This window comes from Drosophila ananassae (genome assembly GCF_017639315.1).
Source record: "Drosophila ananassae strain 14024-0371.13 chromosome 4 unlocalized genomic scaffold, ASM1763931v2 tig00000061, whole genome shotgun sequence".
Taxonomy (NCBI): Eukaryota; Metazoa; Arthropoda; class Insecta; order Diptera; family Drosophilidae; genus Drosophila; species Drosophila ananassae.
The window spans coordinates 2,485,504-2,557,592 of record NW_025319038.1 but is presented as its reverse complement, the minus strand read 5'-3'; the positions used below and the strand labels follow the sequence as shown (position 1 = coordinate 2,557,592).

The 72,089-nt window shown below is 37.6% G+C and overlaps 1 protein-coding gene and 1 long non-coding RNA gene across 11 annotated transcripts; both read right to left on the bottom strand.

Moving 5' to 3' along the window:
* Window positions 1–17,736: 17,736 nt before the first annotated feature.
* Window positions 17,737–20,862, bottom strand: LOC123257774. Its single transcript, XM_044717753.1, has 2 exons — window positions 20,785–20,862; window positions 17,737–18,462 (listed from the first exon to the last, which is right to left on the bottom strand). The coding sequence occupies exons 1-2, from the start codon at window positions 20,860–20,862 to the stop codon at window positions 17,737–17,739; spliced, it is 804 nt and encodes a 267-aa protein (XP_044573688.1).
* Window positions 20,863–42,232: 21,370 nt separating this feature from the next.
* Window positions 42,233–70,094, bottom strand: LOC26515536. Of its 10 annotated transcripts, XR_006507873.1 has the most exons (6): window positions 45,822–45,925; window positions 45,553–45,669; window positions 45,221–45,460; window positions 42,883–43,252; window positions 42,698–42,813; window positions 42,233–42,629 (listed from the first exon to the last, which is right to left on the bottom strand). It is a non-coding gene; the product is annotated as an uncharacterized LOC26515536 (long non-coding RNA). The 10 variants fall into 10 exon arrangements; XR_006507875.1 differs by lacking the exon at window positions 45,553–45,669 and having other exon boundaries at window positions 45,822–45,923; XR_006507874.1 differs by lacking the exon at window positions 45,221–45,460 and having other exon boundaries at window positions 45,822–45,921.
* Between the last annotated feature and the right edge of the window lie 1,995 nt (window positions 70,095–72,089).

Sequence of the window (72,089 nt, the reverse complement as noted above, 5' to 3'; positions counted from 1 at the left end):
GTTGACATCCTTTGTTTTAGATGGCTTCCAAAAGGGACTTCAAACTGATGTTATTTACACAGACTTTAGTAAAGCATTTGATTCAGTTAATCACTCACTCTTGTTGAGTAAACTAAATCTTTTGGGATTCTCAACCGACCTCATTACGTGGATCTCCAGCTATTTAAATGGAAGAACACAGAGAGTCTTATTTAAAAATCAATACTCCCGCTTAGTCCGTGCCACATCTGGTGTCCCTCAAGGAAGCCATCTTGGCCCATTACTATTCACTCTTTTTATAAATGACTTGCCCCCATCCATAACGAACGCGCTGGTACTAATGTACGCAGACGATGTTAAGCTTTGTCTGCAATATAAGTTCCCGTCTGCCCAAAACAGACTCCAGTCGGATCTTGACAATTTTCAAAAATGGTGTTTAGCTAATGACTTAGTACTTAACGGATCAAAATGCAAACTTATGTCTTTTTATCGTACTAGTCCTCACCAGGCTTCGTACAATCTCCCTGGGATTGCCTTAACTCAGAAAAATTAACTCAGGTTAATGATCTTGGTGTCCTCTTAGACATAAAACTTAAATTTTCCGACCATATTTCTTCAATGGTTAATAAGGCTAAAGGTGTTGTCGGTTTTATTAAAAGATGGGCAAAGGAATTTAACGACCCTTACATTACTAAAAGCTTATTTATATCCTTGGTCCGCCCGATACTGGAGTACGGTTCATGTGTCTGGTGTCCCCAATACGGTGTTCATCAAGACCGCATAGAATCCGTACAAAAAAACTTCTTATTATTTGCTCTTAGGGGACTTAACTGGGACGCAAATCTTCACCTACCTTCGTATAATAGTAGACTCCTACTAATAAACTTACCCTCCTTAAAAAACCGTAGAACAATGCTGGGTGTCGTTTTCCTACACAACCTTATTAATGGTGATGTAGATAGCCAGCACTTACTAACACGCTTACAGTTTAACGTTCCGAATAGAAGGACCAGAAACTTTAGTCCTTTATTCTTAAGCCATTGTAGATCGACATATGCACAGCATGATCCCATTAGGATTTTATGTTCGAACTACAATGGTCTGTATAATATTATTTCTCTTTCCTCCCAGTCAAATTAGAATACCTCCATTTTCAATTACCTACAAGAACATACTAATTCTTCCTCGTTTTCTTTATAATCCTTCTATTTAAACTTATATACTATACTCATTATACTAACTCGAATTTATTCCCGCGATTCGAGCCGTACGTTATGCGGCAGGCGCCCCTCGGTCGGTTGGGCGGGAGGTGGGCTGTACGTATGCAGTGGGAACCGCGCGAAAAAAATATATTCTTATTTTGCAAGGAAAACCATAAAAAACATAATATTTTTAATGAATAAATATTCTTATATTCTCATAATGAAGAAAATATGGAAATCGGTTTCCAATTCTTCTATCCAATCGAAATGAACATAAATGACGTACACAAAACCGCATCTTCAACCACTAGCGGTCAATATAAGTTCCTACGTATGCCAATGACTAATGAATAATATTCTAAATCCCTGTATAGAAAAGTTCTGCAATGTTTACTTGGATGACATCTTATTTTATATACACATGCAAATTGTGTATTTAAATGAGTTTGCTAAGGAGGAGATCGAATTTCTTCGTCACACTATCAAATAGTTGTCGTAATCCTTAACATATATCTACCAACAAACAGAATGAAATGATAGGTTTTTTAAATCAACATGAAAATTGGAAAAATAAGCACGCATTATCGCATTGGAAGAGCTTCTGCGCCAAAGCTGTTCTTCTTCTTGCATATTTTGGAGTTGTTATTGACGGGCCGTTATTTTGTTATAATGCGCGGAACTAGCTCTCAATAAATTAAAAACCTCAATTGCAATTGTTTTTATTCGGTCGATATCAAAAAGCTGGTAGCGCTACAAGCGTAACATTTTGGTGACCCCGACATGATCTCGCCCTTTATTATTTGGATCATTGAAGTGCCGTGTAATCTGGTAAATAAAACGACGCGTGGTGACTATTTGTTGTTGCTTTAACGTAGTCTAGCAACATTCCTAAATTAATAATAATGGAGCTTGGAGGCTAAGCTAGTGCATCTGTTGCCGCCAGAAGAGAGAGGATTCTGTGGAATAGAACAGTTAATTTCAGGGAGATGGAAGCCCTCCATAACAAGGTCAAAGGTGCAGTGCAAAGTGAAAATTCCAATATTATGACCCTGGAATCTATTGAAAGCGGCTGCATAATAAATTCAACACGCTCCGGGAGGAGTTAGAGGAGTTAAATTTTATTGAAATTGGGAGTGACTTGTACTGGAAGTTCTCCCAGCTGGCCACTGAGGTGCTTTTCGACAACCACGTGGATATGGCCAAACACTCCATAAGCATCTGTTTATTTGTTTAAAAAATTTGGTTTCCCACAACTACGAAACAATTTTGGATTTTTAATACAATTTTGGGCTAATTTTTAAATAAAATTGCAAAACCTTTGTAAATTAAAAATACGTATAACTTCAGAACCACTAAAGATATCGAAACATTGTTTACATCTTTGGAAAGGTTTTTAATTATTCCACTTTCTTTAATGTCAAAATCTATGAAGTAAATAAAAAGAGTTTTGGTTTTTATCCTTACATTTAAAGTAATGCTAACTGCTGAGGTTGCTTTAATATTCTATATATTATTTGTTCTATTTTAAATAATTGAAGATCTATATATACAAAAAAACTGATATCATATAAAAAAAACCTCTTGACGAGGTAAAATACATGTGACGAATCTGCATGCGAAACCCAAAATATCTGATATCAATTTTTGTGACGAAAATATGCTATATAGGTGTACAAAATTGCATATAAAAAATATTCTTATTCGGCACGTGCAATTTTCAAGATTATTGCACACATCCATGCTCAAGCTCAAAAAAAATTTCCCCCTCAAATATACATATCCACTTTAAATTTGAAAAAAATATTTCAAAAAAAAAAAAATTTTTTTTAGTATGTTTTTTTAGTCTACCAATAGAAGGTAGAAAGAAATAGAAAGAAAATAAAATAGATATTTAAAAATCATTCCAATAGTTTAAAGAATATTTTGATATCTTTCTAGATTATAAAGTTATGAATTTTTTAATTAACAGTTTTTTTTAATTTTTTACGTAACCTTAAGGTATTTCAAAAAGTTGTAGAACAAAAGTTGCTTATAGGATAGTAACAAACATCTACAATTTATTTTTAGAATGGCCAAGAAAAAAATAGTCCAAACAGACAACTAGACAAACTGCCTTCATTCAGAAAAAGCTGTGAAAATCGAATAACTTCTGAAAGAAATGTCGAATCGGATCAGATGACCAATCGCTTATTTAGGAATAGAATGCGAATATATAAAAAAATTCTATCTGGGGACTAAAATGTCTCCACCAGCCCCAATTTAGTGATTCACAATTTTTTTACTTTAACCCTAATTGCTCCCAAACGAAACGACTTTTAAAAAATGTTTGTACAAAAATTATCTAATTAAAGAAATACCTTTCGATTGGTATATAATTCAGATCGGATGGCTACAGAAAATTTTTAATTCTTCGGCTATATATTGAGTTTCCTCGCGCACGCCAAGGCATACAGGTCGTCACCTCGTGGACTGCCGCCCACAGTGATTGTTCATACTAAATTTGTGTTTATAACCGATAATTCCTATAGCAGCTATATCTTAAAGACGTACGATATGGCGCATTTTTTATAACATATTGTTGGGACTTGTGTCAGCATCAAATAACATAATTATTTCAATTTAATTCTCCCAGTGTAACTAGCCGCAGCGGTCCACTAATTGCCCGTTATCAGCTGTACCATATTCTTAGTTTCTCCCAGATTCGCATGCGCTTTGTTGTTCTTTTGTAGCGCATGCACTTTGGGAGCTTTGGTGGAGTTTCTGCGCAAGCTCTTAGGTTTATGGACTTGTATACTCGGTTTTGTTGGGATCGTCCGCTGCCGTTGTTTTGGGGTTAAATTGACCCAATAAAATTATTGAAATTGAATTGTGGAGTCTTTATTAATTCGGTCACTATCAAAACGCTGATAGCTCAACATTTGGTGACCCCGGGATCGCGCTCTAATTGATTTGTGATCATTGAAGTGCTTTAAGGAAACCTTGTAAAGGAAAACTTGTTGCTATTGTTTCCATTACATTGTACCTTGCACAAAAACAAATTGCATAATGGAGTCTGGAGACGTAGCTAGTGCCTTGGTTCCTGCAAGCAGGGAAAGGCTGTTGCGGCGAAGAGCAGAAGTGACCTACCAGGAGATGGAAGCCCTGCATAATAAGGTCAAGGCTGCAGTGCAGAAGGGAGATTTGACCATCATGGTACTGGAGCCGTTGGAAATTGCGTTGCGGAAGAAATTCACCACACTGCAGGATGAGTTAGAGCGAAATTGGGAGCGAATTATTCTGGAAGTTCTCCCAGCTTGCCGCTGATGTGCGCGTTGATATTCAGGTGGGAATGGCAAGGTACTCCATGAGGGTGCCTGAACACTCCACTCGTCTCGACGGCACCACTGGTCCCATTGCTCCGTCGTTGACAAAACCAACCATCGAGGCTACGAAAGTGCATGGTGGTCTCTTGGTAAATCGTCGCTCATGCAGTCAGGATTTTTCGCTGGACCGCGACATCCAATCGGGTTTTCAGGATTTGACCTTGGAGCGAAACCTGAGCAACGATCATGATAGCCAGGACGGGTCCAATTGCGTCTCATCAGTGCCCCTGCTATCCACCGCTTCCCCCGTGGTCGCTATTTCCACATCGCATCTGGCAGTTGTCTGCGATGGATTTTCTAAAGCTGATGTTCTTAATCCCGCATCTGGCCCGGGATTTGGTTTATTGCCACCGTTGCCGATTAAGTCAGCGCCCAGGTCGGACTCCATTCTGGACTCTAGCCTGCACCCTTCCAATGGGGGGAGGTCGTCCGCATCGTTGCTGCCGCCGTCTGCAGCTGCCAAGGTGGCTGCTGCTCCAGCCGTGAAGGCTCCCGATCCTGCAATCGAAAGGTGCGCCGACGCGCAATTTCGGAAAGAAGTTTCCTTCCACTCTTGCCACTCTATTGACACCTGGCTCGAGCGCTCTCTGGATCTGGATGGACACGGCAGCCTGCAACTGAGAATTTTGGACCTTGAAATCATCAGCAATATTATGTGATGAAGCTGTCCCATGCCCCTAAGGATTTTTTATTGAAAGATGGAATTCAACGGGGGGAGGATGTTGGGACTTGTGTCAGCATCAAATAACATAATTATTTCAATTTAATTCTCCCAGTGTAACTAGCCGCAGCGGTCCACGCTGCCCGTTATCGCCCGTTATCAGCTGTACCATATTCTTAGTTTCTCCCAGATTCGCATGCGCTTTGTTGTTCTATTGTAGCGCATGCACTTTGGGAGCTTTGGTGGAGCTTCTGCGCAAGCTCTTAGGTTTATGGACTTGTATACTCGGTTTTGTTGGGATCGGCCGCTGCCGATGTTTTGGGGTTAAATACCCCAATAAAATTATTGAAATTGAATTGTGGAGTCTTTATTAATTCGGTCGCTATCAAAACGCTGATAGCTCAACACATATATTTATAATATTTATTTTTAATTTAGGGGAAAATTTTGTACAACAACTAGAAGTATTTATTCCGCTGTTCCATGATGCCGAACCACTGTTCTATGCTCGGAGTGGTGCCAGTGATCCACCACTGCTATACAGGCTTGCTCCGTCTTTGCCTTCGTTGCCGATGCCAACTTTGAACGGTGCCTATGCTGACTAACACGAATTCTGCTTCCTGTTTCAAGCAACCATCTATCCTTAACTGATTAAAATGGAGAAGCTCAGGTGGCATGTTTCATTAGCGCTGAAAACCGTGCAAGCGCTGGAAATGAATGACGTTTACTACGATGAAGCCCTTGATCTCTTACGAAACCGGTTTAGTAATCTTATACGTCGTTTCAGGCTCATATCGTAAAGATCCTCCAACTACGAGTAATTGAACCATGTTTTGTGTCTACGCTTCGGGAATTATTTGACCGATTTAATGGTCATATGCGGGCTCTAATGAACTCCGTTTCATCTTCCGAAATTCAAGGGTGTCAATCATCCTTCAGAAACCGGATCCTGCTATAAGCTCAAAGTGGGAGGATTCTCTCGCAGAAGGCAAGGAGGACAGCCTTCTTGCTGTCGTTACTTTACTTTCAACAGCTACGCCCCCAACAGCTATACAATTGAGCCGAGGTAGATCGTGTGCCAATCAATCCTTGTACATGTTCCTTGTACTCTGGTTCAAGTCCACTGTATCTCAACGCGGCTGGCTAAACAACGGCAGCTTCCCCGCTCAAAGTTCTTTGTAGCGGTGAGGTCCCACTTATCCATGTATTCTGCGAACATAGAGGCGGTTATTGTTGCCAACATCACAGAAAATTAGCCCAACCTTAACATAGATGTTTCTAGGTGAAAGATTCCTGGCAAAATAAGTCTGGCCGACCCCGACTTCCACAGTCCATTTACTGTAGACTTACTGATTGGAGCCAGCTTATTCTTTGACCAGCTTGCAATTGGCCAAATTCCACTAGATACCTGCCTTCCCGTTCCCCAGAATACCCGATTTGGCGGGATGGTTTCTGGACGTGGTGGACTGGCACAAGCATCACCATCTTGCTTTGTTAGCGAGGCTGGATTGACCAATGCAGAGGGACAGAAAAATCAACGCTCGGACCCACAAGTAATAGCAGCAACATGTTGCTTGTCGTCGTACACGCTACAGTGGTCAAACCAACCATCCTATACCACACATATACCTTAGGCACATTTACTATTCTACGATACGGCCTTCCAGTTCTCCTCTTTTTTTGCCTATACCACATGACTTAATTCGCCATTAGTTACCCAATCTTCATTTTATTTATTGAACAAACGCTTACAAAGTATAAATTGCCTTAATAACTATCGACTTTGTCATCTTCATCAAGTTTCTTTTCTTTTAAAATCTCCATTACTCTCCAATTCCATTATTCAGCATTATTCTAACATCATAAGATTTAACATTAATATAGTTTCTCGTTTGCGTTTTCATTTAGTGTGATTCCTTAAACTCGTTTTTCATTTTTTCGATTTCTTAAATTTTCCTTATCTATTTTATGATCACCTTCTCCATCTATTGGTAATAGGTTGAAGGGTCTGGCCTCCTTACCAATGAACAATTCTAGCGGGCTGAATTTGGTTACTCTGTTTGCTGTACAAATCATTGTAAGTTGTACCTCGGTCAATGCATCCTGCCATGATCTCTGAATGGTTTCTACCGCAGTACAAATTCTCTTGAGTGTGCTCATTATCCTCTCGACCTGGACATTGGCCCTACTCGCGAATTTTGCAATCAAATGCAAATTGATCTTTTAAGAAGTACAGAACTTACGGACCCCCATACTGGTGAAGCATCGACCTTGAATTGATTTTACGGCTTTAATACAGCTTTCGGTATCTATATTTAAGGTATGATAAAAGAAAAAAAATGTTGCATCAATTATAACACTGACATATTCTTCATGTTAATTTTTTGTCACTCAACTTTCCTGTTTTATCGATATGGACTGTGTGCCTAAGCACGAGAAATACTTTGCGCCGCAAAGTCGGGCAATCTAATCTGCGATCAGAGGTAGTGAATACCTATCAACAACAGTATTATCATTCAACCTTCTATAGTACACACAATAGCGATCAGTTCCATTTTTCTTTAAACATCATAAGGCTGGCAAAGGGTGAACAACTTGTACGAATTATATTTGCTTTCAACAATTCATAAATTTTACAAACCACAAGTTTCTTTTCTTTCTCGCCAAGCCTATCGGGACGTCGTTACACCGTTGTAACGCTATCAGCTTTTTGATAGCGGCCGAATTAAAAAAATTCAAATTCGATTTAAATATTCATTATATGTCAATTTAACCCCAAAACAAACGCAGCCGCCGGTCCAATCAATGCCGAATATACAAGTGCATAACTAAGAGTGTCGGGTCAAGCAGCCGCCGGAAAGAAGTTTGGCCGGCAATAATTTATTGAACACGTGACGTCACTTTCTTTATATTTATGTTCTCGTCTCCCGCTCTAATCTCGTCGCCCGCTCTCGATCGGTCACCTGCATCTGCCGTCATGCGCTAGCGTTTCTCTCGCTCTCTCGCGGCATCTCTCGGTCGCTCCGCAGCATCAAGCGTTGAGCCGCGCTCCCCCGTCATCATTCTAATTCGGTCGTCAACCCTACTCAGTCACATATGTAAATATATCATTTGTAGACACGCCAAAACCATTAAATAAATTGTATCAACATCTTTAAATCGAACTGTGGTTTTTTTTATTAAAGGCAATATTTAGAACACAAAAATAAAGCTACCAAAAATAAATCTAAAAACGCTGAGTAACTAAACAGTTCGTGACTCCGACGTGCTTGTGATTAGGAAAATAATTTGTTAAATTAAATTGTTAAATTTGTTAAATTATTTTCCATTGAAAATTTGAGCTGCGAGGCTTAAAATATATAAACATAAACAAATAAACAAATTAAAAAACATAGTTCGGATTGTGATTTGTGCGCGAAATATTAGCATCTGTTGACATACATACATACGCTGGTTGCAGAGTGTTACAATCGCCCATACATATATTACCCCGTTATATAAAAGTTGCACAGTGGGTCGTGAGCTGACAATAAATAAACCAACTGAAATAATATTTTTGTTGCGAAAATGAATCCGTTTTTCGATTGTGCCTCCTGAAAGGAAAGTACTCCTGAGTTAAAGTGCAGTCCTTTTTGAGGACCTTCAAGGATTGTTATCCTCCTTGAAATCAGTGGAGTCATTTCCTGAGGCGATGTTAAATGTCCGGCTCAGCGAATTGGAGGAAATCGTTGCGGATTTCAAGAGCACACACAAGAAGCTGTCCGAGATGGATGTTGCAGAACTCAGGAGCGATCTGCGCGTCAACTTCAACGATGTGGCGAGGGAGGTTCGCTTCATCCTGGATCAGGAGATTATGAGGCGCTCCAGTTTGTTGCCGGCGAGTTCGTCGCTGATCAACGCATCTTCTGCCACCAATTTCGATGCATCGTTTGGCAGAACTTTTCAGGCTTTGCCGCCACTGCCACTTCCCACTTTTAGTGGAGGTTATGCGAAGTGGCTTGAATTTCGGTCACTGTTATCGACCATGGTGGACGCAAACCCATTCATCAGACGGGTCGAGAAGCTTCGGTCCTGCCTTCGTGAATCTGCCTTGGAGACTATTCGATCGTTGGAGCTCACGGACAAAAATATTGACGTCGCATTGCTGCTAACAAAAGGTTTAGTAATCGCAGGCTCTCGCATGAGATAATGAATCTGAGGGCCGTAGAATCCGCATCAGCGACGAGGCTTTGCGAGCTTTCGGACAAATTTAATTCGCATATGCGAGCCCTGGCAAGCATGGGCACAACGAAACAAATTGCTAACTGCATCATAATCCAAGTGCTGTTGCAGAAGGTTGATGATGCCACGCAGTCTAAGTGGAAGGAAATGCAAGCTGACTCGGATTCCTTGGATTCCATTCCAACGTGGGAGTCCATCGCCAGTTTTCTTGAGCAGAGATGCCGAACTTTGGAGAGCATGGATTTGCCGACGACATATTGTCATATTATCATACATCGACATATCGACATATTGTCGACGATTTGTCATATGCACCAAACCTTGCGGTAGGATGGCGTTGACCTTTTCATCCAGGTAACTCTTCATTTGCGATTACCAACTCTTCCTCATGCATGATTTGTGATGGCCATTCCCACATAATAAGCTCCTGCCCAAGGTTTTTAAGCTTGTCGCCTGAGGATCGTTTAGGCGAAGTAAGGCGATTGGATTTATGCCGGAAGTGCCTTGGGCACCTATCTCGGCACTGCAGTTGGTCAAGCTGCCGTGCTTGTGGACGCATGTATCAAAGTTTTCTGCATTCAGCGTATTTTACGTGCTGCTTTGTGTCGGGCAAATTCATTTGTCGCCTCAATCCAAAAAACTCGGCTCGGTTGGGTTGTTTGTGGAGGCGGAGGTCCTGACAATGGCAAGGTTCTCATGGGTGCTGAGCGGTCGGGACTGATCTGCAAAAAGGGGCCTTTAGATGAGCGGCTCGATCAACTGCTTCGACAGTTCTGGGAAGTGGAAACCTGCACCGATCCGAATGTGAAGGCGTCAAAGGAAGAACTGGATTGCGAGAGTCACTTTGTTAAAAACTTCGTGCGGTTAGAAGGTGGTGCCTATACAGTAAGGTTACCAATTATACATAAATCCGGTTTATTAGGTGATTCGTACTCACAGGCCTTACGTCGTTTCCAGTCGTTGGAGAGGAAACTGTCTCCTCAGCCCGAACTGCGCGCTCAGTATTCGGCCTTTATAAAGGAGTATCTTAACCTAGGTCATATGTCCCTGGTTCCGCCAGAGTTGCATCGAGATTGAAAAGAAGGACAGCACCACGACGAAACTTAGAGTGGTGTTCGACGGTCATCCAACCTAAGCTTTTTCACATCCTGCTAAGGTTTCGTTCGCATTCGGTAGCGCTGACTGGCGACATTTGTAAGATGTACCGTTGTGTGAGGATAGCGTCGTCTGACAGTTTTTTGCAGTGCATTCTGTGGCGAGATTCCCCTCTGGAGGAGCTACAAACATATAAATTGGACACTGTTACATATGGAACAAAGCCTGCGTCCTATCCGTCTGTGCGAGCGATGCACCAATTGGCTAAGGACAAGGTGGCAGACTTTCCAGTGGGATCCGAAATCTTGCTTCGAGATTTTTACGTCGATGGTCTTATTTCTGGTGGCAGCTCCAAGGAGGAGGTTGTTGGCATTTTAGGGCAGATTTCTGCGCTTCTGTCCAAGGGCGAATTTTAGCTGCGGAAATGGTGCTCCAATATCCCTAGCGTGTTGGACGGCGTGCCTAAAGAGGCACAGTTAAAGAGGCTGAGTTGTTGGCGAGAATGATAGCAGAGGTTCACAGTCTAGGAGCTTACAGAGGGAAGTATTTTTGTTGGTGCGACTCTTCAACCGTGTTATCGTGGATTTGAGATGAGCCTGCCAGGTTTAATGTTTTTATCGCTAACCGCGTGGCAACCATCCATAATCTGACGAGTTCCATGGAGTGGCGATATGTGCCTACGAAAATCCAGCAGATATCTTGTCTCGTGAAGCCCTTCCTACTGAGTTGATCGGATCCAGGTTATGGTGTCAGGGGCCGCTCTATCTATTAAAGACACAGGAGCACTGGCCTGTGACGGTAGTAGTCGAGAAGCTAGCGTTAGAGCTTCGCCCTAAAATTTTATTGGTGAAATCGCTATATACAGACCTCGTGTCGACATGCAAATACGTTAACTCCTTTCCAGCTCTTCAGCGAGTGTTTGCTTACGTCTATAAGTTTGGCAGACGGGTTCGGCATAAAGGAATTACCGTTCATGATCTCAAGGCGGGGGACTCCCATGCTTTTGTGGGCAGTTCAGTGCGCTCATTTGGGTGATGACGTTGCAGACAAAGGGAATGGTTGCCTCCTCCAGTTCGCTGGCTCCCATAAAATGTTACATTAGCGTCTTCATTTAGTCTTTAGTCTGACTTTGCCGTATCTCGACGTGTTTTTGCGATTGCTCTCATCTGATTACCTATATCTTTGATAATAGCTTCCCCTTTTTGCATATCATCGTCGGAGCATATTTGACTTACATAGTTCATTGAACCATTCACTTCTTAAAAACAATATTATTATTCAATATTACTTCTGTCGTGCTCTTCGAATATTCATATATATATTCCCTTTCTGAGTTCTATTCTCAGTGGACAAATCTCATTCAATAATGAGTCTAATTTGCACTGCTAAGAAATGCGAGTTTGGAGGATGCATCACTGGTGACTCGTATCTGTCCTGCTGGCTTTGTAACAACTGCTCACATATTAAATGTGCTGGTGGTGGGCACAATGGACGGATAAGCGATCTTATCACAAAGAATATTGGTCTGACATGGTCTTGTATTGTGTAGAGAGATTGAGTCTGAGATGCGGATCTTCATGAAGCAGACGAGAAACGGTTTTCTTGATGTCCGTAAGCAGTTTGCTGCACTCAATTCCTTGGTCTCAAGTTATTAAGTGAATCTCCTAGGAGAAAAATTCCAAACAACAACCCGATGGGGGTCACTTTATTGGGTACTTCTGCCTCTCATGCGATTCATTCGAAAACTTTTTTAACGCCTAATACTTCATCGCCTACTGCTGTGCCTGTGGAAGTGATCCATTCACCAAGTCAGCCAATGGAATCGTCAAGGAGTCTTGGTCCACCTATTGTCTTGGATCCTCCATCGTTGGAAAACTTGCAGGTTCCAGTGGCACCGTCTCCTAGGCCTCTCACTGGTGTGGCGTCTGTGTTAAGATCCTCTGGGCTTTCGCTAAGAGCTGTTGCACCTCGTTGCAAGCTTTATTTGTATCCCGCCTCATGCCGGATGCCACTGTGGATGATGTCAGGAGTCACCTCTTAAACCATTTTAAGGTAGCTCCTAATGAATAAGCGGTCATTAAGTTTAATCACTTAATCACTCAAAGCACTTGATCCGTCAGCCTGGTCTTAGCACAGTATTATTCATGAATTTTTAGCCAAAGATCCTCTAAATTCCTACTATGCCGATTCAGCTCCAAAAAACTGAGTAATAACGTATTTTCTTGCTGCTATCAAAACGTTCGAAGTATTCTGGGTAAATTGAGCCAATTTTTTACTAAGAGTGCTTCTTTTGATTTTGATGCTATTGCACTTACTGAAACCTGGCTTAATTCCTCTGTCTCTGATTATGAAATTTTTGTTGTAAAGTACACTGTGTTTCGAATGGATAGACCATCTTTCGGTGGTGGTGTCCTCATTGCTGTTAGTAAGCTGTTAGTATTCTCAGCTGAACTAATCTCTTTCCCGAATCAGTTTGGAATCGAGTTTATCGCTTTAAAAATAGCTGTTGGACCGACTCATATTTTCATGACCTGTTCCTATATCTTCATCGGTTGAGGATACTGTATATTTACACCACCTCGAGGCTATTAAGTTAGTTCTATCATTAGTCAGTGACTCTGATTTTGTCCTAATTATGGGTGATTTCAACCTTCCCAAAATCTCCTGGATCCCGTGTGAAGATGACAATTCCTTGCATGCCAGTTGTCAAAACGACTTTATTGATGCATTAATTGAAATTGCTCTTTTCCAAATTAACCCCATCCTTAACACACTTAGCAGATCTGTAGACCTTTTTTTTTGTTATAGGATTTTCTCTGTGACTGTAAATCGGTCTTCACCACTATCGCTTCCTGAGGACGTTCACCATCCTACACTATTGGTTTCGGTAATAATCGATGTCCCTAATATACATGCTAACTATAAGACTCAGTATCGTAAATGTTTCCGAAAAACGGATTATAATGCTCTTCGCAATCATTTAGCTGGATTTGACTGAGAATGTCTTTCATTTTATAACTCTATTGATGCTGCTACTGATTCTTTTTATGATGTAATCCACGATGCCTTGGACAAATTTGTTCCTGTAGTTTCATTGTCTTCATCAAATAAACCACCGTGGTTTAATAAACACCTATCTCGTCTTAAGAACAGGAAATCTAGAGCTTACAAAATGTTTCTTAAGTCTGGATTTTTGTTTCATCAGACAAACTTTCTTTACATTCGCAACCAGTTTAGTATTCTTAATAATCAACTTTATAAGCTTTACATCGTGAATTGTAAGCAAACTTCCGAAATGATCCGAGCTTCTTCTATTCGTTTGTCAATATGAAACGTAAATCCAGTCTTTTTCCTCCTTTCCTAACTTATAAAAATATTTCTGATTCTTCAGAACAAGGTATTGCTAATCTCTTTGCTTCATTTTTTCAATCAAATTATTCGTCCGATTCTTATAATTTAAATTCTACATACCCTTATAAAATTCCGTATATAAAAAATATGTACTTGTCTAAATTTAATCATCTTGATGTTTTTAATGCTCTTTCAACCTTATCTCATTTTCTGCTGGTCCCGATAATGTCCCGAGCTGTATTCTCAGGCACTGCTCTGATATCCTATGCTACCCTCTTACCATCCTATTCAATTTATCTCTGGACCTTTCATGCCTTCCTAAGAGATGGAATGAATCTTTTATTATTCCACTTCATAAGAAAGGTTCTAAAATACTTAAAGATAACTACCGCGGTATTGCTAAGCTTTCTGCTATTCCCAAGCTGCTGGAGAAATTGGTTACATTGCAACTGCAACATCATTGCAAAAGCATAATTTCCTCCTCCCAGCATGGTTTTGTCAAATATCGTTCTACAACAACCAACCTGCTAGAATTCACTTCGATCGTCCACAATGGTTATCTAAAACGAATGCAAACGAAGCTCCCAAAATGCATGCGTTACAAAGAACAACAAAGCGCATGCGAATCTGGGAGAGTCAATGAAGATGGAACTACTGATAACGGGCAATTAGTGGACCGCTGCAGCTAGTTACACTGAGAGAACTAATAAGAGATAATTACAATATTTGATGCTGACACAAGTCCCAACAACCGTCTTTTATGGATCTATTAACTTAATTTCCAGCCGCCCTGTCTAGACTAGAGTTTTTGGTATCCCACTGATAAACCAATCAGAGTAGCATTTTAAGATGTTCTAAACCAGTATCAGAGTTGACAGAATTTTCGTAATCTGTAAAAGTCGTTACATCTACCCTATTTGTTTTGAAAATTTTAAATTTATCTGAATCGATAGTTATGCCGAAACCCTAGCTAAGAATTTCACGATCGACCAACACATTTTAAATACTTGTCTAAGATTACATGTAAAAAATATAAAAAAATTGATCAATAATTATATAACATAAAACTTGTTTTGTGGTATAAATTACGTCATTACTTATTCAATTTAATTTTACAACATATTTATTCTTATATTCAATATTTTTATGGTGGTGCTAAGGAGCAGATTTTATCTTCACGTTACTCGTAACTTTGTTCGCTTCCACCTGAACGGTCTTTAGGAAATGCATTTGAAAAATGTCAAATTTCATCACATGTGAAGCATTATACGCCAGATCGATCGTTTGCACATGACATGTTTTTCCCTTACTGTGGACCTTCTCCCAATGAGTAAGACATTCGTCATATTTATGCCACGCCATTCCATAGTAATTGCATTTCATCACCGAAGAAAATTTAAACTTCTTGCGGTCCGAACCAGTGGCATCGTCTTCCATGCCGCGCTTCGTGAATAAGTGTGCCTGTAATTGTTGTTGAAGCTCATTGTGAGACTTTGCATTGGTAGTGAAAATCCAGCGCGCCTACTTGCTGTCCACTTGTGCCATGTGAGCCAATGATACAAACACGGCTATTTCCTCCAACTCCTTGGCCTTTCATCCAACTTTTCATTTTCACATATGCGTGGTAAGAATACGACTGCCGTATTCAGCGAAGCCTTCTTCTGGTTTTGGGCGACCGTTTAACATGTTCAAAACCATACCAGCAGCATTTTGAATTGGAACCAAACGTTGCACAAACAGTTCCTTGAATTGCGCCCATGTAAGTTCGGCGGATCATATTTGTGAAAGCCCCTGTGATGCGGTACCTTCTCAAACCTTACTTAGGGCTATCACCAGATTACTGCCTTGGAGAACGTTATTAGCACAGATTAGGTCCACCGTGGTACACCAAGAAGAGAGTTCAGCGCCCTTGGAGTCTGCATGCTTTTAATTATTTACATCAGGTTTCGGTTTTGCACTTCCAACGCTGACAAATGACACAATCAGTGACACAACCAGTAGGCAAAGCAGATCCGTCCGTTTGGGTCTTCAACTGCCCTTGCAATGCAAATGCCAGTAGTTTTTTTTAGATTGGCAAACTACATCTCCATATCTGTCTACGCCCCTAAGGTCAAACCATACTCAGCAGCAGAGTATGTTCATCTTCCTCGGCTGCACTGCGTTCTTAGAACTGACAAGCGACAACGCCGTACACGCTTGTATAGTGGTCAAGCCAACCATCCTATTCCAATCACATACCGTGGGCACATTTACTATTCTACGACACATATAGGGCAATTTTTCAAAGTTTAACGCGACAATCATACGTTTCAATCGAAAAATACAAGAGCTAAGACTTTTTGTATGTAAGAGGGAGATGGAATCATCGGTATAGCCATGTCCGTCTATCCGTGGCCAAGCGTGGATCTCAGCGACTTTAACAGGTAGAGATATTTTGCGGGTAGACTATAAAACCCATGCAGATTAAATTAGTGGCACAATTTTAACACGCCCTCCACCCAAAATGAAATCTTTTTTTTTCAATCGTTGTCCAAAATGACGATTTTTTCTGTTCTGCTTTCCTACTGAAATTATTGTACTATCCATTACATACAAACAAATGCAACGAAAATATTTTGTTTTTAAATCCATACATAACAAGAAAGGAAAGCTAACTTCGGGCGGAGCCGGGGAACCAGGATCACCTGCGGAGTCGATATAAACATGTCTGTCTGTCAGTTTTGAAGCTATCCACTTGAAGCTTTGCACATATCTTTCTTTTGTTTGGGGGTTTATATATGTCGGAACCGCTGGGATCGGTCGACTACATCCTATAACTGCCATAAAACTGATTGATCGGTAATGCCATAACTTCGTTTTTTTCAAATTAGAAGGATGGGAGTTTCAATGGATTCCTCTTTTGGGAAAATAATTCGATTTGCCAAATTTCATAAGGATTGGCCGACTAAATACGATCCGCTATATATCTAATAATATAAGATGCGTTTCGCCATTTAGCGGACTGCGACTCAACTGCAAGGGTATATAAACTTCGGCTCCACCCGAAGTTAGCTTTCCTTTCTTGTTTGAAATACAGATTTTATTTATAGCGGCGTGTTATCAACTTTAATTTTTGTTTGTCTCTCTCTCATGCGCTTTCTTGTAAGTTGTAGCGCCCTTTTGGGAGTTTTGAAAAAAGCTTCTGCGTCCAAGCTTATTATATATCTTATTATATAAGCTTCACTTATCTATAATAATTGAGTTTGTCAAGAAGCTTATTTGAGGGTTAAATTGGACCCATTAAGTATATTAAAATTTTTTTTAATATACAATATCGAAAAGATCGATATTGTTCACTCCTTTTTATTTTTATCATCTGGCTATGAAAATTTAACACGTTTATACGACATTTCTATCTTTACCACAAAAAGATACTCACTCTCAATCTCTCTCTCACTGTTGAGCTATTAATATTTTTAAAAGCGGCTAAATAAATAAATGATTCCACAATTCAATTTCAATCAAAGTTCAATGTTTTTATTTGAGGGTTCAATCTAACCAAACTCGCAACCGCTGAGGTTAGTGCCAAAAATACGAGTAAATCAAAGCTTAGCAATAGAAACTCAGAACAATGCATTTGTTTATCATTTCGCTGGCAAGAGGCAAGGCGGGGGAACGCACACAAATGCAAGATGTGCTAGTGTGCAGAAGCTCTACAAAAAAGCTCCCCAAAGCGCATGCGATCGAGGGAGAAATAAACAAAAACAGAACTGCTGATAAACCCGGTATTTTACATAGCTTCGCCTTTGGCTGCTTGGCTCAACATTCTCCCCCTGTTGAAGGCTGGATCTTCAATAGAATCCTTGAGAGGCAGGAGACACAAATTTCACAAGAAAACATGCTGCAAGAAGGAGACTCTCTGCCACCCATCCAGACGATTGAAGTTTACGGCAGTAAGGTCCGGTTCGATGAACGTTGAAGGCGGCCCGCCAATTAGAAAATGAGCCGGAGCTAGCACATCTAGGTCCGCAGGATTTTTTGAAATCGACGCAAGGGGTCTAGAATTAATGATTGAGGCTATGCGGCACAGCAAAGTCCTAAATTCCTCGAAGCCAAGAACTGCGGGACTAACTGCCCGATAAAGGAGGTGTTTCGTCGTCTTTACTGCTGCTTCCCACAGACCGCCAAAATGGGGAGAGCGTGGAGGAATAAACCGCCACTCGATAGACTCCGACAGGCAAAAATCGTGCAGAGAAGCCTGGTGATCGTGGCTGAGAAATCTTCGCTTCAACTCCATAAGCTCATTCTTGGCATCCACAAAATTGGTGGCATTATCCGACCATATCTGTCTGGGTTTATGTCGCGTACACATAAACCGTTGGAGGGCGCTCAGAAACGAAGCGGTGGAAAGATCCTTGACTAACTCCAAATGGATTGCCTTCGTACTGAAGCAGATGAATACGCTCACATAACATTTAATAGGGCTCTTATTCCGAGACTCTGCTTTGTAGAAAAACGGTCCACAACAATCCACACCTGTGACATCAAAACTTTGGAATCCTTCAACTCTCTCGGTCGGATGATCAGCCATGACATGCTGCAGTAGACGAGTCTTAGCGCGAAAACAGCATATGGGTTTGTTCAAAACCCTTGAAACGGTCTTGAAACGGACAGAAATCTCTTCGTGACGGATGCGGCGGCAAAATTTGTAAATGTAGGCGAACACTCTCTGCAGGGAGGGAAACGAGTTGGCAAACTTTGGCAAGCGGCGATATCCCTGGGTGGAGTCGTAGCTAATAAAGTCCTGGCGCGAAGTTCGATGGTTGCTTTTTCGGCCACAATAGCGAAGGGCCAATCATATTTGGAACCACGAAGAAATGGAGGGCCTTGGGACCTGGGAGTTTAATAGCTTAGTGAGAAAAGAACCTCTTGACAGTAGATCGGCTGGGTTAAAAGCAGTAGGAACATAACGCCATTTCATTGCCTTGGTGAGCTCCTGTATGGAAGAGACGCGATTAGAAACAAACACTTTAAATCGAGCAGGTTCATCTTGAATCCAGGATAGGGCAACCAACGAGTGACACCAACAATAATAATCTCCTTTATATGTTCCAAGATCAGAAACTTCAGCCATCAGTCTTGCTAGTAAATCAGCTCCATATAGTTCTAGCTACGGTATTGTCTGAGTTTTAATGGGTGCCACTCGACTCTTTGAGCATAATAGCCGACAATCAGACCCTGAAAATCACACCCTGACAATACGTACACGCAAGCTCCATACGCCTCCAAGCTAGCGTCCCAGAATCCGAGGACTCCAGCCTTTCTTGGCAGGGAATGACTAAACGAGGAAACTTAATTCGCTGAGTTTGGTCAAAACTGGAACAGATTTGCAACCACTCGGAGATAAGGGATTGGGGAAGGCTTTCATCCCATGACAAATTTTCTCGGCACAGCTTCTGCAATAGGATCCTTGGCCTGGTGACGGCAGGACCTACCAAGCCCATCGGGTCATAAAACCGAGCGACGGAAGATAGTATAGATCTCTGGTTGGTGTGGCGGTGGGCTAAAGAGCTTCAAAGGAAAACAGCAGAAGGTCAGCAGAAGGATCCCATGCTAATCCAAGAGTCTTTGTGAACGGACTGCCATCGTCAAATTTTAAGTATGACTCTCAATCACCTTCGGGTACTCCTTCCAAAACCTGGCACCTTCATCCTTACCCAGCTGGTGCATTGAGCGAACAGATAGAAAAGACGCTGGCTTAGTGCCATAAGTCACGGTTTCTAGCTTAAAAACCATCACATCATCATGGATAGAATCTCCCCAGAGGATGGTGAGACCGAAACCGAAGCAATGTGTGAAAAAGCTTAGGTTGAATCACGGGGCCGGACATCTGGACATCATTGAGGGAATAATCAGAGGATGTAGCAGCCGAACCATCGAACACAACTCTCAGCTTAGTAGTGGAACTGTCATCCTTCAGGACGCAGTGATGGGGAAGGAAATACTGGCACTTACCTCGCAATTCCTGCGGCACTAGAGACATGTGACCCAGATCCCAAATCCAGCTTGCACTGAAGAGAATAGAACCGATTCCCCTAACAGCTCCACACTGTGCTTGATTGGAAGGCGAACTGAATGAGCACCTGATTCAAGACGGACGTGGTCTATGACGAAGTGGGCCTCGCAATCGAACTCCTCCTTAGTAGCCTGAACGGTAGGCGCAGTGCAGGCATCCAATTCCCAGAAATGGTGGAGAAGATAATGGTGTCGATCGTCAAAAGAGTTTGCGGAGCTAGCAGGAATCATCTTACATGAGACGGCTAAACGAGGTTTTCTCTGTGAAAGTTCGGATCAGCTAGAACCACATTGGCGGGAACCTTCCAGTTGGATGATGTGAGACGCCACAGTTGCCTCAATGTACACAGAATACGTGGATAGGCGTGACTTCAGGCAAACGTTAACCGATGCTCCATCCGTAGTGAATTCAGCGTCTCAAAGCTGAAGTTGGCTGGCCAGCCGTGATGTGATAAGATGAACTTGTGAGCCGGAGTTAAGTAGCGCTCGACAAGGAAGAAAGGCTCCTGATTTGCCACGGACGAAAAATTTGGGGGTGGACAAGAACACTACTTTGAGCCACCTGAGCTTCTCCATCTTGGCCAAGTGCGGGTGACTGCCAATGGTTGTCCTAAATAGGGCGCAGAAAATCGGCTACTCGACATAGCCGCCGCTAAATGTTGGCATTGGTAACGGGGGCAATGAGGGAGCAAATCCCAGCACCACTGGAAGCATCCAAAAGCGTAGAGGGCGCAGCAACTCTCATGGAACGCTTGGCAACCTCCACCTGGATGTCAACGTGCACGTCCGTAGCCAGCTGAGAGAACCGCCAATATAAATCGCTCCCGATCTCGCTGTAGTTTAGCTCCTCCAATTCCACCTGCAGCGTGGTGAAGCGATCGCACAGACGCTTCTCCATAGACTCGAGGGTCAGAATAGAAGAATCGTCGGTCTGCATCGCAGCCTTGACATTTCGATGCAGTACCTCCATTTCTTGGCATTTCACCCCTGTGAGTCTCCGCAGCATCCTTTCACGGCTTGACGCAGCAGATGCAGTAGCTTCAGCTCCCGATTGCATTGTGCAATTAAAATTTAAATGCAACTTTGAGGCAACAAAAACAACGGTGTTTTAGTGGCACTTTTAATGCTGATCACGATAATTAACAAAATGTTGAGCTATTAATATTTTTTGACAGCGGCCAAATAAAGAAACTATTCTACAATTCAATTTCAATCAAAGTTCAATGTTTTTATTTGAGGCAAAAATACAAGTAAATCAAAGCTTAGCAATAGAAACTCAGAACAATGCATTTGTTTATCATTTCGCTGGCAAGAGGCAAGGCGGGGGAACGCTCACAAATGCAAGATGTGCTAGTGTGCTGCAGCTCTACAAGAAAGCTCCCCAAAGCGCATGCGCTACAAATACCAGCAAAGCGCATGCGAACGGAGGAGAAATAAACAAACTGCTGATAAGCCCGCCGCTGCTCCTAAGATTTAGAATATAAATTATTTTACATAGCTTCGCCTTTGGCTGCTTGGCTTAACGCTCACTTTACACACCCCGAGATGTAAATGGGGTGTGTAAAGTGAGAGTTCTATCTTTATTTTCTTGTCTGTCCGTTTGTTAAGCTATCTCTTGTCCGGCCGAAATTGGCTCGTATTTGCACGCAAATAAAATTGATTAATTCTAGATAACTATGAGCATCTGTAAGCTATAACCGATAAAGAACACCACTCCATTCGCTGACGAGCTAGAGCCGCAATTAAATGCGTGCAGGGATAATAGCTTGCAAAGAACACCACCTCCTCGTTTTTCGTTACAGGAATATTAATAAGTAATATATGAATAATCATGGCGCCAAACGTGGGGCTTTACTGTACAGTGAAGCTCACTCAATAGCAAAACAAATAAACTCTTCTTTTCATTTCCATATCTATAATTTTTTTAGTCAGCCGTGTCAACTTACAGTCGCATTGGAATGCTGTATTTACATTTCAACAGTGTTCAGAAATAGTAAAAGTTCACCACGGAGAAAGATTTGATACACCTGTCTCCGTCATTTGTGTTTAACCACAATAGTTATATAGAATCTTTTTAATCTATTTGTATTTCGTGATTTATTTTTAGCTTCAAATTTCTTCAGATATGTTGGTTTATTGCTAATGTTCCTAAAACTATTGATTTTCTGATGCCGTCCCTCTACAGGAACAATATCAGGTGTGAATGAGTCCTTGACAGGACTTTCCTTAAAGTTACTTATAGTTTACTTGGGTGTTCAGCGGCCTGTTTTATTGGCACTTCTCACTTCATAACAAAACACTTTACGAGGAGCCGTGCAATCCTAGTATCTGTGGCCTTCCTTCTTACAGTTCCAGCATATTAATGCCCTTGCTTCGATGACCCCCTCTTCATCATTAAAGAAATCCGATTCAGACTCTTTCTGCTGATCTTGAAGAAGTTCTGAGACATGGCTTTTAAATGGAATACTCTTTTTATAAATCTGATCCCGTCTTACTTTCTCTAGAAAGCATATTTCGCGGAGCTTTGAGATCGACTCCGTTGGGATATTCAAAATTTCGTGTCACCTTGTAATTTTCGCTGTAAAATCTCTTTTAAAGCTTTGTCATCTAAAGGGCAGTCTAAGTTATCCGTTAATTGAACCACGGCGTCATTGAACGAGTCGAAACTCTCTCTTTCTTTCTGTTTCCGATCTCGAATTAATTCTCGTATGTCCACATCCATTCTAGTATCCCTGAATTGACGACGAAGTGGGGCAGATGGCACCGATTTATGAGATCGCCAGTAAAAGTCGTTAGCTTTACCCTCAAACAAAGTACTTGAGTTGCCACACATAACATCGAACTTTGAATCGAGTGTTTGACCGGTTAAAGCGTGTACCTTATAAATGAAATGATCTACGCTTATGCATCCTGTGTCTCCACTAGTTTTAGGAACATTAGCAATAAAAAGATTCTCGAAAGTCACTAAGGATTTGTTTGCGCTTCGCAGCAATAATAGCGATGATCGTCCACATACAATAGTAAAAATCCTAGATCGGAATATAAAGGGGCTTATGGACACTGGCGCATCTATAAGCTTAATTGGGGTCAGTTTGCGCAGGAAATTCTGGGGAGCGAAATTCCTATCCACAGAGTCTTTAATAATGGTTCTACAGCAGATGGAAATAAGCAAAGTATTGTAGGTCGATTAAGCACAAATATAAAATATAATGGTCAGATTAAGGCGATTAATTTTAATATAATTCCATCTTTAAAACAGAACCTCTACCTAGGTAGATTTTTGGAAACTCTTTGACTTATTACTAAAGCATCCACGGCAATAGGCCTGGCGGGATCAGCCTTGTTGGGTTTACCCCCCAAAATCGAAAAAGAAGAGGAACCCCAGAAGTCGACCTAATCAACGCCCAAAAGCTCATCAAATCGTTTGCAGTTTGTTTCCCAAGTCGTACGATCGCCACAGAGAAAAAAGTAGGCGAAAAATATTGTCGGGCTTAGTCTGCGCGTTGCTGATGGACAGCTCGAAGTGAATTTCGCCTAAACCAATACCTAAGTCCAGGTATTTAAATTTTAATTAATCTACAATAAAATATGATATAAAATCTAAGTTTCCCCAAGAATCTAGGTAAGACAAGCCCCAATTACCTAGTTAAAAGCCCAAATACCCAATACAAAGTTAAAATCTAAGTTAAAAGTTAAATGAAAATCCCAGAAAAGCCCAAAGCTAAAATCAATACAAAATTAAAATCAGTTCAAATTAGTTTAAAATACAAATTAAAAATTAAGTAAAAATACCCGCATGTTAAAACAAAAAGAAAAAAAATATGAAGTGAAATAGAAAAAAGTTAATTTTAGAATCAAAGCTCGCTTAGATGAGAGCGATTTTAGATAAGAAGTCATAAAAGTCAATTGTGATTGGTATCGATGTGGGTGTATGTACTGATAAAATAGTTTTCGCAAGTCGCTTTGCACTTGCATTTGTTTACAGACTTTTTTCGACACTCCCGACATTTGGAAGCGCTTTCAACGTTGGAGTATCCCAGGTGAGCTGAAGTCTACCAAATTAATACCTTTTCTTTTGCATATACATATCATCGTATTTTAAAATGAATTAGAATGAAATTAAAACGATAAAAATAGAATTAAATTAAAAAATAAAGTTGAAATAAAAAGAAAGCATATGAATAGGGTAAATAAATAAATGCAGCACATATAAACGTTTGAATAATGAAATTAAAAAATAATTCTAATTAATTGCTACAATTAAATATTATATTTCTATTTCTAAATTTCTATTGATAAATATTAATGTTATTGAATCCTGAAAATAACTTCTACCTAAATACATCTAAAAATTATTATCTTTTGTCCTTATAAATTTAAGTTCATAAATCAGTTGTTTGAAAACAAAATATAATGCTAGACTTTAACTCTAAAAATGTATATCGTTTCTATGTTTAATAAATATGTAAATATTATAATAACAGAGTAAAATACCCTGTTTCAACTCCATGCCGACCCAGGAGCCGTCGTAGGCTCTTCAATAACAAGGGGCCTGTTGCAGGATCGCGTAGGAAACACACTGGCCATGGTAGGGTGGGCTAAGGACACCCCATTTACATTTCGGGGTGTGTAATGTGAGAGTTCTATCTTTTTTTCTTTTCTGTCCATTTGTTAAGCTATCTCTTGCCCGGCCGAAATTGACTCGTATTTGCACGCAAAAAAAATTTATAAATTCTAGATAACTATAAGCATCTGTAAGCTATAACCGATAAAGAACACCACTCCATTCGCTGACGAGCTAGAGCCGGAATTAAATGCGTGCAGGGATAATAGCTTGCAAAGAACACCAGCTCCTCGATGTTCGTTACATATCTTCTCAAAGACTAATCTATTTTTTCAGATGTAGATATACATGTGAAAACTAACATACATCTTACATAGTTAACTTAACTTTCTAGAGTTTATTACGGCTTATTACCAAACTGTTATACAAAATACTAACTAGAACAATCGGTATCGCATTCGACCCCGCGACAATAATATTTACCACAATATGAATTAAGATTTCACTATCCATATAATAATTGTAATTATAACTTATAGTTCAGAAGAAAACAGTTCACTTCTGCCCAAACTTCCCTAAGGTTATCGCCTCTGGAGCATGGAGATCTTGTAACACCTCGCGATACGGATGGAGATTTCCAATGTAAACATTTTTGTTTCATTCGATTATCCGGTGAATTAGTAAAAGATTTGCTTAATACATTTTAATTAATAGATATTGAACTTGCTTAAACGCTTATAACGGTAAAAAAATATTTTCCCAATATGTGATTATAAGGCTGTGAAATATGCAAAAACGCGCGTTTTTTATGCAAAAATGCATCATAAAATAAGAAATCTTATCACTTAGAAGATGGCATAGATACTTTTGTGCATTATTTATGCACCTTAACCGAAAACAATAAAAAAAGTAACTTAAACAAAGATTTTGTTAGGTTTTGTCGCACAGTGTTATAGTCGACTGATCCCAAAGGGTCCAACTGATATACTGCGCAAAAGTAGAGTGCCATTAGGTGAGACTACTTGTATTTCGGTAGAAACAGAGACAGACATGCTTCTATTGATTCAAGAGGTGCGTTGCTTCACTTCGTTGCACACCTTTGACCAAAACTAACACTATTTATATCTTTTGTTCTAAAATGTTGTTAAATATCTTTATTAACTTTAAAAAATTCAAAAATCTTTTTTAATAAAGAAATGCACAACTTTATAACCAATAAAGCTCTCTAAACATGGATTGCTTCGTTGAAAAGTTTAAAATATCTAATTTAATTTGGTTCAATACCAAATGTTGGCCCTATTGGCTCTAACGATTTTATTTATGTTGCGTTTGGAGATAGCCCTTTATATGAAGCAACTATTGATATATCGCTTATATCTGGCCTAATCCGTTAACTCAAGACATAGTCCTATAAGTGAAGCTACCAATTACACAGGCCAACAGCAAAAAATCTCCACGCATAATTGCACCTGCTCCATAACCTTTAAGCTCCCCTGAACCAAAGTCCAGAACAAACATAGAAAAAATGGATCAAATTTTACCATATATTGAATTATGTAGGAATTATGTAAGCTAACTTCGGGCGGAGCCACAGTTGATATACCCTTGCAGTTAAGGTTGTGCCATTTCCAATCTTTCAGTCATATGGCGGCTATAGGATATAGTCAGCCGATCCTTATGAAAATCGGCAAATCAGATTATTTTGTCCAAAATAGAATCTGTACCAAGTTCCATCTTTCTAACATAAAACACCACAAAGTTATGGCACGTCCGATCATTCTATGACCGTGATTCCCAACCGATGAGACCAATGAGCAGTGGACTGTAGAGTTATATGTTCTTGTCAGTTTCGCTGTCTAATTGGTACTAAAGAAAATTTACATTTGTGGAACTTATGGATATGTGTGTGTGAGTATACATGTTGTGGATTGTAAAGCTAGTTGGTATAGAAAATATAAGGATGACAATATGGGCTAACTTATAAACTAGGTATCGATAATTCCTAAACATCCCGGGCCACCCTGAAACACGGTTTCTGAACTGGGTAGTTTCGCAATTTTAGTTACTGGCCGGGTCACTTCTCCTGCTGCCGTCTTGATCCTGACTGCTCGAACCATATTGTCCTTTCCTTGGAAAGTGTCGATCACCTTCGCTAGATGCCATGATGATGGTGGTGTGTTGGACTCCTTGACGAGCACAACGCTGCCGATCGAAATGTTAGGGGTTGTCGTGGTCCACTTAGGACGTTGCTGTAGACTTGTCAGGTACTCCTGGTGCCATTGTTTCCTGAAGCCTTGGTACATGGATTGGACACTCTGCCAGTATCCCAGTCGGCCCACAGGAATGTGGCCAAGATCTGCCTCCGGTATTGTCGTGAATGGTCTTCCGATGAGAAAATGGGCTGGTGATAGATAGCTGTCATCTGTATCTGATGTATAGCATAGGGGTCGTGAGTTGACGACAGCACTAATTTGCGCAAGCAAAGTGCGCATTTGTTCATATGTCAGTGTGGTGTTTCCGATTACTCGTCGAAGATGCAGTTTTACGCACCTAACTGCTGATTCTCATATTCCTCCCCAATGCGGAGCACGTGGTGGGATGAATGTCCATTGAATCCCTTCGTCTGCAAGGGTGTTCACGATTTGATCTTTGTGTTGAGATGAACTTAAGAGTTGCTGCATTTCATCGAGGGATCGCTTCGCTCCGATGAAATTTGTACCATTGTCAGTGTACATGCGGTTGCATTTGCCTCGTATCGAGAAAAATCGTCGCAACGCTGCCAGAAATGTTTCTGTGAATAGGTCCGTGGCGAGTTCTAGATGGATCGCCGAAGTGACCATACAAACGAATAGGCATATGTAGCCCTTGCTGATGCGTGGTTTACGCACCTTCGCGTCCTTCAGAAGAATGGGTCCTGCGTAGTCACATCCGGTGTTTACGAACGGAAGTGCTTGCGTGATACGTACGCTCGGTAGATCTGCCATACGTTGATGCATTGTGTTGTACCTTTGCCGAAAGCAAGCCAGGCAGTTGTGCGTGATTTTGCGTATTAAATTTCGTGCGCCGAAAATCCAATACCTTTGTCGAACAATGACCAAGAGAGATGAGACTCCAGGATACAGATTTAAACGATGCTCATATTCAACGATCAAATAAGTTATTCGATGATTCTTTGGAAGCAGAATGGGATGCTTTGCCAACTGCGAATGTTGGATTCGTCCACCTACTTTTAGCAGGTTGTCCTTGTCGATGATTGGTGAGAGCTTGACCAATTGAGATTGGTTCCCTAGAGCCTTGTTTGCGCGTAGTAACTGGAACTCCTGTTTAAAACCAGCTTGAGCGTGTTGCAGCCATCGAATCCTTGCTGCCTTGATCTCATCGAACGTTAGAGAGTTCGATGTTTGTTTCGAAGATGGGTGCTTCATGCGATAAATGAAGCGCAAAACGTAAGCAAGTGTGTGTGCAAGCTTCAGCCAAGATGAGTTGCGATTGAGAAGCTTATCCCATGGGTTGTCCGTCGTCTGCGTAGCTAGGCAGTTACTTTCGACTTCGCCTTGTATGCGTTTGTCTGAAAGAGAAGTACAGTTGTGAGTATTGCTCAATTTCACCAAGAATTGATCCTTTTCCCTCATCTATGAAGGACCCTTCCACCATAATTGGAAGTCAATGAGCTCAGATACTCCCAAGCTACGGGATGCGCAATCCGCTGGGTTCGATTTTGAGTCTACATGCCGCCATGCATGCTTCGGAATGGTTTCGAGGATTTTTGAAGTGCGGTTCCCAACAAACGTCTTGAGTTGGGCTGGTAAATACGATAACCATGACAGGACTATCGTCGAATCACTCCATGTGTAGATCGTTACGTCGTTGTTCATTAGTCCAGCTTTTATGGATTGCAGAAGTTGACTCAGTAGAAGTGCGCCACATAGTTCCAGGCGCGGCAAAGACTGCTGCTTCAAAGGTGCCACTCTTGTTTTTGCTGCAAGTATGGCGACCGAAATGGTACCAAAAACCGAAACGTTAACCACTCAGCTGTATACCACCGCTGAGTACGCCTTGGTGGATGCATCTGAAAATCCGTGCAATTCGATTCTCTGTTTGTCGCTTTTAACTAAGCGCGGTATCGGGAGCTTGTGAAGGTTGTCCAGATCAGCTCGCCATTTGAGCCAGTTGTTTGCTAGTTTGCTCGGTAGTTCGTCGTCCCAATTCAAATTCAACAGCCAGAGTTTTTGAAATAGTATTTTGAATTGAACTACGATTGGTGCTAATAGGCCGAGAGGGTCGAATATACGTGAGACATCCGACAACATTTGCCTCTTGGTGCAGCTAGGGTATTTCGATAGTTTTACATTGTACGACAATGTGTCCTCTCCAGGGTGCCAATGCAGCCCTAGCACTTTGACTGGAGATTGTGAGGAATCCGTGTTATCCTCCGATTTGATGCGTTTGGTATTCGATACCCATTTTCCGAGCCTTAGGTTAGCACAGGACATCAGTTGGACCAGTTCGTCCCTGTTGCGTAGCAGCTCATCCTCACTATTTGCTCTAGTGAGAACATCGTTGACATAGAAATCTTCCAACACGATTTTTGCTGCGTTCGGAAACTCGTGCTTATAGTCAGCAGCTAGTTGCTCTAGCACTCTGACTGCTAGAAATGGTGCGCATGATGTTCCATACGTCACCGTGCATAGTTGGAAGTGCTTGATAGGATCTGACGGATCCTCTCTCTATACTATTCTCTGATAGTCTCTATGTTTTTCGCTCACCCATATTCGACGGAACATCTTGACTATGTCCGCTGAAAAGACGTATTTATACATACGAAATCGCAAGCACACAGCAAACAGGTCTCGCTGAATACTTGGTCCGATCGATAGCGTGTCGTTTAACGCCATGCCTTTGGCGTCTTGATATGAGCCGTCGAAAACCACTCGAAGTTTCCGACCCAATACGGGATGATGTGGTAGGTAGAAATTCCTACCCTTGGGAATTTCGCTCGGCGGGATTTCTCGCATATGGCCTAGCTCCTGGTATTCCCTCATGAACTTTACGTAGTCGTTACGCAATTGTTGATTCTGCGCCAAACGTCGTTCAACTGATTTGAACCTCTGTTGCGCTCCTTGAAGTGTATCTGCGAATTGTGTTTGGGATACTTTAAACGGAAGTTCCACGATGTACTTGCCTTGTTCGTCTCGAGTGTGTGTTGCAAGAAAGTGTTTCTCCACCTCCTCGTCTTCAGGTTGAACTTCTGCCTTGCGTTGTATGCTCTCCAGTTCCCAGAACCTTCTGAGATGAGCATCGATGTCGATTGTCGTTGTGAGTGCCGTAGCGCTGCATGCGCGTGATGAAATCAGTGATGTAATTATCCATCCGAAAATTGATGATTTAGCAATGAGCTTTCCTTTGTTATCGTAGATCTTTCTCCCAGTTATAACGCTCCAAACGTGTTCGCTGCCCAAAAGAATGTCAATTGGGGCATTTGTGCTAATATGTGAATCTGCCAGTTGCAGATCGTTGAAACCTCGAAGTGCAGACGCGTCGATGGCCTGCCTTTCCAATGATGATGTAATCTTTCCACGCACATGAGCCTGGACTACCAGCTGATCTTGTGAAATTCGGGATTGGATGCGTATAGTGCTGCATCCCCTTGTAGTGTCTGCTTTGGTTGATGAAATTCCCGTAACCAGTATGCGTGATGGGGTACGAGCCAAACCAAGTGTTTGTATACAGCGTTCAGATATGTACGACAGTTCTGAACCCGTGTCCAATAGGAGTCGGCATGTTACCAAATCTCCATTTGCGTTGCGAACGTTGACCATGGCCGTCGGCAAGGTGCTCCTGTTCCATCCAGTTGATTGTTGTGAATTTGCACTGCCTTGTGCACATACAATTGCTGCAGAGCCTTCTGCTTGTGCGATGTGACTCGTAGTCACCTTTGAGATCTGTGCGCTAGGATCCTCCTGATCCTCACCAGTTTGAGCGATTGTTCCGATAGCCTGTTGCGTGCGTTGCAGGTGCAACAGTGAGTGATGCTGACCTTTACATTGTCTGCACTTGAACGTGGATTTGCATTTTCTGACTCCATGACCAGGATTCAGACAATTGTAGCATAGAGCGTCTTCCTTGGCAAACGAAAACCTCTGTCCTGCTGATATATCCAAGAATTGTTGGCATCCATAGAGACGATGCTCTGTAGAATGACATTTGCTGCACTTGTTTGCTTCAAGTACAACCAGCGAATGTGTGACCTTCCTTGACTTGTCACCGATTGAGGCTGTAGTCTTGTTTGTTTGACGCTTGCTGAGCTCCAGTTCCTCGCAACGTGCATCCAAAAATTTGAAGAATTCCTCCAGTGTGGGTGAGTCTGACTCCACACTGCGCTCGATCCACCTGCGTCGAGTGTCTGCATCCAGTTTCTCCAGCGTCAAGTAGATGATCCAACAATCTCGTCCTGTTTCCTCGATGGCATCCAGACCACGCACTATTTCATTGGCGCCGTCTGACACCAGATTCGCAGCCTCGTCGATCAAAAGAGATTTCAAATGACAAAATTTGTGCGTATTTTTCAAATTCGCCTTGTTGTGAATTGTGCTCTCGTAAATGTCTTTGAAAGCTGGCCACTCTGAATAATTGCCAGCGAACCGTTTAATTTGAATTTTAGGCAATTCGCTTTGAGCTGATGCCCCTACCATTTGAGCACTACCTGAATTCGCCGCGATGACGTCTCCTCCTTTAGGTCTCGACATGTTCTTAGTGGCCCGATTTGCCGCCAACTGCTCGAAGAGTTGTTGTTGTTGTTGTAGCAAACTTATTATTGCGTCGTTGTTTTGCAGCACGCCGCTGCCGTTTTCACTATTCACAAATGATGGACTAGGTCTTGTACCTACCATCGCCGAAAGTAATGCATGTGCCCTTAGATATTTTACCTCGTAGAATATGTTGTCAAGCTCCGGATCCACATAGCCATCTACTTCGTCGAGCGTAGCTATTTCATCACCAAATCTATTGAATTCTTTCCATGTTGTGTTGAGATGCTCCAGCCGCGAAGACACCTCTGCCCGTGTGGCGTTCGAATGTTGCGCGTCCTCAGCCCAAGCCAAGCTCGGTGTGATATTGGCTTTGAGTCTGGCGCGCCCTTTTGTCAATGCTTTTAATTGCTCCATGCCGAGAAACAATTACAAATGAGAACCAATGTACAGAAAACTACAAAACAAATCCGGTTGCGAAGGACCAAACAATGATCCCCAACCGATGAGACGAATGAGCAGTGGACTGTAGGGTTATATGTTCTTGTCAGTTTCGCTGTCTAATTGGTACTAAGAAAAATTTACATTTGTGGAACTTATAGATATGTGTGTGTGAGTATACATGTTGTGGATTGTAAAGCTAGTTGGTATAGAAAATATAAGGTTGATAATATGGGATATCTTACAAAATAGGTATCGATAGTTCCTAAAAAGACCGCTATAGAATATAGTCGGCCGATCCTTATGAAATTTTGTACATAAGATATTTTGGCCAAATATATCATGTGTGGAAAAGGAGGTGATCTACATTAATTTTTGATCTTCTATGATTTTTCCCCAAACATTTTCCTATGGAAAATTTTAAAATATTTTCTTATTGAAATCGGTAGATCATACCATGTTTTAATTTTGGATTTAAGGGAAAACTCGAAAAAATTTTATTGAATTTATTATAGGTGGTTAAACAATATTTTCCTCAATTAAATTGGAGTTTTTAATCTCATATTTTCAAAAAGTCATGGCAGAGATTTCAACTTTGGATGAGTATTCCAAAGATATGGTAACTGTTAGATACCATTTTTAAATTTTAGTTGGTACACATACATTTTAAAAATGATATGTACTGATATTAATTCAATTGCACCGCGGTGTACCGCGGAAACTGTGATTGATAGAACCTATGTTTGTTCTGGACTTTGGTTCAGGGGAGCTTAAAGGTTATGGAGCAGGTAAAATTATGCGTATAGGAAAAAAAATTTGGAAATTATCGGCCTGTGCTTCTGCATATATGTATGCAATAAACTAGAAAATATCGAGTATATCCTGACATCATTGAGTTTATTTGAAATTTTGAAAAAAAAATCTAAAAAACAAGAAAGGAAAGCTAACTTCGGGCGGAGCCGAAGTTGATATACCCTTGCAGTTCAGTCGCAGTCCGCTAGGTGGCGCCACGCATCTTAAATTATTAGATATATAGCGGATCGTATATAGTCGGCCGATCCTTATGAAATTTAGCATATCGAATTATTTTGCCCAAAGAGGAATCTGTACCAAGTCCCATCTTTCTAACTTAAAAAACACCAAAGTTATGCCAATTCCGATCGTTCTATGACAGTGTTATGCTATTAGTAGTTTTTAATAGCAGCCGAATAAATACACGCGTTTCAAATCAGGGTTCAATATATTTATTTTTGGTTCAATTTAACCCTAATCTATGCGGCTCCAATCAACTCCAAATCACAACAAACGCCAAACCAAGAGCTTGCGCAGAAGCTCAACCAAAGCTCCCCAAAGCGCATACGCTACAAAAAACAATAAAGCGCATGCGAAACTGGGGACAAAACAGAGACGAAACATGCTGATAACAACAGCTGCAGCTTAGCATATTATTATCATTTTATATGCAATCTTTGGTGGCTGCTTGGCCCAACATCCTCCCCCCATTCAAGGGTGGGCCTTCAATAACAATTTTGGAAGGGGCAGCAGTCACATTATTGCAGAGGTTATTCCATGGGTTGTCCTCCCTACCACAGCGCGCCGACACATCCCGTGATAGTCCACCGTGGCCAGAAAACACCCAGCCAAATCGAGTGTTCTGAGCAATTGGGAGTCCGTGACCTAACTGGATTTGGCCAGCCGACAACAGGTCAAAGAATAAGCCGGCTCCAATCAGCAGGTCCACTCGCTGCGTTTTGTGGAAGTTGGGGTCAGCTAGGTCCATATTGCCAGGAATCTTCCAGCCCGAAGCATCTATGTCCTGGCTAGGCTGATAGTCCGTTATATGTGAAGCCACAACAGCCTCAATTTCCACTGAATATGTGCTAAGGCGGGACTTCAAGCACACATTAACGGATGCTCCATCTGTTTCAAATCCAGCGCCGCCGAAACCGGCCACCGTTGTGGAGCATTTGGAGCGGCCAAGCTGAAGTTCATTCGCCAGCCGCGACGAGATGAGATGCACTTGTGAACCGGAATCCAATAACGCTCGGCAAGGCAGGAAGTCTCCAGATCGACCACGAACGAGTACATTTGCTGTTGGCAGGAGCACTAGCTCAGCATTGCGATCCTGGGTCACAACAGTGTTAATTGAGCGGGATGGGTTCGCACCAGCAACTGCACCGATGGGACGTGAGACTCGTGCGGGTGAAACCTGCCCGCGAGGGTGCAACAGAAAATGATGACGGTGATTGCACGTCGAGCAGCGGGAAGCTGAGCATCCGCGAGCGAGATGGCCATCCTCCAGACAAACAAAACAGCGAGCCAGACGCCGCACTTCGTCGTACCGTTCCTCAATTGTCAAAGCACTAAGCTTTGAACAAGAAGGAAGCTCGTGCACCGAAATACCACACAGGGCGCATAGAGCAGGACGGGCGTTAATAACCATGCACGACGATCGGTTATTCGAATATCTACCACGGCCAACTTGGTTAGCTGGTGGATACGCCGCCAAAGAAAAGTCGACACATTCAAGAGTCCGGCACCTTTGCTCCAAGAATCGTGCCATGGACTCCCAAGACGGAAGGCTGTCGTTGCTTCCGGCGAGAGTGTCTTCCCACTTGGCCCTTGTGGCTGGATCCAACTTCTGCAGGATAATCTGGATAAGCAAACATCCTTGGATCTCGGCAGCTGATCCGGAACTCATAAGAGCCCGCATATGCCCATTGAACCGATCCGATAGCTCCCGCAACGTAGCAACAGACCCTGGCTCGATCACACGAAGCTGCAGGATCTCATTAATGTGAGACTGAAATATTAAACGCCGATTACTAAAACGATTGCGCAATAGGTCAAGGGCCACATCGTAGTTCGCGTCAGTAATTTCCAGAGCTCTCACCGTATCCAAGGCTGACTCGCGCAGGCATGAAATGAGCCACCGGAGCTTTTCCGTTCTCGTTAGATGGGGATGGCTGTCAATCGTGGTCTTAAAAAGGGCGCAGAAATCCGGCCACTCGGCATAGTCGCCGCTAAATGTTGGCATCGGCAACGGTGGCAAGGAGGGGGCTGGCTTGTATGGCATTGGCGATACGCTGGCACCGTCGAGAAGTGTGGAGTGGGCAGCGATTCTAATGGAGCGCTTGGCAACCTCCACCTGAATTTCCACTTCCACATCAGTCGCCAGCTGCGAGAATTTCCAATACAGATCACTCCCGATCTCGCTAAAATTAAGCTCCTCCAACTCTTCTTGAAGCGCTGTGAACCGCTCACGCAAACGTCTCTCCACCGACTCCAGCGCCATAATGGAAGAATCGTCAGTTCGCGCTGCAGCCTTCACCTTATGATGCAGCGCCTCCATTTCCTGGCAGGCCACCTCTGCTCTTCTCCGCAGCATCCTTTCCCGGTTTGCGGCATCAGCTCCAATAATCTCAGCTCCAGACTCCATTCTTCAATTAAAATGCAACTTGTAGAAACAACAACAAGGGCGTTTTCTTTGCACTTTTAATGCTGATCACAATATTAAACCGGGATGAGATCACGTCGGGGTCACCAATGTTATGCTATTAGTAGTTTTTAATAGCAGCCGAATAAATACACGCGTTTCAAATCAGGGTTCAATATATTTATTTTTGGTTCAATTTAACCCTAATCTATGCGGCTCCAATCAACTCCAAATCACAACAAACGCCAAACCAAGAGCTTGCGCAGAAGCTCAACCAAAGCTCCCCAAAGCGCATACGCTACAAAAAACAATAAAGCGCATGCGAAACTGGGGACAAAACAGAGACGAAACATGCTGATAACAACAGCTGCAGCTTAGCATATTATTATCATTTTATATGCAATCTTTGGTGGCTGCTTGGCCCAACAGACAGCTATAGGATATAGTCGGCCGATCCTTATGAAATTTTGTACATAAGATATTTTGGTCAAATATAACATGTGTGGAAAGTCCCAACCCTCTAACTTAAAAAACACCAAAGTTATGGCATTTCCGATCAATCAGTTATATGGCAGCTATAGGATATAGTCGACCGATCCCGGCCGTTCCGACTTATATACTACCTGCAAGGAAAAAGAAAGATGTGTGCAAAATTTCAACTCGATAGCTCCAAAACTGAGAGACTAGTTTGCGTAGAAACCGACAGACAGACAGACAGACAGACGGACAGACGGACAGACGGACATGCTCATATCGACTCAGGAGGTGATCCTGATCAAGAATATATATACTTTATAGGGTCGGAGATGTCTCCTTCACTGCGTTGCACACTTTTGACCAAAATTATAATACCCTCTGCAAGGGTATAAAAATGTTTGAAGGTAAAAACAAAAAAAATGTTTGCTCCCTGCTTGGGAGAATTTGAATAAATCTTAAGGAATTTTTTTAGTTGGATCATTTTTACCAAAAAATTTGCATAAGGTAATTAAGTTTGGAAAAAATTTGGGTGAACTTAAAAATAAATGTTTCCATTAAATTCCATCCTTCTGATCAAATTTACTACTCACGAAACCTAATACTCTTGTCCTCGTGTCGATTCGCGGCGCCTAAATCATCACGATCAGACATCCATTCAGAATTTATTCAAGAAATCAATATATCTATTGAGATACTATTTGAGATATAACAGCTCAAAAACGCTAGTGAAAGTTTTAGTGCCAAACTATTTTAATGCACAATTTAATACTACAAAACAAAATTCAGCCACATCGAACTATATTTATAAGAGTTATAGGGGGTATATTATTTGGGCAATATATATTATTATACAATATATATATTATATATATATATATATATATATATTATTGGCAATCTATACTTTGAATGGTTGAATAAAGTTTGGTTGGAAAAGTAGTGAAAAATATTATATAGTGAGAAAAATTAACTATAGGTGTCTTTTCTCGTTTTAAAAATAGAAGCTTGGAACTTAGAATAGAATAGAAGTTTGGACTTAACCAAAAATTTTTTTTTTTCAAAATTGTTTAAATAGTGAAAATCTCTAAGGGATCGGACAACCAGGGCCGTCGAGAAACGAACCGAAACCCAGTACGTGGGGTGTTCACGGGTCCCTCTTTAAATAATATGTATTTAGAGAAATGATATGGATTCAATCGTGGAAATTAAATGTCAATTTTTATTAGAATAAATATACATTTTGTGTAGTTTAACTTCCTTCAAATGGTCACTTCGGTAGATCGGTATGGTAGAGTCGAAGATCAGTCAAAGAAAACCTTGCGGGCTTTTGGTCAGCGAACATTGAAATGACTGAGTCGAAATTTATGCGGCGAGCGAGCCCTGACTCCAACGCCAATGTCCCAAGACTTGTCAAGCTGTTTTGACCCAGGGTAGAACGTAAAAAATTCTTCACTCGAGACAATAAACTGAACGAACGTTCATCTTCTGCTACAGTAACTGGAACAGTGCAAAATATTCTCAATGCTATGCAGATATTGGGATACAGGACTCCCATTTTCAATTTATGAAGCTTATTAATTAATCAATTAAGCTTATAAGTAATTCAATTAATGGTAGTAATGACTCAGTTCCCAAATTTGCTACATGGATAGCCTCGAGATGGATGATTTCATCGATTAAATCCTTAGAAATGTCGACGTGATAATTCTCTATATTTCTATATTTTCATTCGAAAATTCAATTTTTTCCCGCCGCCGGGCCCTCAGAACCAGAAAAACGGCTGTCAGGAGAAGGGTAACTGTAACCTTCTTTATATTTTAATATTATTATATATATTAATATTAATATTAATTTTGGTGACTCAAAAATTCTATATAGGTGTACAAAATTACGCAATAAAAATATTTGTATTTGGCACGTTCAAGAAAAAAAATAAAAATACAATAATATTTTCAATTACTACGTGCAAAGGAATGGAGGATGTGTACAAAATTTGAAGTGGATAGCTTTAAAACTGACAGACTGTTTCGTGTAGAAACTATATCCTATAGCTGCCGTGTAACTAAACGATCGGAAATGGCACAACCTTGCTACTTTTATAGATGCTTGAGGCTGTTTTAAACATTTTTATTAGAAAATTGATGGTAAAATGCTCATAAGGATCGCCCAACTATATACGATCAGATATATATAATAATAAAAGCTGCTACCTAACTGCATGGGTATATCAACTTCGGCTCCGCCTGAAGTTTTCTTTGCGCTCTTGTTTTCTTAGAATTTAAATGTCTTTTGAATTTCAAATTTTTGTTGCATGCTTATTAACAGCTAGATTAAGTAATGAAAAAAGTTAAAATGCATTAAGATTAATCCAAATTGTACCCAATTAGAATATTAGTTTTTTTTTAATACACAAACAAGCACACAAAACTACAAAAATACTGCGACTAAAAATGTTCATACTTTTAAGAAGTAAGTATATTTTTATAGTATACATACACTTACTTTGAGAAAAATTCTTAAAATTTTTTGTCGGCCGTTTTTTCACCGTAACAATAAAACCGCTTTAATGTAACATAAATATTTTTATAAAATTGTAGTCTCTTTCTTTTTTTTCTATGATATCTATTAATGTATTAAAGCAAAGAGAAGCAGATCTCATATTTGGGTCAGCAATTTGTAGAGATGTATACTTTATTTATATTGGATAGAGCTCAGGACAAAGTAGTGTACATTCTTATTCTTTTTATATTGTTTTGATGTGTTAGTATTGGTGGGGGTGCGAGCACTGAAGAAATGACGGAAACAAAATGGTTGGCCGAGAAACTAGTTTGCGTAGAAACCGAAAGACAGACAGTCAAACGGACATGCTCATATCGACTAAGGAGGTGATCCTGATCAAGAATATATATACTTTATAGGGTCGGAGATGTCTCCTTTACTGTGTTGCACACTTTTGACAAAAATTAAAATACCATCTGCAAGGGTATAAAAATGGTATCTAGCAGTTACCATATCTTTAAAATACTCATCCAAAGATGAAATCTCCGATTTTCTACATTAATTTTTGATCTTCTATGATTTTTCCCCAAACATTTTCCTATGGAAAATTTTAAAATATTTTCTTATTGAAATCGGTAGATCATACCATGTTTTAATTTTGGATTTAAGGGAAAACTCGAAAAAATTTTATTGAATTTATTATAGGTGGTTAAACAATATTTTCCTCAATTAAATTGGAGTTTTTAATCTCATATTTTCAAAAAGTCATGGCAGAGATTTCAACTTTGGATGAGTATTCCAAAGATATGGTAACTGCTAGATACCATTTTTAAATTTTAGTTGGTACACATACATTTTAAAAATGATATGTACTGATATTAATTCAATTGCACCGCGGTGTACCGCGAAAACTGTGATTGATAGAACCTATGTTTGTTCTGGACTTTGGTTCAGGGGAGCTTAGAGGTTATGGAGCAGGTAAAATTATGCGTATAGGAAAAAAAATTTGGAAATTATCGGCCTGTGCTTCTGCATATATGTATGCAATAAACTAGAAAATATCGAGTATATCCTGACATCATTGAGTTTATTTGAAATTTTGAAAAAAAAATCTAAAAAAAATGTTTGAAAAAAAAAAATGCTTCGGAGAATTTGAATAAATCTTAAGGAATTGTTTTAGTTGGATCATTTTTACCAAAAAATTTGCATAAGGTAATTAAGTTTGGGAAAAATTTGGGTGAATTTAAAAATAAATGTTTCCATTAAATTGGGGCTTTCCTTCTGATCAAATTTACTACTCACGAAACCTAATACTCTTGTCCTCGTGTCGATTCGCGGCGCCTAAATCATCACGATCAGGCATCCATTCAGAATTTATTCAAGAAATCAATATATCTATTGAGATACTATTTGAGATACAACAGCTCAGAAACGCTAGTGAAAGTTTTAATGCCAAACTATTTTAATGCACAATTTAATACTACAAAACAAAATTCAGCCACATCGAACTATATTTATAAGAGTTATAGGGTTATATTATTTGGGCAATCTATACTTTGAATGGTTGAATAAAGTTTGGTTAGAAAAGTAGAGAAAAATATTATATAGTGGGAAAACTTAACTATAGGTGTCTTTTCTCGTTTTAAAAATAGAAGCTTGGAACTTAGAATAGAATAGAAGTTTGGACTTAACCAAAAATTTTTTTTTTCAAAATTGTTTAAATAGTGAAACTCTCTAAGGGATCGGAACACCAGGGCCGTCGAAAAACGAACCGGGATCCAGTACGTGGGGTGATCACGGGACCCTCTTCAAATAATATGAATTTAGAGAAATGATATGGATTCAATCGTGGCAATTTTTATTAGAATAAATATACATTTTGTGTAGTTTAACTTCCATCAAATGGTCACTTCGATAGATCGGTATGGTAGAGTCGAAGATCAGTCAAAGAAAACCTTGCGGGCTTTTGGTCAGCGAACATTGAAATTACTGAGTCGAAATTTATGCGGCGAGCGAGCCCTGACTCCAACGCCAATGTCCCAAGACTTGTCAAGCTGTTTTGACCCAGGGTAGAACGTAAAAAATTCTTCACTCGAGACAATAAACTGAACGAACGTTCATCTTCTGCTACAGTAACTGGAACAGTGCAAAATATTCTCAATGCTATGCAGATATTGGGATACAGGACTCCCATTTTCAATTCATGAAGCTTATTAATTAATCAATTAAGCTTATAAGTAATTCAATTAATGGTAGTAATGACTCAGTTCCCAAATTTGCTACATGGATAGCCTCGAGATGGATGATTTCATCGATTAAATCCTTAGAAACATCGACGTGATAATCCTCTATATTTCTATATTTTTATTCGAAAATTCAATTTTTTCCTGCCGCCGGGCCCTCAGAACCAGAAAAACGGCTGTCAGGAGAAGGGTAACTGTAACCTTCTTTATATTTTAATATTATTATATATATTAATATTAATATTAATTTTGGTGACTCAAAAATTCTATATAGGTGTACAAAATTACGCAATAAAAATATTTGTATTTGGCACGTTCAAGAAAAAAAAAAGTAAAAATACAATAATATTTTCAATTACTACGTGCAAAGGAATGGAGGATGTGTACAAAATTTGAAGTGGATAGCTTTAAAACTGACAGACTGTTTCGTGTAGAAACTATATCCTATAGCTGCCGTGTAACTAAACGATCGGAAATGGCACAACCTTGCTACTTTTATAGATGCTTGAGGCTGTTTTAAACATTTTTATTAGAAAATTGATGGTAAAATGCTCATAAGGATCGCCCAACTATATACGATCAGATATATATAATAATAAAAGCTGCTACCTAACTGCATGGGTATATCAACTTCGGCTCCGCCTGAAGTTTTCTTTGCGCTCTTGTTTTCTTAGAATTTAAATGTCTTTTGAATTTCAAATTTTTGTTGCATGCTTATTAACAGCTAGATTAAGTAATGAAAAAAGTTAAAATGCATTAAGATTAATCCAAATTGTACCCAATTAGAATATTAGTTTTTTTTAATACACAAACAAGCACACAAAACTACAAAAATACTGCGACTAAAAATGTTCATACTTTTAAGAAGTAAGTATATTTTTATAGTATACATACACTTACTTTGAGAAAAACTCTTAAAATTGTTTGTCGGCCGTTTTTTCACCGTAACAATAAAACCGCTTTAATGTAACATAAATATTTTTATAAAATTGTAGTCTCTTTCTTTTTTTTCTATGATATCTATTAATGTATTAAAGCAAAGAGAAGCAGATCTCATATTTGGGTCAGCAATTTGTAGAGATGTATACTTTATTTATGTTGGATAGAGCTCAGGACAAAGTAGTGTACATTCTTATTCTTTTTATATTGTTTTGATGTGTTAGTATTGGTGGGGGTGCGAGCACTGAAGAAATGACGGAAACAAAATGGTTGGCCGAGCCTTTGTCTGTACCATCCACAATGAGAATCCACCCTCATTTGTGCTTAGTTTGGAAATTACACATAACAAGAAAGGAAAGCTAACTTCGGGGGGAGCCGATCAACTTTGCAGTTGAGTCGCAGTCCGCTGGGTCTGCGCATCTTATATTATATGATATATAGGGGATTGTATATAGTCGGCCGATCCTTTTGAAATTTGGCATATAAAATTATTTTACCCAAAGAGGAATCCATTGAAACAGACATCATTCTAACTAGAAAAACAACGAAGTTATGGCATTTCCGATTAATCAGTTATATGGCAGCTATAGGATATAGACGACCGATCCCGGCCGTTCCGACTTGTATACTACCTGCAAGGAAAAGAAGGATGTGTACAAAGTTTCAACTCGATAGCTTTAAAACTGAGTTTTGTTTGTCTAGTTTGCGTAAAAACCGACAGACAGACGGACATGCTTATATCGACTCAAGAGGTGATCCTGATCAAGAATATATATACTTTATAGGGTCGGAGATGTCTCCTTCACTGCTTTGCACACTTTTGACCAAAATTATAATACCCTCTGCAAGGGTATAAAAATGAAAGGAAACCTTCAACAATTCAACAAATTGGACACTTCTATACCATGCGGATGCTAATACAATAGTGTAGAGAAAATTTAAGAAACAAAAATTTTTTGGTTTAGAAAATATATCTATTTTGTTTCTCTACTTACTTAATTTTTTTTAATGTTTTTTTTATTCAGCAATATAGTTTATTTTTTATTTAAAAATGTGATTTATTTTACTTTTATGAACATTTTTATAACAATTACATTGAAAAACCTTTTTAAATATTTTTGTTTGTTGGTCAACTCGGAAAACAATATTAAAAATGTACAAGCATTTAACAATAAATTATGGCATTTTAATTTGAAAATTTTTTAATAATAATAATAAATTAATGCATTTATATTTCTTCAATCGCATTCTACTCCTATATACGTCTTAATTGGTAGTTTAACTATCCCAAATAGACATCTCGTTGAAGTCAGCCTATCCCTCTGTTTTTCTGTTTGCACTATTTGTTTCTTAGAAATTCTGAAAAAAAATTATGGATGTTTGTTAGTACAAAATGTCATATTTTGTTCTACAATTCTTTAAAATACCTTAATTTACGTTAAATAATTGACATGCTTTTCGAAAAAAAATGAACACTCTTTACTTCGTTGAAAATATTTTTAAAATGTCTATTTCACTTTATTCAACAGCAAACGTCTGAACACTACAAAAAAGACACACAAAAGAAATTTTGTTTTTATTAAAACAATTTTTTTTTTTAATTGGCACTAACGTTTTAACCCATGAGATGACGCAACTCCCGATATAGACCTTATATCTGCCATAATCCATTAACTCCAGTTATTGGCCTATAAGTGGAGCTACCAATTTTGTGCTGCCACCTGTGTGTATACAGGGCTGTGCTGCCATGTGTCTATATTTGATGGGCAATATTGTTTTGGTGGGGCCTATGCATTTATGTATGCAATAAACAAGAAAATATAAAGTATATCCTTTTAACTTTTAGTTAATTTAAATAAATAGAACCGAAAGTTAGGAGGAGGTTTTTTTTTGTTTCCTACATACATATGTACATGGCTTTCAGTATTTTTGACCGTCGCATTTCAGAGACTATTTCATCACTGTCTGTTTTCTTGGCAATCCTGAAAAAAAAATTGGAGATGTTTGTTACTATCATATGAGCAACTATTGTTCTACAACTTTTTGAAATACCTTACGTCAAAAAATAAAAAAAAACGTTGTTAATTAAAAAATTCATAACTTTATAATTAAGAAAGATATTAAAACGTGTTTTACACCGTTAAAAAGGTGTTTTGAATATCTGTTTCACTTCCTTCAAGACCAAACGACTTAACAGTGTACAACAAAAAATACACTGAAAATAAAATATTTTTTTTAAGAAAAAAATTATTTTTAAAAATTTGCTCAATTGATCTTATTTATATTGCACGTGGAGATAGCTTTTGAGATGACGCAACTTTTAATGTATCACTTATATCTGACAAAATTCGTTAACATAACTGCACTCCTATAGGATATAGTCCTATAAGTGCAGCTACCAATTTTGTGCAGTCACTTGTGAAGCTTGGTGTTACGTACACATACATACATACATACATACATATGTACATACGTGGATGTCTATATTTGATGGGGGATATTTTTTTGAGCTTGTTTATGTATGTGTGCAACAAACTTTAAAATGTAGAGTAAATTCTTTCAACTTTTACTTTATTTGTCTATCGGACGACTATATCCTATAGCTTCCATATATCTGATTGATCGGAAATGCCATAACTTTGGTGTTTTTTAAGTTGGAGGGTTGGGACTTTCCATATTTGTTATATTCGGTCAAAACATATTTCATAAGCAAAATTCATAAGGATCGGCCGACTATATCCTATAGCTGTCATATTTTTATGCTGTGGCATGTTTTTAAATTTTTTTAATATAAAAAAACCTCTTGCCGAGGTGACCGGTGCCGAACCTGCATGCGAAACCAAAAATATCTGATTTTAATTTTTGGGACGAAAATGTGCTATATAGGTTTACAAAATTGAATTTAAAAATATTCTTATTCGGCACTTGCCTGATTTTTTTTTGTTTTTTTTGCACGTGCCGAACAAGAATATTTTTTTATGCAATTTTGTACCTATATGCATATTTTCGTCACAAAAATTGATATCAGATATTTTGGGTTTCGTATGCAGGTTCGGCACCGGTATTTTACCTTGTCAAAAGGTTTTTTTTATATTATATAGAGCTATCAGACTTGACACATAGACTACTATGATACCCACGCGTATCAAGTTTGTGTAAAATTTCCCACGCCCCTTTCGCATATAAAATTAAGTTTTTGATGTAGCGCCAGCTCAGAAAAGTTTTGTAAAAAGTTTTAATGCCAAAATATTCCAATTCTTAATAACTTCAAAACATTCAGCCAAATCTGACCATTTTTACAGAAGTTATAGACTTTTCATTCTGCTTCCCTAGATTGTTTGCTACTCCAAAACAAATAAAAGTATGCAAAATTTGTTGGGGAGTGTATTCTTTGAAATATTAAATAAAGTTTGGGAGGAAAAGTTATTGGGTTGGGTTGGGTATCACTGTGGACGGCAGTCCACAAGGTGGCGACCTGCATTCCTCGGCGTGCGCGATGAGACCCTATATATAGTCGAAGAATTAAATTTTCTGTAGGTCATATAGTGAGAAAACTTGACTATAGTCGTCCTTTCTTGTTTAGAAGCTTGGGTCTTTACCAAAATGTTTTTTGTTTTACAAAATTGATTATATAATGAAACTCTCATAAGGATCGGCCCACTACATCCGATTCGATATAATGAAATAATATAAGCTACTACTTAATTAAAAAAGTATATCACTTCGGCTCCGCCTAAATTTAGCTTTTCTTTCTTGTTTAAATGCAAAAGTTTTTTAGTTTATCCGTCTGCTTATGTTGTTTAAATTTGGATGGAAATGATGAATTCCGAAAATCATATAGTCAGTATAGCCGTCCTTTATAGTTTTACTTATATTTATTTTGTAATATAACAATTTAAATATAAAATTTAATATTCAATAATTTTTTTTAAACGAAAACAGGTACTAACCAAAAGTTTTGCACTTTGCCATCTCAATCAGACATTCCGTGCAGAATTTTTTAAGAAATAAATTTTTCCGCGTTTTTATACCCTTCCATAGTTATACCAAAATATAAACTATATATATTTTTTATCTATATTGATATATATTCTTAAGCTTTGCCTGATGTTCTTCTTATATGTAGTTTTGCAGATGATATTCATAATGTCATCACATTTTTTCAACTCAGTAAAGTACACATCTCCAACCTAAAAGGTAGATATTCTTTATCAGAATTACCTCCTAAGTCACTACATGTCCGTCTGTCAGTTTCTATTCTAAATATTTACTATCTTCAAACCTTTTGACTCCAAATTTTCCACATACACTTTTTTCTTTTAAGTATATAAGTTTTAAGTATATAACTTTATGCTATAGCTATTTTATAACTGAACTATCGGAAATAAGTTTAATGTTTCTAAAAATAGAAGGTTGGGCTTGTTATTCGAATTATATATTTTTTTCCTTTTCGGATTATATTTTTTTGTTCTATTACCAACCAAGTGTTAAGTTGGTGTTTATTTCAAAGTTGAATATAAATAAAACTAAATATTTTTAAATAACACCAACAAGCCGTTTCCGTGATTTCCTGCGCCCGTAAATGCGACTCCTTTTATATCAACTGTTACGTATTAAAAACAAACACGAAATGAAGAACATACGCATTATTTGGACGTATAGCAAAACATTTTTTATATTCACATATGAGAGAGAATATGTGGTGAGTTGCGCTGAAAGAAACTGGCAAAGAGCATCAAGCAGAGAAAAAGGGCATAGTAACTTTTTTATAAAAGGGGTTACGTTAGCAGCCGGGAAGCATAGGCTTATTTTGTTGCATATGCAAAAGTAGACAGGACATAAACCAGTTTGACCAGTTTAAATCGTCCCCGTTTTCGGAGGTCGGAAGTTTATGCTAATTTTAAGAAAATGACCTAACCCCATAAGGTACTGGACCTCGGCCATGCTCAGCTGAATTCTACCCTTCCAAAACGGCTTTGTTCTTTACAAGTGTCCGATGGGCTGATGTTGGACTGGTTTGGCTTAGCGTGAGAAAACCAGTTTTTGATACGGTTTTCGACCCTTTGGTCAAAACGGTAGTGTCCGGTAACGCATCGTCCATAACGGGATATGGGTTTCAAAAAGCACAGCTGCAGCTTTTCAATGTTGGGGGTAGGTTTTGTCCCTCTTTAGATTTGAGAATGGATCAGTTGTATTTTAACATCGATCCATGTTGGTGTATATTTTTAGAACTTATTCAAAAGATAGTTGATTTAAATTTACTTTCGATTACTTTAACTTTTAAAAATCGTAACAAGTATTTTCTGTATAAAATTATACATTACTGTACTAAAAAAAACCCTCCCAAGCACCCTTTCCCTTTTTGTGTCATTTATTCAAGTTTTTCCTTGCGAAAGTTGATGGTTTAAAAATTTAATACCTCGCGGCTATTAATGAACGAAAATGCTCTCGTAATAAAACAAAGCGGCATTATGGACCTAGGGAATACATGTTGGAGTGAAAAGGGGATGCGAAATGGTGGTGGGCCGGTGCGTTCCTAACTGGACCTTCCAAATTTGAGCTTAGAGTGGGTGGCAACTAAGAAACGCTGGCGAGAGAAATCAAAAAAGAAGAAATAAATATGGCGCGTGTTGAGCAGAATTTTAAGAATTTTAAATTCAAATATTGATGATGGAGCTACCGAAGCACGACTAAGAAATTGAGATGTGGAGCGATGGAAACCCATTTACTTTGGCGGACGCAATACTGTCTTTATAGGGTTATTTTCGTTTCTTATTGATGGTTAAGGTGGGGGGAAAAGAAATGGGGGTCGCAATATTTCCACCTCGCATATCTCAAAGTGTGCGTACACAAGCATCTGGAGAGGCGTTTGGTGGTTGTTTATAACTTATTGAAGATTTTCCTTTTCCATATTAACCTACCAAAAGTTTTAAATATAGGTACACACACATATATATATTATATATTCTATTATATTAAAATATTTAATATTTAGTGATCGATTAACTGTTCTGCAATAGTAATCACCTAGAAATAAATGTATAGAAATACTTCTAAGTAATATATATAAATTACTTGAGTATCGGCGACAGTTCAACCAGGAATGATAAAATAAAATATATCATTCAAAATCAAGAATTTGGTGCAATTTTTCCATAAAATATCGCAGTTGTTCACATAAAAACAATGTCTTAATAAATTAACTGTTTTTATTACTTTTACCTAAATTTAAAGTAAGCTTTATAAATAATTTTATCGCATGCCGTAACCTAATTGGTATATTGAAAACTTAAAAAGGGTCAAAAATGAAAGACAGAACCGGATAATACTCCAATTTTGATATTTTTATATTTTACTACATTTAACTTAATTCGATTTTTTTTTTGTATACGCGACCGCATTCTTTTCCAACATAATATTTAAAACAAATTTTCTACGAACCCTATACTTTTCATTAAGTTAAGACCGAATTAAAAGCTATCAAAACTATCTTTGGACATTTTTTTGCTTTAAAAACGTGCAAACTTTTACGGTCAATTACCCATATTTATATGTATGTATAAAATTATAACAATTTTTCTTTACTTTCCTATATTCTTTTACAAACGTTTGCACTTTAAGATTCCTTAAAGTACACAGGCCGACAGCAAAATATTTCCACGCTTAATTCCAACTGCTCCATAACCTTTTGTCTCCCCTGAACTAAAGGTTTCATCACCAGCAGATTCCGCGGTACACCTAAAAGAAGAAACTGATCAAATTGTACCATATATCATATTTAACTATGTTCGCCGTGTAATTGCGTTGACCATCATTGTTTTTAGTACATTTCGTTTTTTTAAATGTATGTATACCAACTAAAATAAAAAATAAAAAAAAAAAATCTAGCAGTTACCTAGAAAGGAAAGCTAGGAGGAAAAAAAATTGGAAATCGTCGACCTGTGGTATCAATGAATATGATTTTTAAAAACTTCGTATTCACTTTATAACTTCATGAACATATGTTGTCATATAAGACATATTTTCTAACATGTTATATAATATGTCTTAATAACATATAACCAAATAACATGTGTTGAAAGTCCGAATCCTCTAACTTAAGTTTTGCCATTTCGATCAATCAGTTATATGGCAGCTATAGGATATAGTCGACCGATCCCGGTCATTTCGACTTATATACTGCCTGCAAACAAAAGAATGATGCGTACAAAGTTTCAACTCGCTCTAAAACTGAGAGACTAGTTTGCGTATAAACAGACAGACATGCCCATATCGACTCAGAAGGTGATCCTGATCAAGAATATATATACATTATATTGTCGGAGATGTCTAAATAAAAATCATAAAAAAACACAGGCCAACAGTAAAAAATCTCCAGTATAGTAATCTAGTATAATTTCACCTGCTCCATATACTTTAGGTTCCCCTGAAACAAAATCCAGAACAAACATGGGTGTAAAACTGTATCTATGTTCAAAACATGTCTTTTGCAGGTTTAGCTGGTTTAGTAAAGCTTTACAGATTTTGTAGATAGCCATGACTTTTTAAAAATATAATATTAAAATCAATAATCAGAAATCATAGAAGCACCAAAACAAATCTAGAAAATAAAAGATTTAAACTTTAGATGAGTATTTAAAATATATGGTAACTGCTAGATGACATTTTTTATTTTAGTTAATATACATACATTTCAAAAATGATATGTACTAAAAGCAATGATGGTCAACGCAATTAAACGGCGTACATAGTTCAATATATGGTAAAATTTGATCAGTTTCTTCTTTTAGGTGTACCGCGGAATCTGTGGGTGATGAAACCTATGTTTGTTCTGGACTTTGGCACTTGATATTTTGCGTTGAGAAAAAAAAATTTTTAATTTTCAGGCTGTGTTATCATTACTTATGGTCCCCAGAAAAAAGTTGGAATCAGCACCAAGTATCTTTAAAAATAGCAAGGTTATACCATTTTCGATCATTCAGTTATGATATTCGGATCGGCCGGAAATTAGGATCGGCAAACTATATACGATCCTATATATACATATATATATATTATCCTGCTACTTAACTGCAAGGGTATATCAACTGCTCCCGAAGTTAGCTTTTCTTTGTTGTTTAATTTAAACTTCTCGGGCATAACATTTCGGTCAATTTTTTTGAGTTGGCAGGACTGTTAATGAAATCTGGGCAAAAATTTCTTGTGTTTACCAAACGACGAAGAGTGCATTTTTTGATTTTACAATGTCGGATTTAATTGAGCAGAGAATCGCCGTCAAATTTTATTTGCGGAATACCTACGTTGAGAATGTTTTGGAAGGCCTTTGATGATTCTACCATGTCGTAGAAAAATGTTTAAAAGAGAGGATCATGGTTAAGAGACAAAGACAAGGTTATGATGACAGTTTTTATTGATTGTCGTGGTAGGGTGCAAAATGAATTCCTTCCACTCGGCCAAACTGTTCAAAAGGAATATTATTTGAGTGTTATGCGTCGTTTGAAATGCATATTCTCTTGTTTTGGCTCTCTGTGTATTCTGACTATTTCCAAAACTCAAGAGACCGCTCCGGGGAAGGCGTTTCGAGTCGATCCAGAAGATAAAAGCTGAATCTAAGAAGACTCTGATAGCGTTACCTGAAGAGGAAAATTTGGCATGTTTCATGGATTTTAAAAAACGATTGCATAAGTGTATTCTAATGGGAGGGGATTACTTTGAAGAGGATTTTACAAAACAATTCATCTTAATTTTTGCTCACAGTAAAAAAAGCATGCAAATCAAATATAGTTCATCAATTCTAAAACCAAAAAATTTCGGATTTTGCCAAAAGGTTCGTAACCATGGCTTATTGATGCAGTTTTAGGATCCACATATATTAAAACATACTCACAGTACAAATTCCTTTCATTTTAGTTTTTTTTCTTTCAAATCTGGAATAAATGCTAACTTCTGGTAAAATTTCTGGTCCGATATAGTCGGACGATCTCTATGAGTTCTTCAGTCTGAGACCAATTTGTTATAATATGAATTTAAATAAATTTTCAAGCTTCTGTCTGTAAAAAAATATTGATGGTTCAGTTATTGGCGGCTCTATATTCCGATATAATATGTAACTATGTATGCTGTGGTCAAAGGAAAGATGGATTAGTTTGAAATCCATTGCTTTAAAGATACTGAATATATATATCCTTCAAAGCCTGCCAAAATTATAATACCCTCTGCAAGGTCAAAAAGTTACTGAAATAATCTTTTAAATTTAAAAAAAAACTTTTATATATATACGACAAAAAAGAAATTGTACGAAAAAATTTTTCTTTCTTTCTCTTTTAGACAAAGAGAAATAACACGTTAAATTTCTTGTATTAAATGTGATTGGTTAACTGAAAGGGGAAATATCTCTCCGAATATTTTCCCCTACCCCCTTTAAAGGGGAAGACATTTATTGCGTTGAAAAATAAAGGGGATGCGGGCAGAATATTTTAAAGTTCTTTGAGAAAATTTCCCATAAAAATTTCCCTCCTTCCCGTCACGAAAGCTGGTCACATTATTTTCACCTGAACTTTAATAGCCTGGTTAGTCTAGTCGAATTAAAAACCAACATAAAATAAGCTCCCTCTGTGGCAAAGTAGATGTACTTACATGTGAGTGGCGCCATCTGTGCAATATAATGAAAAACTATACCGTCTATCGGTGGTTAATCTATTTTACGGTTTCAAAATCAAAAGTTTAAGTGCGCGGTCACGTGAAGCACGTGAAGTCTACCCGCGTGTTTGAACGTAAAAATTAAGGGCTGGAAAGCGCTGAAATTGGTGCTGGAAAATGCGTTGATCAAAATATAAAAATATGGTTCAAGATAAAATAAGAACTTTATAGCTCGTTTGAATAATTGGTGGATTATCGATACATGATATATGTTTCTACAGGCTATATGTCAAAATTTGTGAAGTATTTTGGGAAAAAGCTTTTATAAGTCCATTCAAAGTTAAAAAAAATAGGTCATTCAAAAAAAAAGGAAAATTTCTTTGTTCGATATGAAATTCAAAGGGGTAAATAATTAAACTTAAAAAAATTGTTAAATTAAAATTTTTTTTTTCGATTTTTCTCTGAAACCATTCGTTTTCCGAAATATTTTATAAGAATGATTTGTGTATTTTACACTAAGCTGAACAACCTGTTAAAAAGGTGTATATAATGTGTATAATATAATGACTATAGGTTTTTAAAGGTTTTTATGCCCTTGCAGAGTGTATTAAAATTTTGACCAAAAGTGTGCAACGTAGTGAGACATCTCCGTCCCTATGAAGTACATATATGTATATATGCTTGATCAAGATCACCTCCTGAGTCGATATAAGCATGTCAGTCCATCCGTCGGACTTTTTCTATGCAAACTATTTAGAAGCTTTATATTTATTATTTATAGCTTTAAAACTGAGAGACTAGTTTAAAACCCGACAGACAGACGGACATGCTCATATCGACTCAGGAGATGATCTTGATAAAGAATATATATACTTTATAGGGTCGGAGATGTCTTCTTCACTGCGTTGCACACTTTTGACCAAAATTATAATACCCTCTGCAAGGGGCCCAATATTGGGAATCAACAGATTTAACAAAAACCCGTTGTATTATATGCGTATCCGGCATTCGGGTATCGCATACTACGCAATTAATAGCGGATGCCAGCCGCTCCGATGGCACCGAGCTACCGGGAGTTATTAAATGATTCATTGCCACCTTGAAAAGGCCCGGCATGGTTGCCTTATGCGATTTTTCTTATGCGATTGCCTTTCTCAGCTCTAAAACTGAGAGACTAGTTTGCGTAGAAACAGACAGACGAACATGCTTATATCGACTCAGGAGGTGATCCTGATCAAAAATATATATACTTTATAGGGTCGGAGATGTCTCCTTCACTGCGTTGCACACTTTTGACCAAAATTATAATAGCAAGGGTATAAATATCACGATTTCAATACTTGGGCAAAAAAAATATCACAATATAAATATATAATTTAAAAAAATATATATTTTTATACCCGTTTAAGATAGAGGGTTGGAACTTTCCACACATGTTATATTTGACCAAAATATCTTATGTACAAAATTTCATAAGGATCGGCCGACTATATCCTATAGCTGTCATACAACGATCGGAATTGGCATAACGTTGGTGTTTTTTAAGTTAGAAAGATGAGACTTGGTACAGATTCTATTTTGGACAAAATAATCTGATTTGCCAAATTTCATAAGGATCGGCCGACTATATCGGCCGACTTTTCAAGAATATAAGATGCGTGGCGCCACCTAGCGGACTGCGACTGAACTGCAAGGGTATATAAACTTCGGCTCCGCCCGAAGTTAGCTTTCCTTTCTTGTTTCTTATAATAAAATCGTAAGTTATATTTTGCACTAGTATATTTATGCGTGAATTTAATTGAACTTAAAAAATCAAATTAAAAAGTAAAGTAAAAGTAAAAAATGTAAGGTTAAATTTATTTTTATTATCTCAATTAAACTAAATAATTTGATATAATAAAGATCTGCATAAAAATTAAAAAAGTATATTATAGAGAAAGAATTCCAGATAATATATACTTATGTGGTATTTGTGTACATTTTAGCATATATGTACATACACACAAGTTCTTAGAGTGGCTTGGTTTTCCGCGCGAACATCTTCAAAATCCTCCACCAATAACAAAACAGAAGTTTGATTTTTTGCCTTTTCTTTATACCGTTGTAAAATAATTCCTGCACCCCATCGATTAGATCTATATATGCCTGTCTTCCTTTTCTCTAAGTTGGAACAGCTTTTGGCTGCGTCTTAAAATTTTTTTTCGTTGCCGTTTATATTCTTCTACGCATAGGCATAGACACATACCGTCTGAGCTTTCCTGTTTATCATAATGAGGGTGTATTCTATGTCTTAATACTTGTACTCTTAGAGTATACGCAGCATAGGTATGTGTGTTTATGTAAAATTCGCCACTTTATGGTACATGTATCAGAAAGGAATGGAGTGTAGTATACATACATATACCGACATACATACATACATATCAACGAGACAAGCCACAAACTTTCTTTGGAACCAATATTTCTGGAATACTTAACCTCGAAAACAGGTTTAATACATTCTGCTTCTTATGTGAATGTATATATGTACATACATATGTATAATGGCCTATCTTAATCAACTATGTAAGTCTGATTGCAGAAAGTCTTTCCGCCATTACAATTTCGCAGTTGCGCGACTTATAAGCACGCAGACTAAGGCTGTTTTGGGATGGTGGTAGCAGAAAGTAAAACCCACCCCTAACTCAAACCCCGCCTTTTCATATACAAAACGTTCTTCCTATTTTTATTCTATTTCAACGCTTTCCAGCGATATTTTTAAATGGTGTGCGCGAGAAGCAACGAGACCACGCCCCATGGACAACGATGCTATATGTATGTATGTATGCATGTATGTACACACATATATCGAGAAACACCTCTTTCTTAGGGAGTTTTCATAGACGCAAACCCCTCACTCTTACCCTAGAAACATCTTTCTGTCCGTTTCTTTTCATTTTTTTTTTGGGACGATAACGATATTGTATTAGTTAAAAAATTATTCTTTTCCAAAGTACAGTCACAAAAGACGTTTTTATACCCTTGCAGAGGGTATTATAATTTTGGTCAAAAGAGTGCGACGCAGTGAAGGAGACAACTCCGACCCTTTCCACACATCCTTCTTTTCCTTGCAGGTAGTATATAAGTCGGAACAGCCGGGATCGGTCGACTATATCCTATAGCTGCCATATTACTGATTGATCGGAAATGCCATAACTTTTTAAGTTGGAGGGTTCAGACTTTCCACACATGTTATATTTGACCAAAATATCTTGTGTACAAAATTTCATAAGGATCGGCCGACATATCCTATAGCTGTCATAGAACGATCGGAATTGTCATAACTTTGGTGTTTTTTGAGTTAGAAAGATGGGACTTGGTACAGATTCTATTTTGGATTATTTCAAAATAATCTGATTTGCCAAATTTCATAAGGATCGGCCGACTATATCCTATAGCTGCCATACAACTGAAATCCAACATCAGCATTATTGGCCCTAGACATTTGTCAGGTTTTTTGCTATTTGTATTCAAAGCTGCTTCTTTAGCGAAGTTCTTCTTTAGCGAAAGCCGTTATTTTTTCGTATATCTAAACCTATGTAACACACAGATTTTCGTATCAGAGTAGTCTGTGTGTACAAAAAGATTTTGTGTGCATAAAAATTATTTTTTTTTCCTGTGAATGCAATATTTTAGGTAACTTAGTTGTTAACTTCAAATAAATTAATAAATGTTCTTAACTTGTGAGTTTAATTCAATTTTGGTAATTTTTTGTCCATCCTATTATCTTCAAATAAAAACAAGAAAGGAAAGCTAACTTAGCGGACCCGAAGTTGATATAAATTGCACCTTAGTAGCAGCTTATATTATTATATATATATCGGATCGCATATAGTTGACCTATTCTTATAAGAATTTTAACATCGAATCAATTTCTAATAACAAGAAAGGAAAGCTAACTTCGGGCGGAGCCGAAGTTTATATATCCTTGCATTTAGGTAGAAGCTTATATTATTATATATATTTCGGATTGTATATAGTTATCCGATCCTTATGAAAATTTCAACATCAAATCAGTTTTCTACCAAAAATGATGGAAACAGGCCCAAGGAATTATACGATATAGTCGGCCGATCCCAATAAAATGTTGGAGATCGGATTAGATTGCCCAAAATTGAATCCGTAGAAAGTCCCATCATTCTAGCTTAAAAAACCAAAGTTATGAAAATTGCGATCGTTCTATGACAGCTGTAGAATATAGTCGGCACTTAGAAATTTTGTACATATTTTGACCAAACATAACATGTGTAAAAAGATCCAACCCTCTAACTAACTTAAAAAAACACCAAAGTTATGGCATTTCCGATCAATCAGTTATATGGCAGCTATATATACTGCATGCAAAGGAAAGAAGGGTGTGTGCAAAGTTTCACTTCGATAGCTTTAAAACTGAGAGATTTGGCGTAGAAACAGATAGACGGACATGCTCATATCGACTCAGGAGGTGATCCCGATTAAGAATATATATACTTTATAGGGTCGGAAATATCTCCTTCACTGCGTTGCACACTTTTGACCAAAATTATAATATCCTCGTGTATACATTTTAACATCTTAAAACTTTTATTAAGCCTTTGATTAATCTGTTCAGATGGCATTATTGAAATTATCATAGATCAAAACCCTTCTTCACAAAACTTCTTCAAAATTTATTTATATTGTTTAATTAATATTAATCTATTAGATTTCATTAATATTAATTATTAATATTAATTATTAATTAATAACTATTTCGATTTTAAGTATTATTGGATTAAAACTATTAATAATAAATCATCACAAATACAAATTATAAACTAATGTTATCCAATCAAAATTTTTGATAGGAAATTTTATAAAAATTTTTCATATTTCCGTCAATGGTTGACACATACTGTATTTAAATAAGGACTGCTGTTAACTAAACGAGTGGTATAAAATCTATTAGATTTCATAGCAAAATCTTATTTTGATTGTTTAACTCTTTAAATGAGTTTAACTCAACTTAAGCTAAGAGCGAATATGTACTCTTTATATCTGACCACTGGTCAAATCTATTTATGCACGTATGGATCTCGTGCGCATGCTCAACAAATAGTATCCTATCGACTAGAAAATGTAAAATTTAAGCTTAAGCTTTCGGTGAGCCTTTTTGTCCATAGGGGCAAAGTCTTTGTGAATGATGACCTTGTCCTTGAATTTCGTAGAAAGTACAAATTAAATTTTCCAATATAAGATTATTTTGTACGTTTTAACCCAAAATTGGAGTTTAAAATACAAAAAATTGTTTCCAAATGATTCAAATTTTTAAGAAATATATATTTAGGTAACTCATATTAGGTAACCATCAAACTTTTAATGAGAATTAATAAGTAATAATACCATAATACGTACCAGTTTTAAATACCAGTTTGAAAACCTTAAAATTGAAACAATAAAAATCATTTGTGACATTATCCGATTTGTTCGGTCATTCGGATTTAGAGGCTTTTGCACATAAAAAACATACAAAAATACGAACATGTTAAATTTTGAAAATCACCAAAAGAATGGATAGAATGGACAACCGCTTAATAAACTAATATAACTTATACAAAATTTTTTATTTTTTTTCCATTAAAAGTTCCATTAAAATAAACAATTTTCATAGATTGTTTTAATCGACACGGAAACATACGCGATATGGACATGCCAACACTAACAACCATCGCATCTTCCTAATAGGGTGAAGCTTTCTAAAAGACTGCTATTCTCAGAGTTGTCCAAACAACTCTTTCGTGAGAACTACGGTTCAATATCTGTTAAAACTAGGGTGTCGTTGGTCAAGCGTCATTGACCCTGCAGAGTCTTCCGTTTTATTGTCTTTCAACTAGAAAAATAACTTAAAATTGTGAGAAAATTTTCTTGACAGACTGGTTTGGAAAACTGGAAAGGTATTGTTCACTACTTTTTTTTTTGTTTTAAAAAGTAAGTTTTTACCCTTTTTATATATGTATTATCAAACTGTTGAGAAAAAAAATAGAAGTTGGTTTCAAGATATATATCATAAAATGGTTTTTTCTACGGTTTGTTCTATTCTATTTGTTTATTTTATTATAATAAGATGGGTACTCGTAGCGTATGTTGTAGTCGTGTGAATGTATGTAACAGCGAAAAGGAATCATCTCCGACCCCATAAAGAATATATATTTTTGATCAACATCAACAGCTAAGGCGATATAGCCATGTCCGTCTGATCGTCTGTCCGAATAATCGCTTGGATCTCAAAGACTATATAAGATAAGGCTATAAGATTTTAAATGTAGACTTCTATAATACCCACGCAGATCAAGTTTGTCTTAAATTTTTGCCACTGTCTGTCTATTTCTTCGCAAACTTGTCTCTCCGTTTTAGAGCTATCGAGTTGAAACTTTGGACACATCCTTCTTTTCCTTGCAGGATAGTATATAAGTCGGAACGGCCGGGATCTGTCGACTATACCATATAACGGATTGATCGGAAATGCCACAACTTTGGGGTTTAGGACGCCACAAGTTGCAGGGTTAGAACTTTCCCCACATGTTATATTTGGTTAAAATACTTTATTTCATAAGGATTGGCCAACTATATCGTATAGCTGTCATAGAACGATCCTAATTGGCATAACTTTTGTGTTTTTATTTAAAAAGAAGGGACTTGGTACAGTTTTCACATTGGGCAAAGTAATTCGATTTGTCAATTATCATAAGGATCGGCCGTGTTCGTCCGTAGACCGTTGTGCGGCTACTACGTCGAATTTGAGCTCGCTGTCATACCGGTAGGTCCCGGAGTCGTAGTCAAAAGAACGTAAAAAGGTTCTGACTAAATGTACCTGGATTCTGCAAGGGACTGATCGGGTTGATCAGGCGCTTGCTGTGATCAGGCTGGAGTTGATGGGTTCTCCTCAAGTACAGATGGTACGGGGTTTCGGCTGATTCCTTATTGGAATTGTGGTCCGTTTCACTCGAAACGGTGGTCATACGGGAGCAGCACTCGAAGTAGGTTGGGGAATGCGGGTCCAACTTGTGGTCAGTTTCAAGGGAGCAACACTCGAGGTAGGTTGGTTAACGCGGGTTCTACTTGTGGTCCGTTTCACGGGAGCAAAACTCGAAGTAGGTTGGGTACCGCGGGTTCTACTTGTGATCCGTTTCACGGGAGCAACACTCGAAGTAGATCAGATAATAAAGCTTTACTTGTGGTCCGTTTTCACAGGAGCCACGCGAAGTAGATAGCTTTAAGAGAGTCCTACTTGTGGTCCGTTTTACACAGGATCACTCGAAGTAGGTTGGTTTTAAGGGCCGTACCTTGACACTGAGTAACGAACCGATCTACTCTGTATACGCAACTATCTTTATTTCAGAATAACAATTCTTATATAAGATGCTAAATTATACATAACTAAGTCTAGGGAAGGTCAATGTTATGGACGTGTTAATGCAAATGTTAATGCCAGTGTCACCCACCTCTGAGTCTGCTGTCTTAGATTGCTTGTTTATGCCTTGCGTGTACATGCATTTCGGCTTAGCTAGCTGGCTTTGCTTGCTTCGGTCAGTCGGTCATTCTTTCCGCTGATAATGCTGATTTCTGCTTCTTGCGCCGTCTATTAGTGCTGGGTTTTTAGGTTGGATATAGTTTTATGCTTATTGCTAAATATTACTAGGTGTGCCAATAGGTTAGTGGGTCTGATTATTGTGTATTGCGACATGCTGATGACCATTGATTAGATCAGATTACTCTCAGGACTCTTGGTCCTTTCTTGGCCTTGCTTCTTGCTCCCGTTTGGAAATGCCTGTTACCCATGCCGGGTCATCACCCTGTCTCCTCTCTACATTCTTAAGAATTGAAGGTGACTTCAACTTCCTGAATTCCCTTGTTTACTGGCCATTGCACTCTGTGCTCTTCAGTTGTGATTTGACAAACTCGGGCTTGTGGTTCAGGGTCCGTCTGCGGCTCTCCTTGTTTATCCGCCATGAGCGGGAAACTATGTAATGTTCCAGGTTTTACTATTTGCTCGTTGCCGATGTATGCAATCAAACTTTGTTCCGATATGATCTCACCAATACCCTTTCGTGGCTCGTAAGCTTCCGGTGTCCAAGCCGCCGTATTATAGACGACTTGTTCTTCCTTGATATCAGGTGCTGATTCCGGTCGCACTGGCCCCATCACAATCCATCCAAGCGCGGTATTTTTTTAGTAGTGGCTGTCCTTCTCCTAAATATGCCTGTTGTGGCCTCATAAACTGGGAGATGATTTCGGCGCCCAACAACAGATCAATATTCTGGGGCTGCGTAAATTCAGGATCGGCTAAGCGCAGCTGAGGTGAGATATTTATTGGCGCTTGGCTCTCCAAACGACGATTAGATTTTCGAAATCAATGGTTAATGATGATAGGGTCACCACTGCCCTTTTTCGTGATCTTTTATTTGTTCCTCCCAGTGCAGAGATGTTCGGGGTTGGTGGCTCCGATTGTAGTCCAAGTGTGTTAGCCATCCTTTTGGTGATTATGTTAATCTGTGATCCAGAATCTAGGAGTGTGCGGCATTGCTGAGGGGGTCCGGCTGGTCCATGTATTGCCACTTGGGCGATTGGTAACGGAACGGTGGGCTTATCTGCAAGCAGGGCTGTGGCTGAACACACCACTCGTGATGAACTAACACTTTGAGTGCGTTGAGTGTGGCGACCGTACGGAGCACGTTATCATGTAAGCTGCGCAGCTGGTGCGCAGATCCATTTGTTCTGGGGTGTTCGAAAAGCTCTTGGATCGCGGATTTAATGAACAGCCGTTAATTTTGGTATCGATTCTTTAGTCGTTGTCCGCCAATGGACGTTGAGAATATGTTTTTTGCTTCACATATTACATGATTCTCCAAATGACGGAATTTTACTGCATCGCTGTAGTCTTGATTGTGGATGCATTCCGTAAAAATTTCGTAGAATTGTAGCCAATGTCGGTAGTCTCCGTGAAACTTTGGAATTTCTACTGGTGGTATTACAAACGAAGGTGCGATCGAAGGTTTTTGTGTTGATGCTGAAGTCGATTGCGATTCTTCGCTCAGAAACGAAAAGTATTCTGCTCGTACAACCTGAAATCTGTCATTGGTGTGTCCATCATTTTTTATGGCTGGTTCCAGGTCGATGAGATCATGGTATCCCGTGACGATTTGCTTCCATAGCTCCTTCATAAGTTGTCTGACTTATTTGGACACTTTCCGTCCTTCGGTGCGGTTGCCCAGAAAGTTTTCCTTATCGTTTAATCGTTCTTCATGTCTTCGTTTTATTTATGTTAATCGAAGGTCTTCTTCTTCGATTCCTCGTGATGATTATGTAATGATGATTATGTGATGATTATGTATCCGTGCCTTTGGCTCGAGATTTTCGCCTGTTTTCCGGGGCTTTTGTGACGGACGTGACTGATGGGATTCCATCCGAAAATATTGCTTCATATTTTTTCACAAGCTCTTCTAGCGCTTTGGCTTTTGTGAAATACTCATTCTCAGGATGTAGTGCTAGCTCATTGTGCTTGGCGTTAAGTGACAAAAGGCCGACTATATCCTTAGCGGCCATATAACTGAAATATAGTATAATGGTTCTTTCTACGGATTCCATTTCGGACAATCTTATCCGATCTATCCGGTTTCATAGGGAATGCAGACTTGTGATTTTCATTTTTGCACAAAACTAAGTAAATACACATTTTTTCACTTAAACTAACATTTCATTCTCACCAACATTTGAAAATGTTTGAATAAAAATTATCTAATTAAAACCATATATTGGGATTGGCAGATCTCACATTCACATTTTGTGCTACAAAAAATTATATTTTTTGATGATAAAGAAATGTTTTTAATGCTTGAAATACTTGAAATACTTTCGCACAATTTCTTTTGTGTATTAACGTTAAGCTACGAGTATTTCTTTACACAAGGAAACTATTTAAATAAAATATAGAAAAAGAGTTTTTTTTCGACCGCAGCTAAAGTTATTATACCATTGCAGTTTTGTTAATATTAGTTAGATATATGCATATCGAATCGTATATAGAAAGCGAATCCCTATGAGAATGTCGCAATTAACTTACTTTTTTTTAAAGAATCCTTAGCTTCTATCATCAAAATTACCAAATTTTATGTCTTTTTCGATCGTTAAGCTAAATATTATCTTGATACCCTTGCAGAGGGTATTATAATTTTGGTCAAAAGTGTGCAACGCAGTGAAAGAGACATCTCCGACCCTATGAAGTATATATATTCTTGATCAGGATCACCTCCTGAGTCGATATGAGCATGTCCGTCTGTCCGGTCGACTATATCCTTTAGCTGCCATATAACTGATTGATCGTTTTAGTTGTTTTTCAAGTTAGAAGAATGGGAGTTTCAATGGATTCCTCTTTGGGCAAAATAATTCGATATGCCATATTTCATAAGGATCGGCCGACTATATACGATCCGCTATATATCTAATAATATAAGATGTGTGTCGCCACCTAGCGGACTTCGCTTCAACTGCAAGGGTATATAAACTTTGGCTCCGCCCTTTCCTTTCTTGTCTTTAGGATATAATCAGCAGATCCCTATGATATTATTCCCATTTGGTAGATCGGATTAGTTAGCCAAAAATGGAACCTGTACAAATCATTATCACCTCCTGAGTCGATATAAGCTTGTCCGCGTGTCTGTATCTACTTAAACTAGTTTCTGAGTTTTAAAGTTATCAACTTCAAACTTTGCACACATCATTCCTTCCCTTGCGTGCAGTATCGGCCGACTATATCCTATATCCTAGAAGACATTGTCATCATAACTCCATATATAGGCAATTTTGATCAATATCTCTTAGATGTACCGTGATTTTTATTCATAGGAGAGTTACGATTATAGCTATATTGCGATAATTTTGCGTGGAGATTTTTTAAATTAGTTTTGAGGACAAATTAATCAAATGGTCCACAAAATTTTGAAAAATCGGGATCAGAAGGGGGGTCACTAAAAATTTTTTTGTAAATTGGTTTGGCTTAAATAAATTTGTTAACAGAAAGGTTGTCGACAAAATAAAAAGAATAAACGCAATGTTAATAAATACATGGTAAAGTTACAATACATACTTAATATTAATAGTACAGTTATGTTGCAAAACTATATGTCTTGCGTTCATTTTTCTAAAATGTTAATATATTTTCTTGGTTTACTCGTTAGATGCGCAATCATGTAAACCTAACCTCAAGTCGCGAAATTTTCCTCATTATTATATCATGTACATAATGAATCTCTTCATATAAATAAACAAATATGTACGTGAGTGCTCACCCTTATATCTTCCCGTCTACAAACAAATGAACATATATGCTAAACGACACCTAGTTCAAAGGAATCATTAAACTTGCTCAGCAGTGAAGGTGGCAGCGCAATGCGATTGGTCGGCACAACTCGCGTGGCTTCAAAATTTGGGCCAAGTCCTTTTGCACGGAGTTGAAGAGACGGCAACAGTCGCGAAAAGGGTATGAATTATAGAAGACCGGAATATGTCAACAGCGAAGAAGCTGTGCCTTTAGGCGCAGTCATCTTGCGAACTCTGAATGAATACATACATGCAGCAGTATATAAGCCGCACAAAGAAATGCACAAATATATACAAACGGGATACTGCGGCAAATACGAAATTCTTTATACATATTTATTTATAATTTATAAATATTTATTAGTTTTTGGTGCTTATTATAGTTATTTTCCAATAAGAAAAATATAATATCAAACTTTAATTCAAATCATAGCGTTATTTTAATATTATAATATATTAATTCAGTATAAAAGAAATTTAAATAACAAGAAAGCAAAGTCAGCTTTGGGCGGAGCCAAAGTTGAGATTTAAATTTGATTTTCTTTATACAAATTGATTTTCTTTATACAATTTCGGTAAAAGATGTCAGTTTTTTCATTCATGGCGAGTGTTGGAACTTTTGTAAAACAGATGAATTGTGTAGATATGTAATCACTTGAGAGTCTTTACTTATATTTAAAAACCCCAAAGATCCTTCCGATCCTTTACCCATATGCCAGAAAATTTACATTACTATATATGCATAAAAATAGATATACTGCGTAAAAACAGATGACAAACGGACAGAGGGACATGCTTATATCGACTCAGCTAATACTGACAAAAAGTACTTATTTAAAAAATAAAACTAAAGCTAAAGGGGCGATACAACCATTTCTACTAAGGCTGTTAAAAACAAGAAAGGAAAGCTAACTTCGGGCGGAGCCGAAGTTTATATACCCTTGCAGTTCAGTCGCAGTCCGCTAGGTGGCGCCACGCATCTTATATTATTAGATATATAGAAGATCGTATATAGTCGGCCGATCCTTATGAAATTTGGCAAATCAGATTATTTTGTCCAAACTAGAATCTGTACCAAGTCCCATCTTTCTAACTTAAAAAACACCAAAGTTATGCCAATTCCGATCGTTGTATGACAGCTATAGGATATAGTCGGCCGATCCTTATGAAATTTTGAACATAAGATACGTTGGTCAAATATAACATGTGTGGAAAGTCTCAACCCTCTATCTTAAAAAACAACGAAGTTATGGCATTTCCGATCAATCAGTTATATGGCAGCTATAGGATATAGTCGACCGATCCCGGCCGTTCCGACTTATATACTGCCTGCAAAGGAAAGAAGGGTGTGTGCAAAGTTTCAACTCGATAGCTTTAAAACTGAGAGACTAGTTTGCGTAGAAACGGACAGACGGACAGACGGACAGACGGACATGCTCATATCGACTCAGGAGGTGATCCTGATCAAGAATATATATACTTTATAGGGTCGGAGATGTCTCCTTCACTGCGTTGCACACTTTTGACCAAAATTATAATACCCTCTGCAAGGGTATAAAAATATATACATACCTATATACTATATACAGTCGTAGATATCGCCTTTATCGCAAGGGTATATAATATATATAAGCTTACGGGTACCCTCCACGGAACATTCAGTTTGAAATAAAACTTCAAAAATAATCACAAACTCCAAAACACAAAAAACAAGAAAGGAAAGCTAACGCAGCGGAGCCGAAGTTGATGTACCCTTGCAGTTAGGTAGCAGCTTATATTATTACTAGCTGACCCGGACACGCGTTGCTGTGACTTTTTCACACAGATGGTATTTGCAAAAAAATATGGTGATCTCCTTATTTGACTTTCTACTACTATAACATTTTAGTACAATGAAATTATTTACGAACAAAGACGAAAATGTTTATGTTGGTATACAAATTCACTGAACTGAGATTTGAAGGGGAAGTACGTTGAAAAGAATTAATTAAAATGTTCTTACACTTGATATTAAGCAGAAATCAATAGGTACAAAATAAAAATTTATCAGATTTATTATTTTCATTTAAATTTATAACAAATAAAGTATATTACAGTATATATAGTAAATAAAATGTGACGCTTTAACTGAGGTAGGCAAGACAGACAGTCATAAACTTTTAAACATTAATATCTATTTTTTTGAATTATAAATACTTTCAATTTAATTTATCACCAATCGGTGCACAATTTTTTTGGTTAACCTGTCTTTACCTAAAACAAATAGATTCGACGGTTTCCCAACACGTGAACATGCAACATACATATAGTTGCCCATGAGAAAAACATTGATTTTTCAAATCTAAACCACATTTAATCGAAGATTATGTGGTGGCATTCCAGGGATATCTAATAAATTTAAAAATTCAATCGGAAAATTTACACTTTCATTTTCATCAACAACAGTATCGATTGATTTAAAAGACATCAGATCGCCTGGTAGCAACTGTTGTATCTGGAAGTTAATTTCGTCAACATCAACGTTTTTGGCTGCCAAAATCGCCCGTTGATTAAGCCATTCATGATTCAAATAATTACTCTGTATATCCGGGAAAATATTCTGAATCAATTCATTTTGATCCTAAACAACAGTGCAAAAATTGTCTGGTAGTTGAATGCATTGCGTATTTGGTTGCAGTTCTATTTTACGGTTCCCAATACCTATTTATAATATGAATTCAATTTACACTTCAGTCTAAGTAACACGTAGCCGGCTATGCTAACACCAAAAATTTAAAAAGTGGAAATAATTCAATTTTACGGTATTTCGTTCACTACAAAATAAATTTAATTAATTTTATGGTGTCAAAAACACGTGGTAATTATGCTGTTAAATTGTAGCTTATAACACACGTTCGTAGATTTACCATAGCAGCGCCATCTATTGATTACTTACTCAACCCAGTCGTAAGGTAGAGACATCTTTTGGAATCATTTGGACTTAACAAATAATTGTGACTGTCAAATATTAACAGACAAATAATTAGCAATAAATTAAAATAACTATATAATTAGACTATATAAAAGACTATAATTTGAAATTTAAACTATCCTATCTCTCAAGTTGGATCGAACTGCACATGGTGTGCGAATTTTATTATAATCGGTTAAGTGGTTTAGGATTCCATTGAAGACAAACATTGTGACACGCAGTAGCGTAGATAGGGGGGGGGGGGGATCAATCCCCCCCCTTGGGTCTGAGAATTATAAGATGATATAATCTCAAAATTGAAAAAGAAACACAATTTTATGCGATGACTGTGCAGTACAGCATTATTATTATTATTATCGCAGATTGCGGATTATTATCGCAGTGTAAAATAAAACTTACAAAAAAACAGGATATTATTCTGAGTCATATCCCCCCCCCCATATCAAAAAGCTATCTACGCCACTGGTGACACGAGATTTATATATATTAAGATATATATATCGGATGGGTTTTTAGTTGGCCGATCCTTATCAGAATTTCACCATCAAGTCAATTTTCTAATAGAAATGTTCGCAAAATGCCCCAAGCATCCTAACAAATAGCAAGGTTGTGCCATTTTCGATTGCTCAGTCATATGGCGGTTATAGGATATAGTCGGCCGATCCTTATGAAATTTGGCAGATCGGATTACTTTTCCCAAAAAACTACACCAAGTCCAATCTTTCTAACTTGAAAAACAATTATGCCAATTCCGATCTTTCTATGACAACTATAGGATATAGTCGGCCGACCCGACTGTGAAATTTTGTAGGTAAGATATTTTGGCATAGATAAAGAAAATATATCACTGTGATTGGCGTGCGTGAGGAGACTCTACATATAGCCACGAATTAAACATTTTCAGTAGGCAACTGATCTAAATTAATTATATACCAATCGAAAGGTATTGTTTTAATTAGATAATTTACGTCCAAACATTTTTCAAAAGTTATTTGGTTTAGGAGAAATTAGGGTGAATGTAAAAAAATTTAGAATAACTAAATTGGGGATGGTGGAGACATTGTGGTCCCCAGATAGAATATTTTAAGATGAAATTATTATTTTTTTTTTCAAAATGAAGGCGGTATGTCTGGTTGTCTGTTTGCATTATTTTTTTCTTGGCAATCCTGAAAAAAATTGGAAATGTTTGTTACTATTATATGAAAAATGGTCCAAAAATTTTTTGAAATACCTTAAGCTTACGTTAAAAAGTTTAAAAAACTTTGGTAATTAAAAAATTTATAACTTTATAATCAAGAAAGATATTAAAACGTGTTTTACACCGTTGAAAAGGTTTAAGGTTTTAAATATCTTTTTCACTTTCTTTAAGACCAAATGTCTTAATAATAGACAAAAAAAATTCACAAAATTGGCTCATTTGATCTTATTTATATTGTACATATGTACATGGATGTGTATATTTGATGGAGAATATTTTTTTGAGCTTGTGCATGTATGTGTGCAATAAACTTGAAAATATAGAGTAAATTATTTCAACTTTTACTTTATTTGTCTATCGGTCGACTATATCCGCGGTTCTAAAGTCGGAGGTACCATTTTTTCATAAAACTCAGCCCAATATTTCCCGTAAAAATGGTAAAAAAAAAATTTACAAAAAAAAAAAACGTTCGTTCATCCGCAAGTATTTATTGTATTAAAGATGTGTGCAAAATTTTATTTAGATCCGAGCATTACTTTTTGAGTTACGTTACGCACCGACTTGAAAAAGTTTTTTTGAGAAAAACGCCTCTAAAGTTTTAAAAGCAATTGAAAGTATATGGAGAGAAAGAAACTAGAAAATCGGTATCTCAGCGAGCTTTAGTCCGATCGATATGAAACTTTCACAGGATATTTCTGAGATAATGTTCTATTATATAAAAAATTAAAAAAAAAAAATTTTTTTGAAGTCTCAAACCATCCTGCCCCCTTAAGTTAGAAAGATGGGACTTAGTACAGATTGCATTTTGGGCAATCTTATCAGATTTGCAAAATTTTATTAGGATCGCCCGACTATATCCTATAGCTCTCGTATAACTGAACAATCGGAATTGGCTTACCTCGTAGAACGATTCGTTCTATGAAATTTTGCACATAAAATATTTTGGTTAAATATAACATGTTTGGAAAGCCTCTAACTTAAAAAATACTAAAGTTATGGCATTTCCGATCAATCAGTTATATGGCAGCTATAGTAGATGTAGTCGACCGATCCCGACCGTTCCGACTTATATACTGCCTGCAAACAAAAGAAGGATGTGTGCAAAGTTTCAACTCGATAGCTCTAAAACTGAGAGACTAGTTTGTGTAGAAACAGACAGACGGTCAGACGGACATGCTTATATCGACTCAGGAGGTGATCCTGATCAAGAATATATACATATACTTTATAGGGTCGGAGATGTCTCCTTCACTGCGTTGCACACTTTTGACCAAAATTATAATATTCTCTGCGAGGGTATAAAAACAAAAAAAAAGAATATTATAAAAATCTTATTCGGCACGTGACAGATTTTTTTTTGTTTTTCTTGCACTTGCCGAACAACAATATTTTTTATACGCAATTTTGTACACCTATGTGCATATATAGCATATTTACGTCACTAAAATTGATATCAGATTTTTTGGGTTTCGTCAAGAGGTTTTTAGTGTATAATGTAAACACTATAGAGAAAATAAAGTATACATAAATAAAGTATGTAATTATAACACCCTTTCAAACTAGTCTTTCAGTTTAAAAGCTATCGACTAAAAGCTATGACAACATCCATCTTTTGTTTTCAGGCAGTATATAAGTCGGAAGGGCCGGGATCGGTCGACTATATCCTAAAGGTGCCTTATAACTGATTGATTTAAAATGCCATAACTTTTGTGTTTTTTAAGTTAGAGGGTTGGGACATTTCTCAGTTGATATTTTTAGCCAACATATCTTATCTACATATCATATAACTATCTTAGTTATATGTCATATTACTGAATGATCGGAATTGGCATAACTTTGTTGTTTTTTAAGCTAGATGGATGGAGCGGATCTACGGATCTATCCACTTTCTACGGAATTTTCGGAAGTGTTGGAATTTATTTAGAAATACATTTTCCGCGTTTTGATACCCTTGCAGAGAAGTGTGATTAACAGTGTGCAACGCAGTGAAGAAGACATGTCAGACCATAAAAAGTTTAGACCGTATAGGTAATTCTCCCAAAAGGTCAACCGCGACAAAAAAATTCAAAGTCAATAAAAGAATGTTTTTTTCACACATTTTTATAGGGAACATATTAAATTTAACTATTTAATAATATTTAACATTTACTTATAACACATCTCAAAATATTTTAATCCAAAGTCTCAAATGTGCGAAAGTTTAGTTTTTAGCATTTCAGCGGCACAATTTGTTTTACATAATTTTCGTAAAGAGAGTTAAACTGCATTGATATTCACTATTTGTGATATCGGCTAATAACCAAAGATTACAACAATAATGTAAAAGAAACGATGCGATTGCTAATTACTAAGAATTTCTTATCAGATTATCAGTTTATTTCATTTTCGCGTGCGACATTAAAAAAGAACATTTGTAATGACCATCAAAACTTGGGTCCAAACATAAAATTGGATATTTAAGTATTAAAAAAATATCAATTTGTGAAATATAAGTAGTGCATTCGGTTATAAACGTTTTTTAAGTTTGTCGCGTGCGACATGGTAAACAATTTTTTTATTTAAACATTTTTTTTTTATTTTTTGTTTGCTTTTTATTAATGCAGATGAATGAAAAAAATAATAATAAAGTCAGCTGCAAGCGTTGGAGACAAAATTTAAAAAATAATGACACCAATTAAAAAAAAAATTATATTATTATATTACATATAATTATATTACTTTCCTCCTTGTTTGTTAACCTATTAGACCTATTAGATTCACTTTTGTCAAAATAAAAAACAAGCTTAGCACATTGTTTTTTTCCAGTTGGAATGCGTACGAATGTCGCGTTCGACATTAGAGAATTACCCATATATTCTTGATCAGAATCACATCCTAAGTCGATATAAGCATGTCCGCCTGTCTCTTTGTTTCTACTCAAACTTGTTTCTCAGTTTTAAAGCTAATAAATTTCGTCAAAATTGATATCAGATATTTTGGAAGTGGCATCGTCACCGTATTTTACCTCGTAAGGAGTCTTTTTTATATGATTAGAATTAATGTTTAAAATAAAATTTAATTAGAAGAGAGGAGAAAATATATTTACCGTTGATTTAAAGTGTACAAATATAATTATTCATAAATGTTTATATAAATGTTTTATTATATACCATATAGAAATGTAATGTTTTGTCTGTGTCAGTCAGTGATTTGTGAAAAGAATGGTTACACTAAGAAACAATGAAATTATATTTTCTAGGGTCACTTTACTTTAATTTATACCTAAATTCTTAATATAAGTACGTAAAACGATATTTAAAGGATATAAAGAACCTAAAAGGTATATCATATTTAAAAATTCTCTTGTGTAATTAATTTAATTTACGGTACGTTCAAGTAATTAACGGATAATCAGTTTTGTAACGAATTCAAAAGCTGTATAAGTGAAAGCTCGTCATTTTGAACTTCATATTAAGGAGAGCTTTTTAAAAAGCTTACCAAAAACTTCGTTTATAAGTCACTCAGATTTTGTCTGTATTGAAAAAGTCCCTTAAAATAATATGCATAACCTATGTTTTGCAAATCAACGGGCAAAAACATGTATACCCAACAAAAAAATTATTTATATATAAAAAATGTTTCTTACTTTTTGTTGTAATAAACTGGCTTGTACCAAGGAGTAATCATTTTTGCATCACACATTTTGAAAATATTCCTGCTTATTTGTCTAGTTTTTGTGAATGGACTAGCATTGAAAATGAGAATCATGATATAAAAAATAAGCGAAAACTTTTTGCTCTGATGATATAAAAACTCGCGCACAGACGAAAGGCAGGGGCTACACATGGGATACTACTCTCAGTCCGGGGATTGGCTTGACTTCTGAAACTTAGCTCCGCCCAGCTACTATTTCTGCCTTACTTGCTCGTGCGTTTTTCTTGCGGCACACGATTTTTTCATTACTCTGCCTCAGCTCCTTAACTGTAGTGTGGCTAGCTTTTTTGTTATCTTTTCTGTCTTTCTAAGGCATTTTTCTCTCAAAACGAAAAAGTACAGTCGCCGAAATGTATGCATCAAAAATATAATCAATTTTAAAAATGGACCTGGAAACCATAGTCTACTTTTGGGGGAAGACCATTTTAATAATGCAATTTTCTTATGCTGCCACATCTTTGAACTGCTACATTTTGTCGTTTCCGCAAATTCTCACTGCCGTTGTAAATTTTATTCGTTTTTGTTTTTCGTCCGATACGTTTACTCGACCTATAACTCAATTTATTTATAATTGCGGTTCTTCCTTTTATTTGAGCGATCATTCAGTTTTGCAATGAAATGCGCCATCTCGTGTTGAATACTTTTTAGAGCGATCAAGCCACTAAATATTAACGTAGATGGCGCTCGTTATCTGACAGAACATATTTCAAATATGTTTTTTGATAGATTGAAGTCTGTATAACACTTTTTTTTGCAGTTTTAACACATCTGTGTAATAAATTTATATTATGGTTTAATTTAATACCTTTTTTTGTATTTATTCATATATATTCATATGTACGAAATTAGACTTCTTGGTTTTATTAAAAAAATTTAAATATACTCCGATCAGTTTTATAATTTTTTTGCGATTCTGACGCAGGCAATCAACATAGAGTTTTAAGTACTAGGTTTAAACATTTATTTACATTTTCCTTATAAATTTTAAAACGATCTCTTAAAGTGTTCATATTGTTTTTTTTGTTTTGTCTGACACTCATTTGCACCGCTTCTGTTTAAACATAATCTGACAGGGTATGCCGCCCCTGTGGATACCAAGCGCATTTTCTCATTCCCGCCGTCATCAACCACCCACTTCCCCACCATCCAGGCAGTTATGCCTCTTTCTGCCATTAGATGTTTCGCCCCTTTTCCTTTCGGCATTCTGGAACTTAAGCCGCCACTTGAGTGGGTTGAGTTTCATTAAAAAACAGAGCATACACGTCCTCGTTCTTATTATCGTATACAGCAAGCGTCTGAGTATATGTGTATGGATGTAAATATATGTATTTATAGTCAAAAGAAAAAAATATGGATTGGGAGAAAACAATTGCTAGTGGAGAACATGAAGAAGTTGCTTTAAAATATTTGAGAAAAAATGTTATGGTTACAAAAATGGAGAAGTAATTTCATGTACATATACATGAAATTACACATATACATACGCGTGTTTAGACGAATGTGTTTCTATGATATGCGCAGATGCCTGTGTGTAAGGCTTCATGCAAGATTATCTCATCTGCTTGTTTCTACTCGTGAAACTGTGATTGCTGTACTTATATAGGTATACAGAAGGCCTAGAAAAGAAAATGCGAGGGCTTTTTTTGCGAAATATTTTGGGTGATCTTTGAGATTAACCTCTTGGTGATTGAAGGTATAAATTAACAAAAAAACAAAAATAAAGCACACTAAGTTTAAAAGTTTGCACTGTTTGTTGGATTAATAATGTGATTAGGATGCATGTATGAATAGGGTGTGTTAATAGTTAATAATACCAATATTTTGTCATTTTATAAATGCTTCTTAAGATGGATTTGAGAATCAAATTTTAACATTGGAAACGATTTTAGAAAAAAAGTCCGTTATTTCGGTGTAGATTCAATTTTATGTTTTAGCTTGTTCAATT

Coding starts and splice junctions, on each gene's coding strand:
- LOC123257774 (XM_044717753.1), bottom strand. CDS start 20,862: ATGCAGACCGACGATTCTTCTATTCTGACCCTCGAGTCTATGGAGAAG. Junction 18,463..20,784: donor ATCGCTTCACCACGCTGCAG/GTGGAATTGGAG, acceptor TTTCGCGCTAAG/ACTCGTCTACTGCAGCATGT.